The sequence below is a fragment of the Nyctibius grandis genome, chromosome 2, assembly GCF_013368605.1.
Source record: "Nyctibius grandis isolate bNycGra1 chromosome 2, bNycGra1.pri, whole genome shotgun sequence".
NCBI lineage: Eukaryota > Metazoa > Chordata > Aves > Nyctibiiformes > Nyctibiidae > Nyctibius > Nyctibius grandis.
The window spans coordinates 5,887,594-5,959,682 of record NC_090659.1 but is presented as its reverse complement, the minus strand read 5'-3'; the positions used below and the strand labels follow the sequence as shown (position 1 = coordinate 5,959,682).

At 44.3% G+C, this 72,089-nt stretch overlaps 1 protein-coding gene across 1 annotated transcript; it reads right to left on the bottom strand.

Annotated features, from left to right (window-relative positions):
• Positions 1–32,447: 32,447 nt before the first annotated feature.
• LOC137660588 (cell surface glycoprotein CD200 receptor 1-B-like) lies at positions 32,448–41,318 on the bottom strand. The gene is made up of 6 exons (XM_068395503.1): positions 41,252–41,318; positions 39,942–40,250; positions 38,303–38,551; positions 35,723–35,818; positions 33,886–33,932; positions 32,448–32,654 (listed from the first exon to the last, which is right to left on the bottom strand). Exons 1-6 carry the CDS (start codon positions 41,316–41,318, stop codon positions 32,541–32,543), a joined length of 882 nt encoding a protein of 293 aa, XP_068251604.1. The 3' UTR covers positions 32,448–32,540.
• Between the last annotated feature and the right edge of the window lie 30,771 nt (positions 41,319–72,089).

Sequence of the window (72,089 nt, the reverse complement as noted above, 5' to 3'; positions counted from 1 at the left end):
AAGCATGAGACACTCCTTTCTTCATGTCCTCATCCCTACCTCACACACCTGGCCAGGCATGGCCCCTCTGACTTTCAGCACCAAACCCGGCCACACAGTTTGTGCCAGGGCCGCCAGAGCATTGCTGATGGTGGGTGGCTTAGTGAGGTTTGGTTGAGGACCACCTGATGAAGAACTCAGGCAGACAGCTCCAGCTCAGCACATTCAGCCCTCCACCCCCAGAAGCCCAATCTCCCTTGAATCTTTTCTCAACTGCCTCAAGCACTAAGCCTGTGCACCTTCTTTCCAAGCATGTGAGAAAGCAGAGACCAACCATGGTGCTGGCAGCATGGGTCTCTGGAAGAGGCTGTGCAGCAGCTTCTCCAGTAAGGGCAGGGGGAGTGACCTCAGTATGCAGTGCACACCTGGGTAGGGGATCCTGTGGGATGCTCACTGGCTGGCACCTTTAAACCCCTCCTTCCCCCAGAGCATCCAGTCCATGTTCCCAGTCCCAGAAGAGCTAGAATGACCTTGTAGGCACTCCAGCCAGCCCTGGCCAGCTGGTTCAGTCAAAGATAACCACAATGAACAAATCCCTTTGTGGGCTGCTTTCTAAGTCCTCAAAGATGTCACCTTGGCCAATCTTGCTTTACATGCTCTAGATGCCAAGCCACAGTGCTAATGAGCGCAAGAACAGCCCTTGCCTCAAAACCAGCAGTGCAAGCTTGTCAACAGCTAAGGGTACTGACAGAGCAGTGGGCATTTACCTCTGAGTGCAGATGAGTCGTTAAGAGCCACACCAGAACCCAGGGATGGGTTTTGCACTTTTCAGAGTAAACATATTCAGGCTGTGTCACTAAGACCCTGGCCTTGAATTCATTGCCAGAGATTCAATGCTGTCTAGCAGGAATAGGGACTTGAGGCTCCTTACAGGAACGACAAACCCCACTATCAGCAGCAGCAGTCTCCTGCAAAGGTGTTCTGATTTGGCACATGGGCCAGCAGCTTAGGGACATCACAGAGAAGCTGAGACATGAGACCACTCTGCACAACCTTAGTTTGGGAAAGGTATCACCAGTCTTTGCAATTGTTCTTACAAGAGACTTTCAGCAGTTTGCATTAGATGAGAAAACCCAGACAGAAGCCATCACTGTCATTTCTCTTTCCCCCTCTCCCGCCCCTGTATTACAAACTCTGGAGTTTAATAATTTTTGTATTTTGCCCACTAGCTCCCAGCTGACACAACAGCTGTCAGAGGTGTTTCTTGCAAGATGACGAGGTCTGAAGCCCGAGATACTGAACTAATTTGTTTCTGTCACTTGCAGCTTACCATATTCTGCTTTCACATCAAGGTCCAAATGAGATGTTATTCAGAAGTATCAGAAACAGTGCATTTGCTTTACTGTTGATTTTAACCCAGGCAGGAATCTAATGGAAAGCTCACTTGTCAAGCCATGTAGCTCGAGCGCAGCGGTAGCACAGCTAAATTTTGAAGATACTAGGATGCGACAGAGTGGAATTTGGCTCATGCTCAGTGCAAGCCAGCACACTTTACTACCATTGCAGTCAGAGCACAGCCTCTGCAGCCCCCGTGACCTTGGCAATGGCTACATTATGCTGAGAGAAAAAACTGCTTAAACATCAGCTGTGCTCTGCTGTCTCCAGAAAGAGCCATGGAATTCAGCTTTCTAACAGGATTAGCAGATTAGCAGAAAGCAGCAAAGAAAACCCCACTGAAACATTTAAGATTAAAGATCTCGTTTCCCACATTTCCTGAGTCATAACATTGGATATCGAGGGGCAGAACTCCCTCTCCCCCTGCTTCTGCCTTTATGACTGCTGGAGGGTAGAGTATATTTTTATCTTCTTACACGTAACAAGCTTGAGAATATCTTGTGAAATCAAACTGGAAGAAAAAACAGAGGTTGCTTTTGAGGAGAAAAGATACTTAAAATACTCATATTTAAATCATAATGGATAAAACTCAGAGAATGGAACGATATGTAGATAAACAGAAAATAGCTGTCATATATGCACTGTTAACAGTATTATACTCTGAATCTAGTTAAGATGCTAAGCATTTCTCAAGATGCAGGGTGGTTTCTTTTGTATCATTTTCACTGAGCTGTATCTGCTCACCCTTCAACACCCCAGTAGTGGAAGATTCAACTACAAGAAATCTAAGCAAACGAGTGGGTAGTTATCGTATTAAAAGCACTTGCGGCTTGTGGACCATCATTTCTTGGTGTCTGACTGCAACTCATCACTCGTTCTCTAACAGAATCCACTGTGCCAAACACTTTATCACACAACCCCACACAGTTTCACTTCATCTTTAGCATTTATCCATGCATGTGATGTGTTAAGAAAAAACATGAGTTCCTCTTTCAAAATGCATAAAGGTTAAGGTTTCTGTGGGATGCTGCTTTCCCTTCCCCATGAAGTACACAGGCATCCACTGGAGCTTAGCACTGGATTCAAGAGGCAAGAGGGAGCAAGATTTTATGCACTGGAGCTAAGATTTTTTGCAAGTAGCTCTGTGCCCTGTGAGAGTTCAGTTTCAGCAAACAAAAAAAAATTATGTCTGGTTTCCTGTCTCTGTCAGAAGAGTCTGTGTGTGTATGGCAGGGAAAGGGTCTACATCTCCTCTAGTGTTTGCACAAAGCTTCCTGGATGCCTGTCCCTGCTGCAGCTGGCCTCCCTGTTGGTGTTTGCTGCCCACCCATCCGCCCATCAGCTTAGATTTATTCTAACAGGCAGAAAACTGGATTTGGAGCAGCTGACCTGCTCCCACTTCAGCTTTCACAGAGAATGATTCCTGAAGCAGCTGTGAACACTATATCCAGTTCAGGTGGATGGGTTTTGCTAACAGCAAGCAGTTAAATACACCTCATTATCCTGTACTCATTTCTTTGGCTTTCCTCCCTGCCAGATGCTTTATTGGTGTCCTTTCCTCTTGAGGATGGCATATCCCTGCAAAGGGCTTGGGGATACAAATATATTTCTGTTTCAGTGATGCAGTCACACTTGTTAACGCATGACTGTACCACCCAGAAACACCCACCTCATCCAAATGCGCTTTTGGCAGTCACTGTCTTCAGCTGGTGCCTAATTGTTCTTGGTGCTAGGGAGGTACACAGAAATAACTATGTGCCAAATTATTTTCTCCAGTCGTTACAAACTCAGCACATTATTTCTAGGCAAGTACCCATTACTACTTGGTCTTTGCATTTCAGATTCCCTTGCAGAAGGGAAAGAGAAAATCACCACTGTAGCCATTGGAAGGGCTTTTTTGAACTCTACACACCAAAGAGTAAATGCTGCAATAAAAGCGAGAGGAAACCCCTGTAGCAGCCCTGTAAGGATTAAGCATAAACCTAACACTGTGTCTCATCTAGAAACAAGAGCTCCACCAGCACACGGGTGGCTGTTCTCAGATGGAGAGCTAATGGGTCAGCAGCCATCCACTGGTCATGGCAGGCACTCACAAACATTCCAACATCCAAGTCAGCAGTAAATGGCGTCTGCTGGTGGCTGTCATATTCCTCCTCCAAAAAAGTGCTGCCGCACTACAGGGACAGTGCTACCAACAGCAGAACTGCTAAAAATTACCAGCAAGATGTTTATATCTCCTCTCCTACAAAATCCTGAAATGAATTAAATTATTTTTTTCAGGATTTTTCTTTTGTCTTCTGGGGAGCCTGGGTCAAATTTCTTCTTTTTCTCCTCAACCAGGAAGGCCAAATCTCTAAAAGAAAGATAAACATTTCTTTGATCTAGTGTTTCTAGCCATCATTTAGTAACTTAAGAAATGAAAGCCTTGATGATACCGAGCTTGGCTAAGAAGAAAGATTACAGAGAGCAGAACAGAAGTCAGCAGCATTGGCAGGAATGGTCAAAGTTACCAACTGAATTCAAGACAGCCTTTCTAGTGTCAAATCCCTCACTCATAACGGACACCAATGGCTGAAAGCAACATCATATCCTCAGGAACTTACTAAAGTATGAGTTTCCTAAATTCCAGTTGTTTACTTCATGTTCAGGTGAGTTACTTCTTAAGTAAGAACTTTGCAACTCAGGAAAATTTCAGAGGGAAATATTTTTAGGCAAGGGAAAAAAAGTGTTGTGTTTCATTAGTCAAACTACATCAGTACAATTATGTATTAAAAATCTTGGTTGAGGCAAAGTCAAAGAAGATGCTTATTGAATGCTGTTACTTTTTATCCACTAGCAGCTCAAATCAATTGTATTCCCTCTTTAAGGCATATATTTATTTAAACTATAGTTTTGAAGGTATTCATTGTTACGTGAATGGGGAGCACTAACAAAATTAGCCTCCCTTTCTACTTTAAAGCAAGATAGTTCCTATACTTGCATGATACTTTCTCTCACTAAATTAAACCTTTTCCTGTTCTTCCTGTACACTTACTGGTTTGAAGCTCAGAGCAGTATTTTGTGGTTTGGGTTTAAAGACAAAAAAACACGTTTAATGCCACAAAAAGCGCCAACTGCTAAGATAATGCTAGAAGAGCGATTAATCTCACTTTCAGTTTAGATCATGACTGGTAGTAGACATTGAATGCAATAGTTAGCTCTCTGCTGGCAGCACTCCAAGATGCAAAAGCTGTGGCTAATTTGTACGACAGTAAGCGTCTGCTAAGCAACTCACTTTTGGCTCAGCCTGGTTTCCCATATTTCACAGTACAAAGCTGCATAAAATAGTCCACAGCCATGAAATAAGAAATCAGCCAGTTTGCACTCCAGTTGTTGCTAAGTCTGGCAGTCACTAGAAGATAGTTGCTCCACAAACACACGCCATTAACCAGCAGGAGCAAAGCTGTGTCATTATACACAACCAAAATAGTCAAAATTTTTCACATCCTTCTGTTATTTTGGAGGTAGCCAGGAGGCAGCCTGAACTGACTCGTGACCAGGTGGGCTCAACATAGACCAGCACTGCTCCCCAACCAGCTGCAAAAAGAGATCTCTTCAAGGAGAATGCCACCAACAGCAAGCTTAGTCAGTATGAACTAGTAACAAAACAAAGAGCAATCCAGCATCTGGCCCATCTTCCTTGGCAAGGGGAGTTCAACCAGGTATTAACGGTTCCTTGATATCAGTTCCTGCAGCTTTTTAACACCTCCCAGGAGAGAGACTCTACCACCTCTCCAGGCAACCTGTGCCAGTGCTCAGTCACTCTCACAGTAAGAAAGTGTTCCTTACATTCAGATGGAGCCTCCTGTGTTTCAGGCCCACTGCTTCTTGTCCTGTCACTAGGCCCCACAGAAAAGAGCCCGGCTCCATCTTCTCTGAACCTTCCTTTCAGGTATTTATATATATTGAGAAGTTTTCCCTGAGCCTTCTCTTCTCCAGGCTGAGCAGTCCCAGCTCTCTCAGCCTTGCCTCATAGGAGAGATTCTCCAGCTCATCATCATCTTAGTGGCCCTTTGCTGGACTCTCTCCAGCATGTCCATCTTTCTCTGGTACTGAAGAGCCCAGAATGGTACCCAGCACTCCAGGTGTGGCCTCACCCGTGCTGAGCAGAGGGGAAGGATCACTTCCCTCGACCTGCTGGCAACACTCCTCCTAATGCAGCCCAGGACACCGTTGGCTTTCTTTGCCACAAGTACACATTGTTGGCTCCTGTTCAGCTTTGTGTCCACCAGGATGCCCCCAGGCCAATTTTGCCAAGCTGCTTTCCAGCTTGTCAGCATGCAGCACATACTAGTGCACGGGGTTGTTCCTCCCCAGGTGCAGGATTTTGAGCACCCTTTTGTTGAATTGCATGAGGAATCACATACTACAGTTTGAAGGAAGAAAACGAGAGCTGTGGAAGGGAGCAAATCAGAAAAGGGGAAGGAGGAGGGTTACAGGGAGAGACAAAGACTAAGCAGTTTTCTCCTTACAGAGCCAGGCAGCGTTGAAATAAACTTGCTTGAACTCATCACAGCTCAGATCCAACTAACAGAAGTGCCAGCTCTCTTTGAAGCTGCCTGGCAATTGCCAGGAGCTGAGCACAGAGAGGGAGAGGAGGTTGTTTTGCCATCTCCATCCCACACAGGGTCAATACAGCACTCTGCATCTGAGCACACAGGATCCTTCTCCAAGACTAGTGTGACAATACTGGCCAGCACCAGGCACGCACAGCTGGTGAGACTGGGGAATTGCAAGTACTGAGATTTTAAAGGCTACAAACAGCAGAGAAAAACATTGAGTAGTATCAAAGCACATCTTTTAAAATCTTATCTACTTTTCAACACTGCCCTCTCGCCCTCTCAAAAGCCACCTTGAGCACAGGAAGAGTGCTGAAGGGAGACTTTGTCCCTTGCTTTAGACATGGCCAGGGATATATGCTCAGCTTGCTTTATGTTCCACAAATACACGTTACACAAAGTCAAACCACTACCACATTTCCTGCCTCTCCTTGTTAAATACCCCGGTGTATGCCAACCCCCCCCTCCCCAGCCCCCGCCAGCCTGGCCTTCGCCTGTGTCTCCAGCTCACTGAACATGGTGTTAAAGCACTTCATAACCAATTTACTCCACCACTCCTCTTTTTCCTTTGACTGAAGAAGAATAACAAAAGGCAACTGAAACACCCTCCAAGCTCTAAACCTGCAAACAAGACAGAAAAAAAATTCAATAAAATGAAGCAGTCTAGATTCAACAGATACTAAATCAAGTAACACGCCTCTGAACCACCCCTTCTACTCACCTCTCTCCATCCTCTGACTGTTCTCACCCACAACACAATGCACACCGTGAATGAGGGGTAAGAGTTATTTCAGTAGAAGGTTTGACTTATTTTGTGTTACTGGACAAAAGAGCTCATTTAAAGAACTTTCAAGGGAATGAGGAAGGCTATGAAATGATAACCTGTTCTGCCTTCTCTCATCCTTAGCTGTACAAGGAAAACCAAAGGAGGAGCGATGCGTTACAGACCAACGTGCAGACAAGGAAACATGGCACAAACGAGAGAAGTGTCAGAGAGAAGGAGAAAGGCCAGAAAGGCCTTCACTGAGGGATGGATTCGGCCTCTGTTCGGAAGGGAGCTCTCAAGGGGCACAGCAGCTCTGCCTCAGCCACCGGACCCTTCATGAAGGGTGCAGCCTGCAGCCCTGGCCCCGCCGTCGCCGGGTGCGGGCAGCAGCACTCACCATGCAGGAGCAAGTGTCCTCCCTGCAGCCACCCGCCTGCACGCCCCGGGAGGCACAACCGGGGCCCACACCGGAGCAGCAGGGTGGCAGCTCACCCCCCCGCGCCTCGGCTCCGGCAGGTCTGAGCCGCTGCGAAGTTCAGACTCGGTTGCACTTACTAAGCGGGCTTTGACAATAAAAACCAGTCTGTCTGAAGGCAAGAAAACATGCATTGTGCGGACAGGGGATTCGGGAAATACACAGGAGAAACAAGGGGCAATTTGTAAATTGCCGTTCTAGCCGTCCCAGGCCACTCGTGCCGAAGGAGACCTGCTGCAGTACCAGGATGGGGGTCGCGCCCGCTGGCCAGGAACCGGAGCCCCCACCTCGGCAGCGGGGCACGCCTGGGCAAGCCGGGGCGGGGGGAAGCCCGCAGCCGAGGGGAGCCCGCAGCCGGAGGACCCCGCCGGCCGTTCCGTTTCCCGGGCGGGCGGTTCCCCCTAGCGGCCCCATGAGCGCGGCCCGCCCGCCTCCGCCGGGCCCCAGCCGCTCGGCTCCCTCCCGGCAGCGGCCCCGCCGGGCCCCGGAGGGTCAGAGCGCTCCCCTGCCCCTCGCCCTTTCCCCGGGCAGCCAGGGGCCGCGCCCCCCGCCCCCGGGGGTCCACGCTCGCAAGCCTGGCTGCCCCCCCGGCCTCGCTGGAGCAGCTTTACTTCCACACGCCCCGGCCTGCCCGTAGGGTCAGCTCCTCCAGCAGCGGGGCCCGCCTGGCTGAAACACCCCGCTCCCCGTTGTCCCCAGCACCGCACGCCGTGCCAGGCCGTCACCCAGCACAGCTCCGTGGCCACGGCTGTGTGGGTGCACCCTCGGGTGGGTGTTATCGCCTAGCACCACGAAGGGCCTGAGAAGTTGGGAAACCATCAGCATGAGATCCCTCCCCTTCCCGGCAAGGTTTTCAGACCCCATATGTCTGCCTTCACTCCCCTTCATTAGGGCTTGATCATTAATGACCAACGTCTAGTAATTTAGAGACTTATTGCAACTAGGTACACACTGACACACATGCGCACAAAGAAGTTTCAGCTGAAGGTCGATTAACATGCACAGCAACATAAGGGATGATTACTAGGACAATAACCCAAGGGGAGACACCGAACACGCAGCAGGTTGAAGACTGGCTAGGTGGGAGAAGGGAACAGAACTGCGGCACAGCTTTGGTCTGGGTTAATACTGACTTCTGCAGCATGAGGCTCCTGGGACAACCAGCCACCAGTGACAAAGGAGGTTTCCTAGGAAGGAGAAGGGGACATGACATTTGCTCCTTCTCATTGCTGCTTCACAGCTGAGGTAGTTTATGTCTCTGTAATGTTTTGTCAGCTGAATGAGACTCTAGGGCATTTCAATTAAAGTTGACAAGTCTAGAAAGTTCAGCAATGTTTATGAGACCTCCCAAGCAGAGGTCAGGAAGGACTGTCATTTGAGATGCTGTGCAGAAACATCTATGCAGTTTGAAGATGTAGACGGGGAAAAAAAGTTCAAATCGCCAGAGATCAGCTCCCCTCATAACGTCTAACAGTACAGGCCTCAGCGGCAGGTTAAAAGTTTCTAGGATGGTTTCTAGAGAAGCTGTTTCTTTCGTAGTACGTTATTGGTTTTATTTCAGGATTAAATTCTAAGGGGTCATGAGCAATGCCAAGCATGTAGAAAATAGCAACTCACCTCTCCATTTAAAGTAATGATGCTAATTATAATAACTTTTTTATTCAGACTTGTTTGTGGTTACCAGACTAGAGGTTTCGTTCACAGTTGCTCTTCACCACCTTTTGCTATTGCACAGTACTGTGTAAAGTGGCCAAAACTTCCTCATTTCCAGAAGCTCATACTGCAGTGGTGTAAAGGACAAAGCAAGGCACAGGGCAGTGGAGAATTGTGCTCTGAAACTATAGACTGGGCAATGACTCAAATCGCATTCTAGGAAAGAAAAATTATTTACACTTCAACATAATTTAAGTCTTACTGTCTTCATATATTTTCTGTTAAATTCTACCAGCAGGGTCCCTGGCTGCAGTGGCATACTGGGCAGCAGGCTGCAAATGATCCAGGTTCGTAGGGCAGTGAGCATGTAAGACAGACACATTCACAAGAGCAGCAGCCCGGGAGTTTGAATGCTCGTCTTCCCTCTTTGGTGGGCTGCATCTGGAGGATCCGGTTCTGAGCTAATTGCCGCAGTGGATGTACAATTAGAGCCTGGGAGGTGTACTCCATCAATAAATATTGTCTAACTGCCTGAAACTCAGACAGCAACACACTCATGACATGGTTTTTGGCTTTTTGTGACTGGTTTCAACAGAGAGATAGGCAGATGGAGAAGAAGGATTGAAATAAAGAGAAGAAATGCATTAAAATACAGTAACAACATAGAGGCGGGAAGGAGGAAGTGTTGAAATTAATAGATGTCTTTGCTATGTTCCTGTCACAAATTCACACTAGGGAAGGGGAAAGAAAAATTGATGAAGAGTCTCCCATGTGACAAAGCCAGGTACTTGCAGGAAGTTCTGGTTGAGGCTCCCCTACCCGGCTTTGAAAAAAAAAGAGGATTATAACAATCAAAAGAAAAATCTTTGGGAGCATCTGAGGTGTGATTTGGATGTAATATCGATGCAAACTGCAGGTACTGAGTAGAGAAGCTTTAAAGTCTCAACTGGAAAAGGTAGAAAAAGAAACACATATAGGCCACACAAATATGTGTACACAAACATAGAGCGGAAATGTCACAAACAATCCTTCCCAGAGTTAGAAATTACCAAATATAAGGGGATACGTGATGGCAGATCTTTTCTGAGCAAGAGGAGAACTCAGGAGCTGAAAGGACTCTTTCTAATTCCACTGGCATTTTTCATGCTAAGGAATTTTCTCTCTTGCATTGCCTAATCATTAATTTATACCCGTGTGCTTCAGCTGGTCCCTGCCAGCTCTCCAATTCCATTCCTGTTAGTGGGAAAGTGAATGTAGAACTGTTTATGCAATTCATTTGCAGCTTGAATTTTTTTTTTTTTTTTTTAACATATAGGCAGCACAGGAGCCACTTGAGCTGTTTTGCGAAGTGGAAAGGAAAATTATGACACATTTTCTGACTCCTGTGCTTCTGTCAACATCTCTTCTCTTTTTTTTCTGTCCCATATGCTCTCTTTCACTGTCATACAGACAAAAAGTCACTAGACCTGGAAATTTCTTTCCTTTTCCAAGTTTTGTTGAATTCTAAGGGGGAGAAAAAAATCAAACCAAAGCTTACTCCAAATGTTTCATAAGAAGTGTGAGGCCAGATAGAGTTATCTATGCTGCATTTCCAGGGAAATACACAGTGGCAGTATGGTTCCATCTCATTCCCTTCTGCTGTGGGATATATTGCTGTAAAGGGAGTAGGACTCGGGTAATTACAAATATTTAGACACCCTAAAGACAAGGTAGTTTTAAATAGTGGAGAGCTCACATTTTCAGGTTGTTTAGGGAGCTGTACATACAATAGCTTTACATTCAGCATGGTCATAAGGTGGTGCAAACCACATCCTCCTATTCAGTAGCCCAGGAAAGCGTGGGTGTTTGCCAGATAGTACTCTTCACAATATTGAACATTCGTTTGATGCAAAAATAACACAGAGACTCTTTCTACATGCAACATTTCAGCACATAATCAGCAAATACGAAGTAAACTCCTTCCCTTGTTCCCCTATCCCAATGTATTTCTTTCTGTCACTGTATGACATACCCAAATGTTCTAGCACAGGACGTCTCCTTGCTCAAACGTATCTCTTGGAGTTTCATTGCTGAAATGATATTCAAACAATATCATCAGCATTGCAGGAGATCACAGATATAAGATGAGCTATCTTCTCTACATTACAGAAGGTATCTTTCAGAGGCCCTAAGGTAAAATGAAGCGAGTTAATGATCACAGGAGCCACTTGAGCTGCTTTGCGAAGTGGAAAGGAAAATTATGACAGATTTTCTGACTCCTGTGCTTCTGTCAACATGTCTTCTCCTTTTTTTTCTGTCCCATATGCTCTCTTTCACTGTCATACAGACAAAGAGTCACTAGACCTGGAAATTTCTAAATTTCTAAATTCGTCTAAAACAGGTAAGGAGAGCAGCTTCCCGAGGCCCCAGAAAAAGAAATGAAGATTGATGGTGAGCCAGACTGCTGGATGTGACTTGAAGCATCACCAAAAGGCGTGAAATCCACAATCCAGCACCTAGGGAGAGAACCTCACCAACAGGTCTCCCTCTGTTCAACTGAGCTGATGTCCCCTTGGCCTGCAGCTGCAGAAGGACAATGCAGGAACATGCTAGCTCACATGGACATGCTGACTCACAGGTCTGCAGGGCTGAGGTCACTGCAGGCAGGGAAAGGCCAGCCTACACATGTGGCCAAGGAAGCTGCCAGGTCTATATACCTGTAGTACCTCCACTTAAATACAAGCACTACCTCCTATATAGGCTGCTGTCATTAAGCTGTGTTAAAGTATGGGCACTTCTGAGCCTTCTGAGGGCTTTTTTATGCAAGGAAGTCCCCTGCTGACCGATTAGTACAGCTTACCATTTCGTTAGCGTCATGCTGCGGGAACAATGCAGAGGAGGCCAGCATGGATACGCTCCGGAGGACTCTGGTCTCTGTTGCCAGAAAGAGGCATGACAAGTATCACTTCTCTCAGCAATGCATCTTCTGGTCTGACTGTATATACATGTAAAGCATTGCTAAGTTATCTGAAATGTAAATACAAAATAACCTTTTACTAATCCAGCAAAAGACTGACATTTCTCCCCTGCTCTTTCAGAGGTGTATTTCTATTTCCTCCTTTCATACTATGTCCCACACATTGTGGTGGTTTCCGTGCTTCAACCCCATCATCATGATCTTCTCTCCCCTCACATTGGTACCACCTGCTTCTTCACAGGTGGCCCACTGCTTTGCCCAGAGAGGCTTCTTCACAGACCACAAGACAGCCAGAGTCTGATATGTAGCTCCTACTTGCAGAGTCACTGCCCACAAATTCATGTTTTTTTCCATTTACACTTTTGCAAGTGTGCCAAGAGAGCATAGTTGAGAACCTAGAGTTTTTTTAAGCATAAACCAATGAAGTACAGAAATAAAGATGTTACCCTGTCTCCAAAAGACTAAAGAGTGCTACCGAAGAAAATGGGAATTAAAGAAAAAGAAACTGGGAATAAATCAGACATCTGAACGACAGCACTATCATTCTGTCACGTGGCCGTTTTGTCCAGAGGTAGCTGGGGAATTTCCTCCTTCAGGGCTGCTTCTGCCTGAAGTTCAGCAAATCCAAAGGTATTAGCCAGTGTCTTTTGTGGACAGCCTTTATGGCTCTGGGGGATCAATATGCTGTGCAATCTCCTTGCTGATCTACTCATCTCTTTTTCTAAATTGGTTAAATATATTACTAGGCCCAAGCTGTAACAATCTAGCCACAAAACTCAAGCAGCACAAGAGCAATTCATTAGAGTACCTTATTTCCTATTTTAACAAACAAAAAAACCAAGCTCATCCCACTCTTCCATTTCACAGGTGGCTTTCTGTGAAGAAACATTTCACAGAAAGGTTTTCTACAGCCTTTTTCAACATCAGAGATTAACAGCTGAAAAGACATTCGTATTACTAAGACAAAGGTTTGAGTCAGCAGCAGGGTTCAGATCTTTAACCCACTGAGATGAAGATGTTACTGATATCCTCACCTCCCATGTTCACAGAGGGCACAACAAACTGGTAGAAATATTTAAACAATTCAGCCCTAAACGTCATGAGCCTTGGAGTTTTCTTCTACTTCTGCTGAGCTGTTGTATTTAGCACAGTCCCCCTTGCTGTAGTGTCTGCACTCTTGATTGTCTATTATAGGGATTAAAATAATGCACCTCCAGGAGAAACAAGAAAACGCTATTGTCCTCAGTTAGAGGTGAAGAATCAAAGCAGACAGAAAAAAACTACTTGCCTGAGATCACAAAAGAAAACAGCAACAAAGAATTAAACCCAAGTCTCCTCAATCACTGTGACATTATCTTATTCTCTTCTTAGGCTTCATTATAGCATTTTTTAAAGTCTGTAAAATGTTAAAGTCAGAAAACAAGCAAGAGATCTCCTTTGACATGAAAGTGCAGGGTCTAGAGTAGAGATTTTCTGAAAGAATATATAGGTATTTACTATTTTTAGCTATTATCATTATTGTTAACCCCTACTGTTCAAAATCATGGCTAAGGCTTCAGAAAACAGTACAACTGGGATTCTTTTAATTTGCCATTGACAGCTGTAGTGTCCAGGTCCACTGAGTTTTCAATCATTTTAAGACCCAGGAACATCAGATTTCTTCTACAGTCACAGAATAAACCAAACACAAAACCTAGGACTCAAACAGGTGGGATTTTAAGGTAAAACAGAACAGAAAAGCATCAGAGGCTTTACGAGTAATCAGTGAGAACGTGCAATGCTGTAGTCAGCTTGTGTTGTCAGAGATATTGGGAAGTGAAAAATGACTCACAAGAGGGAATTTTCGTAGAATTATAGAATAGTTTGGGTTGGAAGGGTCCTTTAAACATTATCTAGTCCAACCCCCCCCTGCAGTCAGCAGGGACATCTTCCACTAGACCAGGTTGCTCAAAGCCCCATCCAGCCTGGCCTTGAACACTTCCAGGGAGGGGGCACCCACAACTTCTCTGGACAACCTGTTCCAGTGTCTCACCACCCTCACAGTAAAGAATTTCTTCCTAATATCTAACCTAAATCTACCCTCTTTCAGTTTAAAACCATTGCCTCTCATCCTATCACTACATGCCCTGCTAAAAAGTTTGTCCCCATCTTTCTTGTAAGGCCCCCTTTGGGTACTGGAAGGCTACTATAAGGTCTCCCCAGAGCCTTCTCTTCTCCAGGCTGAACAACGCCAACTCTCTCAGCCTCTCTTCATAGGAGAGGTGCTCCAGCCCTCTGATCATCTTCGTGGCCCTCCTCTGGACCCACTCCAACAGGTCCATGTCTTTTCTGTCCTGAGGCTTCCAGAGCTGGACACAGTACTCCAGATGGGATCTCACCAGAGCAGAGTAGAGGGGCAGAATCACCTCCCTTAACCTGCTGGCCATTCTTCTTTTGATGCAGTCCAGGATATGATTGGCCTTCTGGGCTGCGAGCGCACATTGTGGGCTCATGTCCAGCTTTTCATCCACCAGTACCCCCAAGTCCTTCTCCTCAGGGTTGCTCTCAATCCCTTTATCCCCCAGCCTGTATTGATACCTGGGATTGCCCCGGCCCAGGTGCAGGACCTTGCATTTGGCCTTGTTGAACCTCACGAGGTTCACATGGGCCCACTTCTCAAGTTTGACCAGGTCCCTCTGGATGGCATCCCTTCCCTCCAGCATGTAAACCGCACCACTCAGCGTGGTGTCATCTGCAAACCTGCTGAGGGTGCACTCGATCCCGCTGTCTGTGTCATTGATGAAGATATTAAGATATTTTTTGTATGAAGCTAGCAGGAAAAAACGTTGAGTGTGTTTCTGTGGAAGTCCAGAATCAAATTTCCACTCTGTCTGTTCAACGTTCGGCTAAGATAACTCCCCCGACTACCATTTGGTATCCCCAGGAAGGGGTGTGATCTTCCAGACGTGTGTTAAGCAAGGCCACCTGCATGCCAGCCAACTGTTGTCACATCACCACAAGCAGCTGTTTTCTGATCCAAATACAGTCATCACAGGATTTGAGGAGGGGTACATCCTCCTTAGGCAGGTGGGGTTCTTTGGTGTGTGCATTTATCCCCATTCCTAAGGAACAGACACAAAAAATCAATGGGAGTCATCCTGAATGTTCACCTTGTGTCAAGACAGATTTGTTAATTTTATTCTCTGCCCAAGCACCTGCTGAATCCTCTGATGTAAAGTTATTACACATCAGGCTAGTGATGAGGCTGATAATTAAAATTTCCTAACACTTTGCACTGAAAGACTTTGTCGGTATTACTTCTCTAACCTTTCACTGCTTGTGCTGACCCTTCCTGCCTTGAGCAGCTGTCTCAGGCCAAAGAGGTGTCTGGCCTGGCCCACTTTGCTATATGCTGAAAGCAAACTTGGACCAAAATGTTCCCCTTGTTACAGAAAACAAGGCTGTTTTTTCAGAAAACAGGCTTCTTTTAAAGTGAAATCTTGAGCTTCTTAGTCCATTCTTCACCATTTAGTTCCCTCCAGTTGTGCATGGTTTTCCCTTTCTAAACTAAGAGTCACAGACCCACATTCCAGGTCAAATCAACTAAATCAGCCTCACTTGCTCACTCAAGGTTTTTTTTCTATAACCATCTCCTTTAAGTTGTTAATGTTAGTCACAGAAACAAAATTTTAAGTAGTATCACCCTCTGTTGGTTCACTGACTGCTCAGTTAAACAGATCTTTTGATTTTCACACCCATGGCCTATGATTGCTAACGGTTTTCAGTCTTGATGACTAGGAAATTAAAATTTCCTCTAATACAAATCTCAGGAGTATTTCTCTCTCTAATAGCATTAAGTAAGTCTTTGTTCATATCAAAATTCAACTCCCCAGTCTATCCCAGAAGGGCCTCCTTTGACACCCTTTCGTAGAATGATTTTGATCATAACTAATCTACTTTATCCACATTATCACTCTTTTTTTATAATATCTTAACAACTTTAAAATAAGATTCTACTCCTCCACTACCTTTAAACTGCTATTTCTGTCATTTCTGCACAGTGCATTTCCAACATGATTACTCCTTGTCATGTAATAATCACTGCTGCTATTCCACCTCAATGCAGTCAGCATCATATTCAGTTTCATGCTCTGCACATCACCTGCAATACGCTTGCCTGGTGTGAATACACAAGCATGGCCATTGTCTCCTATTGGCCACATACTTTCTAGCCATGTAAATGTAAATAAATTTGACTATTGATATTGCCAACATGGCTACAGTTGGCAGCAGTATTACTCCTTTTTTCCCCCTTCTTTTCTTATAAAAAGAGCTGTAAGGATTTCACTACTCTCCCAAACCATTTTCCTCATTTCCTAGTTTAAAGCTCTTCTCGTAAGTCTCGTTAAGTGAAGACATAGGTCTTCAGCATTATCCATCATCAGATGAGTCCCCATTGCATGACTTTTCTTCCTAGCCATAATCCTTGTACCAACTATACTAATCTGCAATAATTTCTCTGGCTTTCACACTTCTTTCCAAGGACTGAAAGGCTTTTACCAAAGCTCACCTGAACATACTCTTCTTTGAATATCATTCTGGCACAGTTATTTCTGATTCACTCCAGGCACTGATGCTTGTCTTAACAGGGGAAAATCCACTGCTGATCCTTCCTATGACCTTCAGGATCTTTTTCAGCCTCAACACCCTGTCCCAAGTCCTTCCTCAGGGGTGCAGTCCATGATCCTCCCACTCACTAGTGACCAGTTTTTCCTCAACAGGAGTTGTTCACCCTTGTAGATGTGCCCTTTTGTGGGCAGGTAGGAACCTCTGTTGTCTTCTCTCTGCTGTCCTTCATCCTGGGCATATGTGGTTACAGCCTCTCCTTTGGGTCAGTGTGTTTGGGCATCTTTAGCCAGGCAAAAACAGTAACATATACATAACTGTGAAGTGTAAAGCAATTATTTATCAGCTAACACACTTGAAAGACAGCTAGGATCTTTTTGAACTGTTAGGCTAAGCACTACTGTGCTCATGACCCTGATAAGGCATCCAAGGGCCTTTGCTGGCCAAGGACAGGCAGGCAGAAGGGGCAGCAACATCCCCCACACCTCCCTGGGACAGATGCACAGTGCTTCTGGGGTGCCCTCTGCCACCAGCTCTGTTGACACTGATGGCATTGACAACCTCACCAAATGGCTCGGTGTTTCCTGGCTGTCCAACTAGCCTGACCAGCCTGCTGTTTTGTTTTGTTTTGTTTTTTCCTTCAGGATTTAATACTTCTCCATGTTGATGTTCTCCCTCTTGAAGCCTTGAGCTACTGACAATCCTCTGACTTTTGCCTCTCTGTTTGAGGAGTCAGCTGCTTTGCTCATCTTTGCCACTTTTGCATCTCTTGCTACTTGTTGATTGTTTTCTTCATGCAAGGGAACAAGCCTTCAGCTCCGCCACAGTAATCCCTCCTCCTCTCAGCACCTAACTTCCAGGTGCTATGATGAAGGTCCATGTAGCCTCTTTCCCACTATATCATCACTTCTTCTTTGGTATTTTACCACACTGCCCCTACCCACATGCCTGGCCCACAGGGTTTCTGTCCCACTACTCATGGTGGAGACACTTCATAAATAAAAACCTTCCAGTATATGGGTCCTACACCTTCTGCCTCCAATCTTTAATATCTCTGGAATATTATATATCTCTCTTCATTTCCTCCATTGCTCACTCAGCTGAACTTACTGTCCTCTGTTCTGGGGCCTCCCTTTAAGAAAACAACAACAGGCACAGCAGAGAACACCCCTCCTCACCCTAATTGCCTTTTTATTGCTTTGCTTTCATTTCAGGCCACTTAGCTTCTTCAGGAGACACATGTGTAAGTTATCAAGAAGCAGGTTTCAACCACCAGCATAAATATTTTTTCACAGAACATAATTAAATTAGTGGAACTCAGTGCTGCAGTTTATTTTGGATATTTAAACCAAAAAATGGGTTAAGAGATTGGAGTCATCATGCAGGGCAGGTTTATCAATGGCTATTAAGAGATGATTCAAATACAACCTCCATCTCACAAAGTCCTACATCCTTGACTGTAAAAGCTAGGCAAGGTTTTCAAAGTGCAAGATAGCTGTATTTTTCTTTGTTTTTTCTCTTCTCTGCTGCTGGCCACTGTTCAAGACAGCATACAGCATCGAAGTTAGCCCTGCTTTGAGCAGGGGTTTGGCTCAGGTGACTTCCAGAAGTCCTTTCCAACCCAAAGTATTCCTACTTTATTTATATTTTCTCTAACCCAATGTGGATGTTACAGAATCACAGAATCAACCAGGTTGGAAGAGACCTCTGGGATCATCGAGTCCAACCATTGCCCTGACACCACCCTGTCAACTAGACCATGGCACTAAGTGCCATGTCCAGGCTTTTCTTAAACCCCTCCAGAGATGGTGACTCCACCACCTCCCTGGGCAGCCCCTTCCAATGTCTAATAACCCTTTCTGAAAAGAAATTCTTCCTAATGTCCAACCTGAACCTCTCCTGGCGAAGCTTGAGGCTGTGTCCTCTTGTCCTATCGCTAGTTGCCTGGGAGAAGAGGCCGACTCCCACTTCACTATAACCTCCCTCCAGGTAGTTGTAGACTGCAATAAGGTCACCTCTGAGCCTCCTCTTCTCCAGGCTAAACAACCCCAGCTCCCTCAGCCGTTCCTCGTAGGTCAGACCCTCCAGACCCTTCACCAGCTTGGTCACCCTCCTCTGGACTCGCTCCAACACCTCAACATCTTTCTTGAAGTGCGGGGCCCAGAACTGGACACAGGATTCAAGGTGCTGGGGGTGTTGGGGGTTTTTCTTACCATGCAGCAATAGCCTCCCAAGTAACTCAGCAATAAATTATTTGTGATCAAAGGCAAGTAGCCACTTGTGAATGCTCAGCTATGAGGATCTAGCCTACTTCGTACACACAATCCTAAGCACCCTCTGTAAACCACGAACTGCAACTAAAGCAGACGGTATGAAATGCAGCGAAAAACCGCACTAAGCTACAGATGGATTACTCCTGTCAGAGATGAAGTCAAAGCAAACAAAGCCAAAATAGTACCTCAGGATGGTAACTTTCTGCCACTCTTATCAAGACACTGGACAGGGGGTGCTTGCTCATAAGTTTCAGATGGCAGATAACATATATGTACAAAAATTAAACTAAAGCAGAGCACTTTCTGCCTCTCCCTTTATTGGCTGTTATGCTGCGACAAACAAATAACATTTTTTTATCAAAACAAAAATGTGGAGCTCATGAAAAGGGGCTTGATCAAGAGCCCTGTGGACAGAAACCGTCCTATGTATTGCTGAGATCACAAGGACAGGTGAGTTCCCTCAGTCTAGCACTAGCTACACGGCAAGGAAACGCAGTAGATTTCTCCATACCCATTCACTACCTGCCTCTGCAAAGACCCGTCACAAAGATGCCAATGTAGAAGCTGTTTTCTATGGCGTGGACACCAATCCACTAGGAATGTACAGCTCTTTTAATGCAGGCCAGCCATGCTGGCAGAGAGAAACAGTCCATAATCCTTCTTAAACAAATTGAGGTGAAACTTGTAAGGAATCACCTAGATTTATCTTTGAAATAAAATGTCATCGTCTAGTATTGCAATTCTGAATCACCCTGTAAAATATCATACAATGTCAGAACAGTCCAGAGCTGTCTCCAGGATGTCATTTCTCCTGTATTGCTAAAAGAGAGATGAATTTCACAAAGTCTGGGCTAGTTTGTTTCACAGCCAACTCCTTATTCAAATCATAAGGCAGCGTAGAGGCATTCAAGTATTGGCTCAGAGTAAATTCAACCAAATTCCACCAGGGCTGAGCTCTACATCAGTGGCACTAAAACTGTAAGGGCAAAATTTGCTTGCCCATCAGATAGTGTCCGATTATAAAAAGTTTGCTGGGTGTGAACTCCAGAGCTGGGACTGGTCTTGACATTGTATCTACTAGATGTATTCTAAGCATTTAGCTTTTTTTTTTTTTTTGGAGATATGTTAATTTTCAATTTGCACTTAAGCACAATAGCTTTTTAAATGCAAGCTGTTGTGCGATAACAGTAGAAATTCTCTGCCAGGTTTTTTTTTATATGTAACTACTGAATAAGTCAAATGGGACTCATGCATTTGCAAATAGTTGTACAGATTGACATTACATCATTCTCTGTGGTATTTCAGCATTTGTGAAGAAAACACGAGGCTTAGCTGGGAACAATGCCTGCATGTAGCCATGGCTCCTCTGTTTTCTTGCCGAGCAATCCAGGGTTAGCAGGTTACTGAAAGAATCAGTCTGTAATGCTTTTTCCTGGACAGAAAGGCACATAGCAGGAGCATACTTGATATTTGGCCCCATCTTTTCCATGCACATCGTTTGTGTAATCATCAAGAGAGATCTTCAATGCACGAGTACTGCAAATCGGCATTTTTCAGTGCCTTCTTGGAGCTGATGCTCGAGTTATTTCTTGCATATAAAACAGATTTTAAAAAAAATCACACTGCAGGAAGAGCTTGTTTAACAAAAGCTATGTTTATCTCATCAGCTGTGTAGCTCAGCAGGAGTGGTTTGACAGAGCACAGCATGGGTTGAGGGGGTTTTATTTTGGGCTAATCACAGTCTGATCCTGTGAACTGAACGCCCGTTAGCGGCTGAGGAGCATTAGGTGTACCCCCGGGATGCATGTTCTGCCTTAGCTCCATCAGAAAAGGTGCAGTGTTTTCTGCATGCTCCAAGGCCGCTTGACAATATGAACCCAGCACAGTAAACACGGACCATCAGGAGTTTCTTTTCAAAAGCACATTCCTGACCCAGGCTAACACTATGTGAATGCATCTGCCGACAGATGACTACAGAAAATAACAGCTACGGCAGGATCTCAAGGAGAGGACATGGACGCCCACTTTAGTGTGACCAAGCCTCTCTGTACCAAAGTGGATGGTATATACAGAGCTCAAGTCGCTTTTTGCTTATTTGACAAGCCATATTTGAAATGTGGTTGTCTAAGAATGTGCTATAGAGGGATGATGACAGCTGCAGCTGAGAGCTAAAGAATGTTTTGTGTTTAGCAAAACGTTTCCTCTGTGCCTTAGCATCTTCTTTAGTCTTCTTCCCTTCTCTATACCTCACCCCAAGCTGTTTCCTACATCGCAATGAACTCCACTGAAGGCAATAATATCAACAGTTCCAACAAACTGCTGCAGCTGGTCATAGACGGGCAGTAATGACCACCAGGGATTCAATTTTTTTCTGCCTTACACCAGACTGATACCAGGACAAGAGAGCAGCTTAAAATACTCACAGGAAAGGAAAAAAAAAATCCATTAGTCTGAGATGCACTCTGCAGTCACAGTCAGAGGCGATTCCCATTTGTGTATCAGCAATTCAGATTCTTTTTCCTAAAAAAAAAGAAATTATATGCAAACAGTATTCTAATAGAAGACAAAGACTGGGATTTTGAGTGCACAAAAGAAAGACTTATTTCAGGTTATGGTTTCCACAGCAACTTCTAATTTTATCCCTCATGTGTCTATCTGTCTAATAAGGTCTTTCACAACATTTATATATTACCAGATGTTCTGTTGATGGGAAATTATTAAGAAATTAATTTCTCAAGGAAAAAACCATAACTTTTTCTGTGTTTATTCACAGCTTCACACACACACACACATAGAAATGTACATATGCATAAAGATGTTTGCATATATGTGTACATTTTTATTTTTGCTATATATAGCACCGTGAAATAAGCAACCACTGTTGATCACACAAGAATGACTATGATAAAGAACGTGATAGTAGGTGCAGCTGGTAGAGATTCAGACCTGGAGGCAGGCAGTGCTCGTGAAGGTATCATCGCTCTACAGGCACTAACTTGTCTCATTAAGAAGGCAGCCCCAACAATACAGTAATTGCTGTTATTCAATTCTAATCTTCCTGATTTGAATATTTCAAGCAAGTTGAAGATAAAGGCAAGCAGCCAGGCCAGGGCTTTTCAGTAGCTGGCTCACTCATCTTTTTCCCACACAACACTCCTCTCTTACATAAGAGATGAAGTGAGTACAAGACATTTATGTGCTAAGCACATTGTTCTGCATGTGGCTGCTTGTTCTGCACAGAAGAGGGGGTTGTATACTTAAGAGACGATAAATATAACAGTGAAAGGATTTCAGGGTTTTTGTCCATGGTTTCTCTTCCATACGCACAAATGGAAATCCAAAATACAAGCACAGCTAGATACAAACACTACACTATGGCATGTAAACTCTGTCGGACTGTGGCAGCAGTCAGACAAAAATCAATCCAAAAAGCACTTACCTTTCCGCTTGCTCAGCAGTACTTATTGTCAGCTGAGAGAATAGAATGAGTGGAAATGAAATTTTCAGAGCTCAATACAGAGTGACAAGATTAAAGTCAGAAGATCTGGAGATGTATCATCAGTATAAAATGCCTTAATAGTGTAGAGTCTATGTTTACAGCATCCTATTTTGTATTATAGCTCTGTTAGTGAATAAACACAGCGGGTTGACCTTGGCTGGCTGTCAGGTGCCCACCCAGATGCTCTCTCACTTCCTCTCCTCAGCAGGACAAGGGGAGAAGATATGATGAAAAAGCTTGTGGGTTGAGATAAGGACAGGGAGATCACTCACCCAATAGTGTCACAGGCAAACCAGACTTGACTTGAGAAAATTAATTTAATTTATTGCAAATTAATTACAGAGTAGGATAGTAAGAAATAAAAACAAAATTTAGAACGCCTTCCCCCACTCCTTCTTCTTCCAACGTTTACCTCCTCCTCCCCACCCCCAGCAGTGCAGGGGGATGGGGAATGGGGCTCAGGATCAGTTCATAACACTTCGTCTCTGCCACTCCTTCCTCACACTGTTCCTCTGCTCCAGCATGGGTCCTTTCCATGGCATACAGTCCCTCACAAAGTGCTCCAGCATGGGTCCTTCCTACGGGCTGCTGTTCTTCAAGAACTGCTCCAGTGTGGGTCTTTTCCATGGGTACAGTCCTTCAGGAACAGACTGCTCCAGCATGGGTCCCCCATAGGCCACGGGTCCTGCCAGAAAACCTGCTCCTGTGTGGGCTCCTCTCCATGGCCACAGCTCCTGGCAGGAGCCTGCTCCAGCATGGGGTCCTCCGCAGGCTGCAGTGTGGTTATCTACTCTGGCATGGTCCTCCATGGACTGCAGGGGGACAGCCTGCCTCACCATGGTCTTCTCCACAGCCTGCAGGAGAATCTCTGCTCCAGCACCTGGAGCACCTCCTCTCCCTCTTCTCCACTGACCTTAGTGTCTACAGGGTTGTTTTTCTCATGCTTCCTCATCACTGCTGTGCAGTGTTTTTTACTCTTTCTTAAATACGTTATCACAGAGGCACCACCAGCATCACTGATGGGCTCAGCTTTGGCCAGCAGTGGGTCCATCTTGGAGCCAGCTGAAATTGGTTCTGTCCCACATGGGGCAGCCCCTGGCATCTTCTCACAGAAGCCACCCCTGCAGTCCCCAGGCTACCAAAACCTTGCCATGGAAACCCAATACGCCTTCTAATTCTTTTAAGCTTTGGTTCTTTTTAAAAGTTTCAGTAATAAGTAAAAGTTGTAAATATTTTTGAAGTCCAAGTATCCTCCTATTCTGACCTCTTCTCGAAAACAATGTGGAAGTCCTGCTCAGCTGAGGCATTACTGAGACATATTCAGCTAAAGCAAGGACAAGGAGCATCTGTGTGGTGACTTAACACACTTGGAAAAAAATGCTCAGTTACAAGAAAAATCCCTGACTGTGACTGGGAGTGTAGTGCACAACCCTAAACCTGCAGACACTGATTGCTAATCCTGTCCTGCAGTGCATCTCATCCCACCCAAGAACACACCAGAGGAGCACACACCTGTGCGCCACACTGACCAGGCAAAGTCAAAGCACTTCACAAGCAGCAAAGTCCTTACTTCAGAAGTCAGTGTTCAAGCAGAGGGCCACTGACTTCCCAGACGAGTTGTGCCTTCAGGTGATGTCTCCTGAGTTGCTGAATCTTGCTTGCAAAGCATAAGTCTCTTACAATATTCTTCTCCCATGTCTAAAGCACCAACACTAAGACCTGGCAACCCTGTGCTGGAACAAACACTTTGTTAGTTTGTGACCTAGAAACCCTGGCACTAGTCACAGATTCACAGAATAGCTGAGGCTGGAAGGTACCTCTCCCCTGCCCATCCTGAACATACACTGATGTCCTCTGTCATAGGAAACTGTCTGTCCCTCTCTGTCTTGCCCAATAAACCTATTTCTGCACAACATGTTGCTGGACTTTTTGTAGTAACTGAGTTGCCAGAATTGCTCCACTATTGGCTATTTCTTGAAGCATCATTTGGAAATCGACAGAATTTTCACCTGGAAAAGCAAAGAGTGAGTGCTTGAGATGCTGCATTTGTGTTTTCCTTGTGCAAAGATGCAGATAGTAGGATCTACTTGGCAGAAGGTTTTGTAGCATTTAAACATAAGAAAGAATTTACAAAATATTAGCTCCTGATATAACATCAATCTAAACTCATGCAAACAAGGAACAAGAAGAGAAACTCAAAATCCCCCATGAAGACAAGCCAAAATCCCTCTGAGAACAAATAAGTGCAAATTTGTATTGGAGCACAGCAGTCATACGGACATATCTGGCTTACATGCATAGAATCATAGAATCATTTTGGTTGGAAAGGACCTTTAAGATCATCAAGTCCAACCGTTAACCTAACACTGCCAAGCCCACCACTAAACCATGTCCCTAAGCACCACATCTAGTCATCTTTTGAATACCTCCAGGGATGGTGACTCCACCACTTCCCTGGGCAGCCTGTTCCAATGCTTGACAACCCTTTCCATGAAGAAATTTTCTCTGATACCCAGTCTAAACCTCCCCTGGCCCAACTTGAGGCTGTTTCCTCTCATTCTATCACTTGTTACCTGGGAGAAGAGACTAACACCCACCTCACTACAACCTCCTTTCAGGTAGTTGTAGAGAGCAATAAGGTCTCCCCTGAGCCTCCTTTTCTCCAGGCCAAACAACCCCAGTTCCCTCAGCTGCTCCTCATTCAGAGAAGACAGATACTACGCTAGCATGACTCTACCAGCCTAGGATTCAGTGCAAATCCCTAAATTCACTAATTTAGGTAATTCTAGCTAACTCAGCAGGAGGATGATCAGCCCACTTTTGAAGAGTCATGGAGATACACTACAAGCTGAACTAGTCCTATGACTGTTCTGTAGCACTATACACCCCATATCTAGGCAGTCCCTAAATTCTTAGGTTTATCTGCAAGCAAGATGCTTTTGTTTAAGAGAGGGCTTGGGTACCATTTCTTTTTCAAAGAGAAAACAGAGGGATGGGAGGTTTTGCCTGGAGGAATACAGCAGTTAACAGACTTGAAAAGTTCTTGCAGAAGCTTCCTGGGCTAAGACAAGGAGCAAGATGCAGAGGTTTGGGTACAACCTCTGCAACTGTGAGGCAAATTACCAGTCAGGCTCTCATGAAAGCTGCTCAGGCTTTTCAAGACCTTTTTCACCAAGGATGTCGAATGCAGCCAGTGAGACTTAGGTCAGGTATCCTAAACAGATCCCGATGAAAGGAATAATCTATTGCATTCCTTTTCATGCAGCAAGATATTATTCCTTATCTCCAGCTGTTCCGGAGTTCTCTATGCCAGGCAACAGATTAAATATTGTCAAGGCATGGGAGCCTGCATCAGTGCTAGAGAACAACACAGGCCTTCACAGAAAAATAAGAGAGCAGGAACGAGGAGTCAAAACAGAGGCCAATTCAGACTAGCTCCAATCTGAACAAGGAAGTCCATGAGGTTTCTCTGGGCACTGTGTGCTAAACTACATGCAAATTGATTCAATAATACTGTCAAAACCACTAGAAAATACACAAGAAACCCAGCAGCAGATGTAGTGATAGCTTGATAATGACAAGAGACAGAATCTGGAGGAAGAGGAGCAAAAAGCCTCCTTATGCTGTTTGTTTCTACTCTTCTTGGGGGAAAGTTTTACTTTTGAAAATGCACAGAGTCTGTGGTTCTCCCCTTTCCCTGAAAATATTATTGCTTCTATGATTAATCAGGTAAAATAGCATCTACTTTCTACAGTGGAGCTCCGTCCACAATTCCTTGGTTATATAAGTGTTATTAACAATGTATGAGTCAGACGTAGGTATAGTTCCATTCAAAGCATGACATTGTATCAGAGATATTTTGTTATTGTGTCTGAACTAAGTAAAATCACTGATAACCATGACTCTATGGAACGCCTCACTGATAAATGCCTGCTTAGTTTCTCTGAGCTGGATGCCTGTCGCTGCTGTGATTTGGTAGGTGAACTTAGATTTGCAGAAGCTGAAGCACAGGAGTGGTTTATAGTCAAGAGTGACTAATTGTCTGTTATGTATTGGCCCAAAAAAAAAAAAAAATCAAGGAGACTTGGAGTGAGTATGTCTCTAAGGAGAAGTTCAGTGAAAAGCACTAGAAAAGTCCAAAACAAGTCACAATTTGAAACTTATTGCTCCCACACACATACATACACAAAAAAAATCTTACAAAGAAAAAATTTCATTGAGAGGATCTGGCACCTCCTAAAGCAACTGAATGGAGAATGTAATTGTGTTTGATGTCAAAAAGAGAAGGAGAGAACTGGATAATAAAGTACTTACTTAGAGAAGATAAAAATCAATAAACTGAGAAAACTAGTGCGTGAGAGCATTGGGGAGACAACTTTAAGGAGGTAAAGAGAAAAGAAAAGTGGGTAATTGCTTAAAGAAGCACCATTAAGAGCACAAACACAAACTATTCCAGAACAAAGAAGTGATCGGAAATGTAGTAGAAGTCCTGCTTGGTTAAATCATGAGCTCTTTGCTGCCTCCAGCACATGAAAGTTGCATACAGGCTGTGGACACCAAGTCAAGTAGCAGAGGACAAGTTAACAATAATAAAAAAGGCTTCACAAAAGCAGAAAGACCAAGTCACGACGACATCAAAACCATCAGGACAATATTCCGCAGGCGTTACAGTTGTTACAGGAGAGCCAAGGAAAGTATTATTTTCTCATCAGAGAAGAAAAGCTATGACAAATGATGCCAAGAAGGCTAGATCAAAAAATACAGACAAAAGAAACACCAACTTAGGAAACCAAGGTTTTCACTGAACTGGCAAATACCCTTAGGATATTTGCCCCATTTCCAAATTCTGCAGAAAAATTATTTATCTTCTTCATTTCCATCCTGGTGTTGAAAATTGGGATTTTAAACAAATCTTGTTCATAATCTGAAGTTACATTCCAATTTATGGGGTTCTAAACATAACTTTGTCAACTATTTTTTTTTCCATATTCAGTGAACAGAAGGAAATTAAAGAACTGTTTGACGGCATTGCAACAGCTGCTATTACCGGAAAATAAATTGCTCATGGATTAATCAGAAAGCAGACATCATCATTATTACCAAGACTGCTTTCATTGCAGATAAAATCAGTATAAGATCACCAAAAGTGTTCTTGCAAATAAAAAAAAAAAAAAGCATGGTAAATATACTCATAAAAACATCCTCAAGTTGGTTATTTTCTAGACCAAATTCTTGCAGGAGACAAAATACACCATTAGGGTTATTCTTTGGATTACACCAAGATGCCTATTTAATTACAAAATCAGCACCACAGAAGATACTTAAATGATTTTCTTCTCATTCTCAAAATACTCAACAGATCAACTGCAAAATTAAATCCAGGTGGGAAAGGGGCACTTTCTCAGCAGCCAGCCCAGGAGAACACAGAACACGTCTTGGGCAGGACCTAGCAGCTACCAGCGCCTGCGGGCAGCTCTCGGGCAGTGTGGGGGTGCTCCTGCACCCACTCTGCTGCACTGGCCCAGCAGCCGGGCACTGCTGCGCACTGGCCCCTGCTTCTGGGAGGGAGGGAGTTGGCAGAGGTGGACCTGGCTGCAAGCCCAGCTCAAGCCTTTCTGACAGAGGAAGAGTTAAACCCTTGGTGAGCCACTGAAGCAGTTCCAGGCCGTTCCCTCCTTCCCCTCGCTCCCCTGAGGTGTGCGTCTGGTGGCTTTTAGCCCTTTGGTGTGCAGCTCATAAGACCAAGAAGCGTGACACGCACCACTCTGGTGATGGCAGGCAGAGAGGAAACCACCAAAGCCTGTGCCTATCTTTCCACCCTGAGAGAAGAGTGCAGAGAGCTCCCCATATGACAAAAGCCTGTCCTTCACCAGCCACGATCAGCAGTTAAGGCACCCAGCGACAGGCAGTGTGAATGCAAAAAGTAAATCAATCACACTATTAAGTATTAAGCTGCAACGACCCAACATCATGCTCACTCTCTTAGTCTTATCACTCTCCTCTGTCAATCCCCTTCTCCAGTCTCTTCCATTTTCCTCTCTCTGCTTCAAGGCAAAATCATTCAGCTCGCAAACCTCGATGTCTTATCCCAAGCACCAAAGGCTTCCTTTCTCAGCACACGCACGGGCCCACTGCTTGGCTAATCCCACCTTCCTCCTTTCAAAGACGATGCTATTAGCAGAGCTGACAGGCCCACTAGAAGAGTTATCACCTGTTGGCAGCTTGGGCCTAATACGTATTCCTGCGGTCAAAAGCTCCAGTGAATTGCAGACAGCTAAAAAAGAAGCAAACTCTGTATCTGAAACTACCTACCCCTTGTGCCGGTATTGTAACACACACAAAAGAGGAGCAGAAAATTAACTGAGCTTGTTCAATTCTAACGTTCTGCCTGGAAGCATTATCCGTGTCCCAGCCTTTCTTGCAATCACCCCCACTAGCCACATTATTCTCTTTGGCCTAGTAAGTTTTATTAATCATACACAACAAGCTTGAAAAGCATGAGGGCCGATTTTATTGCAGAACGAAGATAGAACAATTAGGCAGCTGAGGTCTTTTAGTGCCTGCAACATGGGGGTTTGCCAGAGCTGTGGGTTGATTAACTCAAGCCTTTTGTTGGCAGTAAACAGGTCATGATCAAAGCCTGACTAGGCTACAATACTGTACGCTAATTTTCTGAGAGGTTGCAGCAGGACTTGCTCTTGAACTAAGAAATCAGGCAAACTATAGTCCATGTGGCTGTTAAGAGCTGTGGAGCTGCCAGGAGAGCCCATTTCACTGAGTACCTGCAGCACAAAGGGACCTATCTCATTGCCAGAGCACCTTGTTTCAGCACATTAAAGTCTTCTCAGAATTTCTAGGAAATGCTGACACGTTGAAGGTGACTGGACCAATTCCACCAAATACAAATTAAAGGGGAAAACAAAATCATGAGCACAGAAGCCATGCTTTTCAGCCAGGGCTAATTATCACGGTGATGTTTCTCCAGAGGGTTTTACCCCCCGCACTATCATCTTCCTGTCTGTCTGCATTAGATCTTACTCTTCAACATTTCCCTTGGTGCAAAGAAATTACGATAAGTTCCTGCTTTGCACCCTGAAAATCACAATACACATGCACCGTGAATGCCAAAAGCAGACTGCTCCACAGCCTAACTCTCTTCATTTTGACAGCCATGTCCTCCTTCGGTCTGGCTGCAAGGTCCAGCTTCTGAATAAGGCAGACCCAAATTGCTGTAGTTGTCCACAGGAACGATCCATGCTCACATGTCACACTGAGCAACACCAGCCTAGTAGCCCAGGTTTAGACCCAACTGGTCAGTTCCCTGAGAAACAAGAGATTTTTCCCCTATTTCAGAGGCTTCCACTCACAACCAACTCCTTGACAGCACTGTGACTGTGAAAGGTCCCGGCTGACAGAGAGAACAAAAAAGGATGCTGGACCGTGCCCACCATGCCCTGCCAGCTGTCAGCCAGCAGAACTGGGGAACCCCTTCCTGAGACTAAGGCACTGCTGTGGATGTCACTAGAGCTACAAAACACTTTTCCTAGCGAGCATCACTGAAAACCTGTTTTCACAAATTCCAAGCTATCTGTCACTTATTTCTCCCAGAGGCTGTACACATGAAATGGTGCATCTCCTTCCCCACAGATGACATGAAGAAGCTATACACAGTTTGACCCATCATTGACATTTAACACCACAAGAAAGGCTCTGTTCAGTCACCTGGCAGGCGTGAATGGACTGCCTTCTGTAGGTACTTTTCATCATGGCAGAGTCTCACTTTTCATGTCTTTCTGACTAAAATGAAAGGCTGGAGCGATATGAGTAGATGCCCACCACCCATATCTATTTAGAAGTTATAAAGTGAAGTGCAATTAGAAGGCACTGGGAGGTCCTCATGCCTAAGAACACTGAGGAGCAGAGATGACTTCCTCCAGTGATGAGCAGGAAAAGGCCATTCAAAACACACATTTCATAGAATCATAGAATGGTTTGGGTTGGAAGGGAACTTAAAGATCATCTAGTTCCAACCCCCCTGCCATGGGCAGGGACACCTTCCACTAGACCAGGTTGCTCAAAGCCCCATCCAGCCTGGCCTTGAACACTTCCAAGGAGGGGGCAGCCACAGCTTCTCTGGGTAACCTGTTCCAGTGTCTCATCACCCTCACAGGAAAGAATTTTTTCCTAATATCTAACCTAAATCTATCCTCTTTCAGTTTAAAACCATTGCCTCTCACCCTATCACTCCATGCCCTTGTAAAAAGTCCCTCTCCAGCTTTCCTGTAGGCCCCATTCAGGTACTGAAAAGCTGCTAGAAGGTCTCCCTGGAGCCTTCTCTTCTCCAGGCTGAACAGCCCCAACTCTCTCAGCCTGTCTTCATAAGAGAGGTGCTCCAGCCCTCTGATCATCTTCATGGCCCTCCTCTGGACTTGCTCCAACAGGTCCATGTCCTTCTTATGTTGGGGGCCCCAGAGCTGGACACAGTACTCCAGGTGGGGTCTCACAAGAGCGGAGTAAAGGGGCAGAATCCCCTCCCTTGACCTGCTGGCCACACTGCTTTTGATGCAGCCCAGGATACGTTTGGCGTTCTGGGCTGCAAGTGCACATTGCCGGCTCATGTTGAGCTTCTCATCAACCATCACCCCCAAGTCCTTCTCCTCAGGGCTGCTCTCAATCCATTCTCCACCCAGCCTATATTTGTGCTTGGGATTGCCCCAACCCATGTGCAGGACCTTGCACTTGGCCTTGACGAACTTCATGTGGTTCGCACGGTCCCACCTCTCAAGCCTGTCAAGGTCCCTCTGGATGGCATCCCTTCTCTCCAGATTGTCAACCACACCACACAGCTTGGTGTCATCGGCAAAACTGCTGTGGGCACACTCAATCCCACTGTCCATGTCACCAACAAAGATGTTAAACAGTGCCTGTCCCCATAGCAACCCCTGAGGAACGCCACTCATCACTGGTGTCCACTTGGACATCGAGCTGCTGACCGTAACTCTTTGAGTGCGACCATCCAACCAATTCCTTATCCACCGAGTTGTCCATCTGTCGAGTCCGTGTGTCTCCAATGTAGAGACAAGGATGTCATGCGGGACAGTATCAAATGCTTTGCACAAATCCAGGTAGATGACATCACTCTTCCCTTATCCACCAAGGCTGTAGAAGGCCACTGTCATAGAAGGCCACCAAATTCATCAGGCATGATTTGCCCTTAGTGAAGCCATGTTGGCTGTCACCAGTCACCTCCTTGATTTCCACGTGCCTTAGCATAGTTTCCAGGAGGATCTGCTCCATGATCTTGCCGGGCACAGAGGTGAGATTTGAGTATACTTACTGCTGCATTAGTGTTTACAAGGTTTGACAAACCTGACGAATGAAAACTGAAGTTAACGACCAATCTGTGGGGTTTTTTTTTCAGCTTGGGGGCACAAGGATGAGAAGAAATAAATGATTTCGTGAGGGGCTTTTTTTGTTTGTTTTAAACGAGCACACCACCTGCATTTTTCACAACTTAATGCTTCTGTTCTCAGTTAAACCACGCTGTGATCTCAGCTTCTAAGAAACTGGTCAATAAACATTTACCAAAATAGCCCCAGAAATCATTTAGGTAAATGTTTGCATATTTGCACGTTTACTTTAAAACGAATCTTAGAAAATTGCCCACTGTTATTTCTCATTTCCATATCAGGTACAATTTCAAATTGGCTTTTTACTTCCATTATCAATGCAAACAGAAAGTTTAATTGAAAAAAGAAATACATTTGAAAAATTAAAAGTAAACAAAGATGACAAATACCAGATTGTCATCTGCCACATGTAACTATCTACCCAGAAGAAAAACCCTCTTTTATTTCTGCATTTCTGCTGGATAAGTTTCTTTGACTTTCTATGTTTTGGGGTCCCCTGTGTCACTTCCTGGTTTCCACCACAAAATTGCAAAGAGAATCCAGTTGTGAAAATGGAAAAAAGTGCTACATATTCACCAACAGTCTGTCACTGTGGCACAGAAATCTGTCAATTATTGATTCGAGGGAAGACAGCACATACCCCAGAGTCCATTTTCAAACAAAATTCAGATATGTATTTCCCCAACTTGGTCTTTAAAATTTCAAATGTTTCAAGAGTTGTACTGATGTTTAGAGAAAGAGAGAAATAATTTACTAAAACAGGTTGCTCTCCCCACTCTCTTCAGCCTAGAAGGACAAAGGATTTTGTAGGGCAGTTTTGAGTGTTCTGCTGGCCTGCTATGTGGTAAGGTCTGAGATTTGTTAGTTGAAATACAAGTTCAAGTACCTAATTAGTAGCTGAGCTGGTATTAGACTGCTTGTGCCTGCACTGTTAACAGTTCATATACATCGTTCTTGGACTGTAATTCTGATAGATACACTCTAAGACAGGAGGATTGATCACATCTGTTTCCTCACGTGATGACGTGGACCTGAAGTTCTTCGTCTGCAATATAAAGAAAAAGATGTCCCGTTATATTACATGGTAGAATTTTGTGGAACGATCACACCTATAGAGTCCAAACAAAAAAACAAGACCAGAAGAAACCTGGTAGGCAACATTACGTTTGCAAAGAAACTGTGAAGTTATTTCTAGGCTCTGTGAGCAAAGGGTTAGGGCACAGAGGGTGAGACCTGGACTGACAGAGAGATGCAACAACTGCCTTCACAAAGCCTAAACAGGACAGCCTTTGGAATTCTTTTTTTCTTAATGTGATTGAAAACAAATTTTGAAATGTCAGTATTTTCAGCAAAATAGATGGTAATGAACAATGCCAACTTCACTGGAAAAAAAAAACACAAACCAAAGAACAGGCAGGCCACAGGCAATCCTATTTAGGATCAACTAGGAAAGCTTTTGCCTTTGACCTCTGCAACTCCCACTTCCAATCAGACAAATTGTCCTGAATGCCATAGAAGAGCATATCAGGAAATACATCATTGTAACTTCAGAGCACTGTTTGACTAGTTTGCAACAAACAAAGAACACGACCATTAATTTAACCACAAGCAGAAAGCAAAATATGAAATAAGTGCTCTTTCAGAAGCCCTGAGGAAAGAGCAGCGTATGATCATGCTGTTATCATGACACACTGGAATCAGAGAGGAAGTAAAAGTTGCAGTGGCAAATGTGTCACTGCTGTTTCCTAACTTCTGAGTGAACTGCAACTTAAAAAATAGAAGTTTCATAGCTGTGTTTGTCTCTAACACAGCACAAGGAAGTGCACCCTTTTCCCTCATTGCAAAATGTCTGTTTTCATCCGGTCTTTAATCAGGCAGGTTTCTGCCCTCAAGGGCAATACACATTCTTAAGCAAAAGATCAGAGTTAAGATTACTCTGTGAAGCAGAGATGTGGAAACATTAACTTTGGGGAGATTTCAAATTCAGCTTAACCATTGGCATTGTAAATGTATTTTACAGTATTCTTAGGCAGGAAACACACCACTGTTGGTCTAGTGCTTAAGCAATTACTCAGATGCTCTGAATACACATGAAGATAGGGCCATCCAGACAATAGACACCCTCTCAGAAACACTGTTCCTCATTCTCCCCACCAAGTACACACAGAGAGAAAATGGGAGTTTTGGCAGAGCAGACGTGTTTCAATGAAATTACGTGTTTTAGTGAAGAACACACAAAACCCCACAAAGCACACACAGAAGAAAAGCCCACTTACTGCAAACGGTTCTGCCGACCCATGTGCCAATTTACGTAACCGGGAAGCTGAAAGTAGGACATCAGGAAATTAAAATGCTTTGATGGGGCAAGGTGCACAGCTGTTATGTCTAGAGCTCTGCTCTAGCTGCCCTCAGCTGTTGAAAGACTTTCTTCAAAATACAGTTACACTCATTGGTTAAGTTCTTATTTTTTATGTCCTGCTCTTGAAGGCGCTCTTGTTTTATTTTTCCCCTTGTTGAAATTTTTGATCACCCTGGGAGACATGACTGAATTGACTCAGGTGCACTTTTCCTCAGTTCTGCAGGGACGTGCTGGGCCAGGGAACCCATCTGAGCACATTTTCTCCCCTCCTCACCTGCCCCAAAGCAGCACATCACCCTGAGGCAGGGACAGGCTCCCATCAAAGTGCCGCAAGCCCTGGTCAGTGCTGCCACTGCCGATGACAACTGCCCTTCTGTTTTCTTCTCCTGTCTTTCTGTTTTCCTCACCCTGACTTCCCTGCTCTTCTAGTGCATGCCTCTCCTCATTGTCCCCTCTTGCCAAGCCTCTTTCACCCCATCTGTTCAGACCTGGTTCCTGAAATACATCTGCAATGTAATATGCCCACAGAATCACAGAATCAACCAGGTTGGAAGAGACCTCTGGGATCATCGAGTCCAACCATTGCCCTCACGCCACCCTCTCAACGAGACCATGGCACTAAGTGCCATCTCCAGTCTTTTCTTAAACACATCCAGAGATGGTGACTCCACCACCTCCCTGGGCAGCCCCTTCCAATGTCTAATAACCCTTTCTGAGAAGAAATTCTTCCTAATGTCCAACCTGAACCTCCCCTGGTGAAGCTTGAGGCTGTGTTCTCTTGTCCTATTGCTAGTTGCCTGGGAGAAGAGGCCGAATCCCACTTCACTACAACCTCCCTTCAGGTAGTTGTAGACTGCAATAAGGTCACCTCTGAGCCTCCTCTTCTCCAGGCTAAACAACCCCAGCTCCCTCAGCCGCTCCTTGTAGTTCATAAATGCCCAATGCAGGAGGAATAGTCTGAAAGACACTGAGCACAAAGAAGAAACCCAGACAAGCATTAAAGCTGGAGCAGAACTAAGGCAATGGAGGGGAGTAAGTCAGGCACTCTGATTGTCTGCAAGTTCCCTCCATTTACAGTTCACTCACCTCTACGTTGCCTTCTCCCAGTGCTTCATCTCCTGCTCTCCTGAAAACACCCTTGCCTTCAGCCTACTATTCTCTCTTCCTCCCATTTTAAGCCTCCACTTGGGCTTCAACTCCCTTCATACTCCACCACAGCCATCTTTCTTGACTCCAAGAACGGCAAACCATCATCTCAGTTCTCAGTATCAAATTATTCAGTATGAGCCTGACCAGAGGAACATTTGGCCTATTCTTACGCTTGCTCAAGGAAAAATTTATGATCGCTGATGAAAACAAGGGGTTGTTTGTGTCTAGTCATTAGACTAGTTTGTGAACTGTCATTCTTATGTATAGAACTTTATGTTGGTAAATGCAGAACAATCAAAACAATGCTAAAAACTCAGAAGCTACCCTACTCTCAGAAAGAATCCTTTTAATCCTGGATGACACTTTGCCATATATATAATGCATGAATATCATAATTACTATGGCTCTTACAAAACTCTGGACCTGTTTTAAAGTTCCACCCCTTATTTTATCAGGACTTTTTCAAAAGGACAGTGCATCGTGTGTGGACATTTTCCTCAATCCTTACCTCTCACCCCACTCTCAGCCATAAAGTTCATGTCCTTGTACCTGCACATAGTCAACAATGGAATTGTAATACATTTCAGGCTCATCAAATGACTTACCTCTGCACCTGAAAATCAAGCATAAAGTCACACCGCTGACAGCAGCAACACTTGCAGGTCCTCCTATCAGGAGATAGGGAAGCCTGGGGGAAGTGTCTGAGAGATAAGAAAAGAAAGCTAGTTACAGAGCTAGATGTCAGTATCTGCTGACTACATGATGTTACTGCCTACCTTAACCAGAGGAGGAAGCTAATCCTCTACCCTCCACAGCTCAAACGAGCTGAGACACACAGATGAGATGTCTGGATGCCAACCAGTAATAGGAAGCTGCCTCACAGACCCGGTCATTAGTGTGTACAAACACACTTCCCGTTTCAACTCGTCTGCCCACATGGTCTCCTTTTCTTCAAATGATATTAGCCCTGCAACAACAGAGCTGACCAGCCATCCCTGCAAAATGCTGTTATTAATGACCAGTCTATGATGACTTCAGTCCTTCATGCCTCTACTGAGATATTCAGGTGATATGAGCACTTATTTAGCTATTCTTAAAAATCCTGCTGGAATAAACTTCTAACAGGTCCAGCACAACCAGGTGAGAAGTTGAATTTTAACCTTTACTACCTTTGGCCCTGGGAAAGATCATTTGAAAGTCACAGACAGACATTCTCCAAGGAATTTTTCTCCAGAACATCACCACTGTGGGAAGCTGGACAAAATTCAGTTTCAGGGGTTCAAAGCTTCACATCAAAAATTAGTGAGCTGTATCACGGTGGCTGCTGAGAGCAACTTTTCTGCCATCGGTGATTAAAAAGGTCACTGAAGCAGTGTATTGGGTTTGCGTGGCAAGGTTTTGGTAGCAGGGGGGCTGCAGGGGTAGATTCTGTGAGAAGATGCCAGAAGCTGCCCCCATGTCCAACAGAGCCAATGCCAGCCCAGTCCAAGAGAGATCTGCCGCTGGCCAAAGGTGAGCCAGTTGGCAATGTTGGTAGCACCTCTGTGATAACATATTTAAGAAAGGGTAAAAACTGCTGCGCAACAGCAACTGGGAGAGAGAAGTGATAACATGTGAGAGAAACAATCCTGCAGACACCAAGGTCAGTGAAGAAGGACGGGTAGGAGGTGCTCCAGGTGCTGGAGCAGAGATTCCCCTGCAGCCTGTGGTGAAGACCATGATGATGCAGGCTGTCCCCTTGCAGCCCATGGAGGACCATAGTGAAGCAGATATCCACCTACAGCCCATGGACGTCCACATGCCAGAGCAGATGGATGTGCTCTGAAAGAAGCTGTGACCCAGTAGAGAGACCCTGCACTGCAGTAGGCTCCTAGCAGGACCTGTGACCCTGTGGAGAGGAGCCCACACGTAAGCAGGATTTCTGGCAGGACTTGTGACCCTGTGACGAACCCACGCTGGAGCAGTCCATTCCTGAAGGACTGCACCCCATGGAAGGGACCCATGCTGGAGCAGTTCATGAAGAACTGCTGCCCATGGGAAGGACCCGTGTTGGAGAGGTTCATGAAGGACTGTCTCCCATGGATGGGACTCCACGCTGGAGCAGAGGAAGAGCGTGAGGAGCAAGGAGCAGCAGAGATGAAGTGTTATGAACTGACCGCAACCCCCATTCCCCTGCGCCAGAGGGAGGAGGTAGAGAAGTTGGGACTGAAGCTGAGCCCAGGAAGAAGGGAGGGGTGGGGGGGGAAGGTGCTTTTAGATTCATTCTTATTTCTCACTATCTTACTCTGATTTGACTGGCAAGAAATTAAACTAATTTCCCCAAGTCGAGTCTGTTTTGCCCGTGACAGTAATTGATGAACAATCTCCATGCCCTTATCTCAACCCATTAGCTTTTTGTTATATTTTTCTCCCCCTGTCTTGTTGAGGAGGGGGAGTGATAGAGTGTCTGGGTGGGCACCTGGCGGCCAGCCAATGTCAACCCACCACAGAATCACAGAATCAACCAGGTTGGAAGAGACCTCTGGGATCATCGAGTCCAACCATTGCCCTCACGCCACCCTGTCAACTAGACCATGGCACTAAGTGCCATGTCCAGTCTCTTCTTAAACACATCCAGAGATGGTGACTCCACCGCCTCCCTGGGCAGCCCATTCCAATGTCTAATGACCCTTGCTGAGAAGAAATTCTTCCTAATGTCCAACCTGAACCTCCCCTGGTAAAGCTTGAGGCTGTGTCCTCTTGTCCTATCGCTAGTTGCCCAGGAGAAGAGGCCGACTCCCACTTCACTACAACCTCCCTTCAGGTAGTTGTAGACTGCAATAAGGTGACCTCTGAGCCTCCTCTTCTCCAGGCTGAACAACCCCAGCTCCCTCAGCTGTTCCTCGTAGGTCACACCCTCCAGACCCTTCACCAGCTTGGTTGCAGAACGAGGAACTCTTGTAAAACAGAACAGGGACAGAAAGACGCGCGCGCTGAAAGTTTCTCCATACAACGCCATGAAATATTTGGTTTCAACTGACTAACTCAAAATTATTAATTTCTCTATCAACGTGCCCTAGGACTTTGGCTTATAACCCCGGTAAACAATCTGCAGAGCCCTGGCATTCAGTGGGAACAGCTGCATAGACCAGCACAAAGAAGCCCAAGAGCATGATGAAGAGCAATTACAGGACAATGTTATTTACATGACAGGTCTAGGGACAGGGTCTGGTTTGTAGCTGGGTGGGTAACCAGGCAGGTGACAGTGGGAAGCGTGCTGTTGACCCAGCCTACGTAGCTCAGTCTGGTCACTGTTCCGTTGGGGTGATGGACTTCTTCCTCAGTGCTGTGGTTACTTGCAGGGATCCAGGAGATGTCAGCAGCTGGCTTTCCAGCAGATGCTTGACAGACAGCCACCCTGCTGTTGTCATAGGTCAGAGTCACTGTAGGAGGGACTACAGAAGAAGAAGGAAAAAAAAAGGCCACAACCATTATTTCTAGTTCAGTATAAAATCACCAACTGAGAAACTGAAAAAAATAGGTGGTATTTTTCAGTTTGCATGACCAATTCAAGAGATTTTAAAATAATTTGGTATATTAACACCAACGATCTTTAGGAAAAAAAAAATACATCAGAAAGTCCAAGGTGAGTATCTCCAAAACTAGCTAGCTGCATCTAAAAGTACTGCTTCCTCATGTTCTCCAAAAGGTGACCACAGTAGTAACAGGAGAAGATGGGATGACAGAGAGGGGTGGATTAAATAAAGATTTGTAAGTACGGCAGTGCACAGACTGAAGAAAACACAGCTTGCTGAAGCTCCAGCTAAAATATTTAGGAGACTGGGGAGGTAGAATCAAGAATTTGATAGCAGGGAAATAAAGGAGGAATCGGACAAAACTGTTCTGCCTGAAGTCCAATAACTCATATTCTGCCTTTGACAAAACAGGCAAAGGCTCGGACAATACCTAAGCCATTATCAGAAAGGCAAGACTCTGCAGGGAAGAACAAAAAATGAGTGACAAAAATTAATAATAGCAATTATAGAGTTCCGAAATTCATTTCCCATAATTTTTCGTTATAATCAGAAAGCTTAACTAATACCGCCAGAACACAAAATCTTCTCCTATCGGTTTTTTTTTTAAATTTATGGAAACCTAGAGCTAGTTTACCTATCTGAAAAAGACAGTTTGATGTATTCATTATGTTTACTAATATTCTTCTGTTCCTGCCTATGTTGAAAATAGACTAATTTCATTTTTATTTTAGTGATGCAGTCTTATAGACAGCTTTCAGTATTTCTGGAAGAGTGAAATATTTCCAGATAGTGTCCTGAAACTTTTGCTTCCTTGTTATTCAGCTCTTACCCAGACAAAACACACATTAACATCATTGTGAATTTTGGTTCAGCATCCTCTCGCTCAGCTTATAGCAGCAATATTTATTTGATACCTTCTGTTTGCATTAACTTAAAGAAGAGTGTATACTCCTGGTTGTGTGAACATTCACACAACATTCAAACCCCACGTTATGCCCAAAGAACTCCCTCAGAAACTATGGAGACAGTTGGATTTGTGCAGTTTAAAACTTCCCTGTTCATGAGTCAGAAGAAGTTAAAAAAACAAATACAACCCCCCCAGATTATTTCTCCATAGAACAGCCATGTCCTATTGCATAACTGCTTGTGCTTTTTCCCCCCCCTCTCCAAATAGCCAGACTAAATCAGCTTACCTCTTTATTTTCAGTTTCAGTATGCATCCAAAATTAATTTGGTCTTTTACCACCAAATCAAATCATTTTTATCTACACACACACAAAAAAATAAAAAATCACAAGGTGTGTCTCACCTATCACAGTCAGAGAAGAGAAAAAAAGAAAATTTCCTGCTTTGCTGGCAATTTCACAGGTGTAATTTCCCTCATCACCAAGGTTCACAGGGTAAATACGAAGAGCAGGATCACTGTCCGGTGAATATTTCCACATCACCCTCTCGCTGCAGTTTAACTTCCTCGTCTCATTGTGATCACTCCTATAGGCCAACAAGCAGTAAGTGCTGCATTTCATCTTCCATGTCACCATTATCAAAGACATACTGGAGGCGTAAGGGCAACTCAACACAGCCTCGTGACCAGCCTCCACACTCACCGTATTGTAAGCTACGTAAGAAGAGAAAAATACATTAAAAATGATGCTACAGCCATCGTCAAAGCATAGGAAACTTGGCTTCATCACACTTTAAAATTTCTACTTCTGTACTGTACTAGCAGCCTTGGGGACACATTGCTCTATGCAGACGCATATAAGTAGTATTTCCAGGTCCTGCTTCCTGCTGTCACTCTTTGAAGTCTGGAAATGCAGTGGAGATGGTGCTTCTCCACTGTGGACACCATGCAGGTATGTGATGCATGCTGATGGGCTCCAAGTCCTCCATCTTTTTCTAGGCAACAGATTTCTATCACTTTAATATGGGCTTTGAAAAACTGATGGGGAGGGCAAGATTCCCCCTTAAAGGAAAGGAAACTACTTTTTAAAAAAGTTATTGTGTTATTGAATTAGGTGTCTTGGTTAAAGTACAAGTAAAACCGGGGACAGCAGTGGAACATACACCTGTAACAAGGTTAAAACCCAAGATCACTCGGTGAAGTAGTTCACGAGGCATATTTAGTAAGGGGCATATGTAGATCCCTTTTCTACCAGAAATCACAGCTCCCCTGATATTGTCCCAGTTGAACAGGAGATGGGTCTTCAGATGGTCTGTAATGGATTCCTATCAGATATATCATCCTGTGCCACCCTGCAAGGCGCATGATTATTTTGCCAGCTGAGGTGACATCACTGTTTGCATTCACACAGAATCACAGAATCAACCAGGTTGGAAGAGACCTCTGGGATCATCGAGTCCAACCGTTGCCCTGACACCATGCTGTCAACTAGACCATGGCACTAAGTGCCATGGCCAGTCTTTTCTTAAACACCTCCAGAGATGGTGACTCCACCACCTCCCTGGGCAGCCCATTCCAATGTCTAATAACCCTTTCTGACACACTAAACAGTAAGCAAAATTTCCCCTGGTGAACTGTGAAGTTTCAGTGTACTGGTCAGTTGGAAATACAGAATACCAGAGCTCTGCATATAGTTTTGGATCTTTCTCACTCACCTGTCCCTTCACCCAGACTGATTAGCAAGAAAAGGAGCACAGCCAGAACTGCCCACGTCTGAGCCATCTTTAGCAGAAGGAACCAGCACTGCAGAAAGTGAAGGCAAAGAAAATGGCATGTGGTTACAAATTGTTGTGCAAACCCCTTCAAAGAAAACACGTAGTAAAACCTCTGTGTCCTTTGAAAATAGAAGTTCGAAACAAGACCCCACGTCAAGTATCATTCTTGTACTCAAGGGAGTAAAGCAAAAAGAGTTTTGAAAATAAGAAAAACGGTACTGTTTACAAACAAGTTTTAAAAATCCAGGGTCTCTGATACCGTTTACAGACATCTCTAGCTGCTCGCTATTCATGCCCAGCTAGCTGGCACAAAGATAGCTACAGACCTCTTACTGCCGCTTCATAGACTTACCTGCAGAAGATGAAAAAAAGGTTTTGCAAGAGCAAACACACATGCATTACAACTCTTTCTGAAAAATCAAGGTAATGGCATGTAAAATTCAGGATCTAGACTTCATTAAATATTTGACAAAGAAATTATTCCTAACCCTTGCGTGCTTTTAATTTCTTGAAGGGTAACTCCACTTCTGTAGTAGAACACAAAGGGCAAGAAATCAAAACCATGTGAGTTTGTTTCCTGCTTTCACAGACACAGCGAACTAAAGAAGCATGTAGTAACTTACGCTATTCTACAACTGTATATACCTTTTAACAAACCATATCTTACAAATTGCTAGCTCCTTTTTGACAAAAGGGCAGCGGTTCGTTGGTAAGATTGAGACAGTGCTGTCATCCCAGCACATTGTTTTCTGGTTCACACAAAAAAGCAGAACTCCATGCTATCCAAAAGCTTTCCAATTAAAATATATATGGTTCTCAGTGGAGAATTTTGGTGCAAACCCATTCACCTGTTGCTTGAACATGGATTTGGCTAAGAACATCACTGATACTTTCCTACAGTCAGATATCATACATAAATGTCCCCTGTTTGGCATGGCAAACTTGCACTACACTGTACTGAACATTATACATATTTATTCCCACAGTCGAACTCCCAGCCTCTTCTGCTCAGGTCTCAAGGAGGAGCACCCTACTGCAGAAGGTACCCATGCTGGCTCTGTCACAGCAGAGAGGTTCACAACCAATGCACTGCTGTAGCCAGCTGGGGGATGAAGCCGAGGTCTCGGAGTGTATGCCTGTTTCCACACTACAGTAGCCACATCCTGACTGCAGGTTTCTGATTTTACTGTCAGAAATCAGTGGCCACACTTTTGACTCAAGGCTCCCTGCAGCCTGCCCACAAAGCTATCTCATTTTCCATCACTCGCCTCTTCATTCCCTCACATTGTCTTCTTGGTAGACCTTTTGTCATTCTCTCCTTTATGCCATCACTTGTATCTCTTTAACCTTTTACTTTCTGAATCAATCACCAGCAGCTAGACATGACTGGAAAATTGTGTTTCCATCCCATGGGAAATATTGATATGTTGTTTTCATTCCGAAGTCAAAACCCAGTACGCACCAGACAAGCAAATATCTTTGTGCAATGGTTGATTCAGAAATGCCATATGTGTTGCAACAGGACATTCTTTCTGGGCTCTTTAGATCATGCACTGTTCACACCCATATTTAAATACGAGCGTGCTTCTCAGTATGTGCTGAGAGGAGGAGGAAAGGCAGCCAGAGTTCACTGGGTACACAGAAACCTAAATCCTCATCTGGTATCAATTGCTGGAAAAGTAACAGTCTTCAGTTATGCAGCATTAAAAATTTCATTTTAAATGTAAAATATATCAAGTTAGGACACCTTGTGCACAGAAGAAAAAACAGAATACTGCCACACTCGTGGCACAGAAAGAACATACGCTGCCACATTGGTAAGCCGAGTGCAAGAGGCAATAATACTTTCTTAACCACAATGCGATACGTATGCACATTCAGACAACAGCCTGATGGTTTTCTTCATAGCTCTAACAAAACATTGATGCATCTGGACGAAAAGCTTTCACTGCAACCTGGAAACAATGCCAGTGCAACCCCATTGATCAGTATTCTGCTACTAACACGCAACAGGCAACATAACTCTTACATTAAAAAACTCCCTAATTTAATTTTTGTTCACTTAAAATCTTTGCCACAAATTAAATATTTTGTTTTGTTTCATGTTATTCAATATTGTCAAAAGGCTGGGGGATTTTTTTGCAATTTGGATAAATTATGCATGCAAAAGTTGCTCTCAATCAGAAAGTTTGAAAATTTTTTTAACCAAAAAATAAAAAAGATGGGTTTTGTCCAGAATTATGTACTGAACTTTTCCCAATTTGCAAATAATTTTTCAGTCTCTTTGAAAAGAAAAGTAAAAAAAAACCCTCCACTATGTTTATCAGCAAATTCAGTATTCACCAATTTTGATGCATCTATAAATATTCATAAACAGAATATTGTCATATTGGAACTTGTCCCAGAGAACTATCTTTTTTTAAAATGCATACAAGTCTCATATATATGGGGTTTATTTGCTCAAAAGAACAGGCATTAATGATGAAAAATGGGGCCTTACAGAAAGAACAGAGTACATAACTCTTTAAATATTCATGTATGAAATGCAGAATTTAGACTGCAATTTTTAAGGTTCACAATCCTCGAATACTCGTGCCTGTAAGCGAGAAGTAAGTCTCAAAATAAAACCCCAAAAGGAGAAACCAAGCACAGCTGAATCAAATTCATTTAGAAGCAGCAAATGAATATTTGTAGATTGCCTTGTGTTATTTCCTTTGATGGAATTAAAATGCCTCAATAGCTACATTAAAATAAATTAAAACTTTTACTCAGCCTTGACAGCGGCGCTGGCACGAGACCACGCGCTCTGTGCGTCACTCTTCCATCGCCTCAGCCCTCCAGCGGGGAACGGCACCGCTCACGCTCGGATCCACCCCAACAAACGCTGAGGCTGGAGGGAAGTTACCCTGTTGTCAGCCTGGAGAGGAGCCCTCCGGCCACGGGCGCATGGGAGATGATCAGCAGCAGTGCCAGCACACTACGGTCTTCTGATACTCGTAGTCCTGGGGATGAGTAGAGAGAGACATTAGCACACGCAGCTGGTCCAACGTGGATGCCGGTCCCGGTGGCTGCTTACGAAGCAGCTCCTGGGCACCAGGGAACCGCAGAGATGTACCTGGAGCTCCCCTCGTGCTCCGTCCTCACAAGGAGCCTGGATAGAGTTGCAGTGAGAACTCAGTTTAAGACCATCCATCCCAGATAGTCCCTGTTTTCAGCTGTACACTTCATTAATTTCTTTTCGTTGATGCTTCTGAGATCTTCTTAACACGCAGCTGATTTGTCTCTCAGACAGACACAGCCTCTACCCTCTCCGAAAGAGCTCAGTGAAAACAAACCATCTGGTTGTGCACTCCCCTGAAGAGGATATGACACAGTTAGAACTAGGAAGAGAAACTGCTTTCTGACATGAAGAGCAAACCACAACCGTAAGTTGTCTGCTATTACACAACAAACACAAGCTACAAGCCTTGAGCTATGCAAAGCACCAACTTAAAATCGGATAAATAAAAGCAAAAAGTCCTACATTAGGAAAATATATGTTAACACAATCTGAAGGAGGAGAAAGTGCAGATCATAAAGAACCAGGCATCAATGAGTGCACCAGCCATCACCACAACTTTTTAAAGAATAACCGGTATGTCACATAGCCATTCCCGTGATTAACTCGGCAAAATATGGCTCTGCTTCGCAGCAGAAGCACGTATTAAAGGGTAGAGAAGACCCCGCCTCAAAAGTCTGCTCTCTATAACACCTGGTGTCTTTGGGCAGGGACAGCAAGAAGACGAAGCAGTTGCAAAGCAAGGCTACGTTATTTAAAATCCAGAACCACACTTTTAACAGTCAGAGCCTTCAAGCAGCAGCATGGTTCACAGAATCACAGAATCAAGTTGGAAGAGACCTCTGGGATCATCGAGTCCAACCATTGCCCTGACACCACCCTGTCAACTAGACCATGGCACTAAGTGCCATGTCCAGTCTTTTCTTAAACACATCCAGAGATGGTGACTGGTTCACTACGAGGCATTCAATATTTCCACCTCCTCGTCACCAAGGCCTCTCTTCTCAAAGCCACGCTCCTCTGTCACTCAGCTCTCAGAGGGAGGCAGGGTTTCTGCAGGTGTGAGTTCTTGCACCCTCCGCAGGGGGCCAGGGACCCTTACACTGAATGCTTGCCAACCACACAGCTACCGACTCAGAATTCTGCCTGCAGGCAGCCAACACCTTTCCTGGAGTGAGAGACGCTGGTTATGCTGTATTTCCAACATCCCCAGGTCAGCCTCCACTTCTAGCTGTCCTTTTGAGTGTGGGAAGCTCTGGAAGCTGGGGTTATCCACTGGTACCACATTTGCAGTAAATAACTGAAGCAGTTCAAATGGCCATTTAAGAGGCTCTCCCACTTCTCATTAACACGAGCTGCTAGGCATCTGAGTTGTGTTACCTGCAGAAATGTAGCAGCAGATGTGTCCATGGGTCTGGATGCCCTGTGCATCTCAGGGGCCAGGCCCCAGGCTATTTTTGTGCCGCCTGTTCAGTATTTGCGAAGAGTTTTGCACCAGGTCTGGGAGCAGCCTGCAGTCCCCGCTCAGGGGACAGATTTGGCTCGACTGCTGCGCCAGTTTCTCCTGAGCAATGGTCCTCCCCAGGGAATTCCTCAAGTCCCTCCACTGGAAATGAAGCTACAAAATACAGGAAGGCTTTGAATGCCCTGGGAGGAAGACAAATGATATCAAAATGGGCAGCAGGTAGATATTGCCAAAGCTGTTCATTCTCAGAAACTGAAAAGTTTTTGAGGGAGAGGAGAGGTTGTGTTCTTGCTCTGTTCTTAACCATCTTCCCTAACCATCTGCGGCTGGCTGCTGCAAATGCTGCTGGGCTAATGGACCTTGGGTTTGACGTTATAGCCTCCTGGTATTTTTATTCTCTGAAAGATACCCTGGCCCTGAAAATGCATCCATGAAGCCCTGTACTAGCACAGCAGAAGACTGTTAGCACTGTTGGTGTCTGTAGGAGCTGTACCTCCACGGTGCATTGTCTTCTCAGCCTCCCTATTTGTCTTATACTTAGCCACCATCAGTGGAAGCCACAGATGGTTTGTAGCTGTGAAATTCAACCCATCCAGTTCACGAGCTAGTTTCATTCAGTTCCAAATATGTAAAACTCTAAAGCTTTCTCTATGAACTGGGAAATGGAGGGTAGATGGCTTTCTGAAAGATAGCAAGAACTAGCCTAACAGAAGGAGCTTTCAAAACAATATGAACAAGTTATGCTGAGCAACCATAAAATTACAGTGTTTTGGTAACATGTACCTGAAGGTAAATAGGTTTGAAGCTTTCTCCACAGCAGGGCAGAGGTTTGTGGTGTCTGTGTGTGGAATTCATCAAAATATTTTAATATTTAGAATAATACTAATATTAACATTACAACAAAATGGGTTTTTTTCCCCAGGGGAATAAAAAAATTAAAATGCCATACAGCAGATGAGTATTTTGTCCAGTGCTTTTTTTTTTATCTTTAGTAGCTGTAATTCAAGAAAGCAGGTGGGCATCTCCTCTCTTCTCAGAAATATTTACCTTCTTAACATCAGCCCATCTAGAAAATAGCTTAGTCCCATGAAGTTATTACATGACCCAAGTTGTACACCTCCCACCTGTAGCTGCCTTGCAGTCAGCCTCTTCAGAAAGTACTGTAACCCAGTGCTGAGAATGGAGAGCAGGAGCAAAGGATGGATGAGAACACAACCACCCCTGGTAGACTGTTCTCTTCCTTTCAGAAAGAGAGAAGACATTTGCTTTACATTTTCCATTGTATGGGGAAAAAACCCTAGTCCATGTACCTAACAGCTTGACTTTCCCAGGTATAAACTGTCTGTGGCTCTCACCAATGCCAGCAACCACAATGGGGGGGAAGCACTGCTGATAATGAAGCCTTTAAAACCTGACACCTCCAGGTTAAAATATCCAGAGACAATTATATTGCAATTCCCAGAGACCAAGAAAAAGGATTTCTGTTTTAACTGTAGCTCGTTTTCCCCTAATTGCACACTAGCATGGCCATGCTCAGCTACTTCTGCTCCTAGCCCTACAGAAGCCGCTTACCACTTGTGGGTCATTAACCTCAGGGGCTTCTCTCTCCATCCCAATACTCCAGCAACAAAAATCTACCTACAACAGAGATGTTCATGACCTTAACTACTTTAATTCCTGCCTCTTATGGACCTACTGCACCTTGTTGCCAGTTTCTTGGGAAGAACCTGGGAACCAACAACCCACAAGTACAATTACTGCCTTCAGAGCTGTGGATAATCCAAGAAAAAGTCTCCCATACAAGTATTCACCGATGAACAGAAGAGAGATCATTTATAGGTGGACACTTAATTCCAAAAAGTCTTCATTAAGAATCTGTGCATATCTCAGACTCCCTGGGTGAAAGTTTCCTCCCCGTCTTTCAGCTGGAGGTATTTGCCTCCCACTCCACAGCCAAATGTGATGGAATTGTACTACACATCCCAAACTGCACATAAAGAAGCTGCAAACCTCAAATAATTCCCACTTTAAAAAAGAATAGAAATAGCAGAAGAACTGGTGTAGAGCAGAAATAAAACCCCAGGTGGCCCATCCTCACCCATCAGTCAATCTTACGTGTAGCATCACTAACAATGGTTTAGGCAGTGCCAAGCAGGGGTAGAGACACAGGACTACCAGGCCTATCTCCTTCAGCTGTTCACTGCTCCTCCTCCTTCACACCCCAGGGAAGCTAATGTTCTCTGAAAGCTACAGCATCCTTCTCCCGTGGAGAGCTGTGAACATCCTGCAAGAAGTCACAGGAACCTCCAACAGATTCAGCTGGGAGTCAGCTACTCCAGCCTCAAGGAGCTGCAGACTCGGCCCTCCACAGGCTCATCACATGGAAGCAGATTTTTTTTATTCTTTTATTTTTTTTCAGGAAAGGAAAACCTTGTCTCCTCTTCTGTGTTTATAGAGTGGCTAGATCAACAGTTCCAAATATGTAATCCATACCGTTATCACATGGCAAAGGAGAAGGCTCAATAGTTTTCTTCTAGTGGCTTCCATTTATGTGATTTTTACATCAAGTGGAACAAAGCAGTTGTATAACAAAGCATACCTGAAATAGAAACACATATGTATATTGGAAAAAATTACACATCCCACCTCTCAAATGCAAAATAAAGTCATGACAGAAGTGTCAGATGGCATTTATCACTGCCTACAATCTTGTGGTGCAGTATAATAAACCAAAGGGGATGCTTCTGCTTTACCTGTTTCCTTCCAGACCATACAGGTTTCTCTGCCGTCATAAACTCCCTTTCTTATGAGCCAGCTTAACACCTATAGCTCTGTGTCACTTAGCGGTTTAGAAAAATTCTCCACAGGGGTTTCCAGTCAAACTTCTCACCCCATTTCTTTCCTGTGTTGCCGGCACTTCTGTCAGATTTGGTGCTCAATGCAAGGGAGTACGACGCAGGAGGGTGGAGTTGCTGGGGGAAGCCCAGTCCTACGGCATGTCCTCATTCAGGTTTGTGCTGCCTGAACTGCCTGCCCTTTTTTGTAGACCTGTGGTCTGTGGGTGGAAAATATGACATGATAATGGATAATGCTGAAGATATACCTTCCTGGGATCCCACTTAACGAGACTTATGAGAAGAGCTTTAAACTAGGAAATGAGGAAAATGGTTTGGGAGAGTAGTGAAATCCTTACAGCCCTTTTTATAAGAAAAGAAGGGGGAAAAAAGGAGTAATACTGCTGCCAACTTCTTTTTATCATCTTCCCAGAGTGGCTTAAAATACAGCCCAGAGGGGAAGTTCTTGAGGACAGGGTGGCAGAGCAGTGCCTGCTCCAGGCTGGGAGAAGATGCACATTGGGACTTTTGGCTCCTTATTCAACATCCTAAGGTGCTCTGTGAAAAGTTGAGGCAAAGCACTACAAAACAAGCACGAGAGAGAGTGAAATAAGATGCAAAAAAATCCAACTCGCACGGAGCGTGCAGGAAGTGTCAGAAGCAGGCTCAGGAAGCCTCCTGCTCCCCACCACAATGCCTTTGCTGCAGACCACAGCCTTCTTCCCACCCACTGCCCTCAGGCCTGTACAGCCCGTGCCACGGTGCACAGCTATGGACCCACTTCAAATACACGTAAAACACCTTAATTTGCTAAAAGTATCTGTGCTGTGCCTGTGTCTATATGTGTATGTCGCTAGATTTATATATATTCATAAAAATCAATATATAGAGATACAATATGCACACACTTTTAGAGCTGTTGCACTTAAGTGACAAGGGATCTAGGGATGCTCAGCTAATGAGCTTGTGCCACTGATTATATACCATTTTCCATATAACTCTCTTATTCAAGTGGACCCTTTCAGTACAGCAGCTGCCAGAGGTGCCACTCCCAACAAGTCTAGCTTGCACAGGCAGACACAGCACTCCCTCCCCACTGGCAGCCATTAAAACCCACCCCACAGCAGGGCATCCAGCCCCATGGTGTGGCCCAAGCTCAGCTTCCCCACTCCCTTCCTCCCCTCCCGAAGAGGGGATGCCTCCAGGCCTGGGGCCCAGGGTCAAGCAGCTAATTTCAAAATGGAGACAGGAGAGCAAAACGATGCTGACAGTGCTGCCTCACCAGTTTTCCTCACCTCTTTTTCTCCTCAGCTCCCTGCCTAGAGAGCCAAGAGCTGCGTACCTTACAGCTCTCCTACACAGCAGGAAAAGTTATTTATTTGGCCTGTTTGCAAAGTCTCCATCACTAGAAATCTGGGTTGCACGTTGCTTCTACATGGGCCCCGCACTTCAAGAAAGATGTTGAGGTGTTGGAGCGAGTCCAGAGGAGGGCGACCAAGCTGGTGAAGGGTCTGGAGGGTCTGACCTACGAGGAACGGCTGAGGGAGCTGGGGTTGTTTAGCCTGGAGAAGAGGAGGCTCAGAGGTGACTTTATTGCAGTCTACAACTACCTGAAGGGAGGTTGTAGTGAAGTGGGAGTCGGCCTCTTCTCCCGGGCAACTAGTGATAGGACAAGAGGACACAGCCTCAAGCTTCGCCAGGGGAGGTTCAGGTTGGACATTAGGAAGCATTTCTTTTCAGAAAGGGTTATTAGACATTGGAAGGGGCTGCCCAGGGAGGTGGTGGAGTCACCATCTCTGGAGGTGTTTAAGAAAAGACTGGACATGGCACTTAGTGCCATGGTCTAGTTGACATGGTGGTGTCAGGGCAACGGTTGGACTCGATGATCCCTGAGGTCTCTTCCAACCTGGCTGATTCTGTGATTCTGTGATACATGGTTTGTTGTCAGAGCTAGTTTATGACTTCTGTAATGATAAACAGCCTCTGGCTAAAGGAATTAAAAAATGCATCCAAAGGGATTCACCGGAGGCACCTTTGAACTATACAGGCTTCCAACAAGCCCCTTTGAGCAGGATGATTTTCCCAAGTTAGGCAATCAGTCATGTAAAAGAAAATAAGTTGTGAACACTGACTGCAGCTTACATGGGAGTCCCTGCAACTGAACAACAAAGAAAACAACCTCGTTCAAAGTCCAGCTTCAGTACTTTGGAGTCCAGCACCTTAACTCAACCAGGCTTATGTATGTGTGCTACAAAATTTCTCAAAACTGGCTTTAATGCAGTTACCAAGGGCATAAGGAACAGTGATCACCTTATGCCCTTAAGGGAGCCTGGCTGAATGCACACTTGGACAGTTAGCTTGAAAATCAGTTTTCACTGAAAAAGACATTTTCGTCTGGAAGTTTTGGACTAGCATTCTATATTTCTTTATAGGTTATAGAAATATGTATTTCACTATGTAACTCAAACTTGTCTTTGTCCTGTTCACACTGGGCAGTTCTCAGATGGCTACCAAAAGGACTTTTGGTCTTTCCTGTGAAATAGGCAGATGGCATTGACCTGGCAAAGAACAAGAAACAAGCACTATAGGTTTCTGATCAGCTCCTGAAAGAAAATCCAGCTCTGGCTACACTGTTGTCAAAGACAGCGAGAGGTCATCCTGACGTGTGAAAGGGATTTTTATTTGGGAAAATTAACATTTTATTACTGAAGGGCACTTAACTCGCAGAATGCCTACAGTCTTGACTACGAGTTCTCCTTAATAGTATGTACCTCTATAACAATTGTTGTCCTTAATAGACAGAATGTATAGGTATTTTAGAGCCTGGAGCTTCACTAAGTGTGTTCATGTGTCCCCAGTTACCATGGATATACACTCATGCTCCCTCCCTCAATATAAAATGTCTGTCTGGTGTCTTATTACTTCCAGTCCTGCTGCAAGCACCTTGTATTTATGACCTTGCAGCTCAAGAACTCCTTTTCACAGTAGTTAAAAAGCAAGCTATTTGGAAACAGCTTCTATGCTTATACATAGCATAGAATACTGAACTTTGAAGAGTTAAAAATCTCTTTGAGCCTAAGAGAAGTGCCTCTTTAAAATTCCTACTTCATCTTCTAGTGCCTTGCAAAAATAAAAACATAATTCTCCTTAGTCTCTTTGCAGCTATTCCTTATAGTTGCCAGGAGGTGGAAACATAGCTACACTGACCTACCAAGCTAAAGAGAAGCATCATGTTGATGTGCAGTTGTACGGCATGCTGCCTGCTGAAGAATAGTGCTAAAAATATCTGCAGTCTGAACTGGCTCGGAGGAGCCCAAACCATAGGATCATGCAATGCTCTTCCTGGGTGCCCCCACCTCCCCATTCCCCCAGCTAGCGAGATGCCTGTACTGCTTGTTACTGCTTCTCAGCATCAAGGGGGCCCTTTAAGCAGCTAGTTCTGTCAGATGTGACACACACATTTATTTCAACAAGAATCCCAAAAATCAGGCTGCCTTTGATGGAAAGGCTCACAAAGCAGCAGCAACTGCAGCCCTTCAGAGCTGATAAACAATCAGATACCTGGCAAAGTGATGAGGAGATAAATGATCATTGACTTATTTATTTAGAAGATACCTGTCTGCTTTGACATTCAAAAACATTACGCACACGCCCAAGTGTGAAAAACGTGGCAGAAGTCAGAAGCACTCACCAGACAAGCTTTAGTAACCACAGAAACAGATACAGATGTAACCATCTTCCCTTTGTCATCTGGTACCAAATTTTAAGTCCTAAGAGAGAACCCCTTGCACAAAAGGCAAATTTACATAAATACTTGGAAATGGGGAGAGGGACACAACACTGTTAAAAGACTGCAGACAAAACAGCCTTTCAAAACATCCCACAGTCAGGGTAAAACATGGTGCCTGGTTTTTGGTTTCTGTTTGCAGAACAGCGAGTTTGACACTGACTTCATTTCTGCTTCCTGGGCATCCCCCCACTTAAGCTCATACTGCTGAGAGTTGAATAAGGGCCTCAAGCTTTCTCAGAGCAAATTGAAGAGCACAGAGAATAGACTAGAAACATGTCAGAAGATGTTTCAGAGGGGAGAAGAACCCAAGAAAACCTTCTTGGCATAGAGAGCTGTAGCAGAAAGGGAAAACCTCCCTACATGGGAGGCAGGTCCCAGAAAGTACAGCTGGAAAGAAACCATCTCTTCATTTCAAAGAGCACAACACTGAGAAATCTGTTGCCTCAATGAAGGCAAAACCTGGAAGAACTGACACTAGATGTGACACAATTTTAATTCTAGAACTAGAAAAGGTATGAAGACATTCTTCTTCTCTGCCGAGGAGGTAGATGGGGTTAACAGGCAAAGTGAATAAAGCCAATGAACCAGCACCAGGAAGTCCAGATATAAGTCCCCCGAAACCTTGAAGCATGCCATGAAACACAACATGAATCCCAGACGTTCATCATGCGCGATAAAATGAAGTTGTTCTTACAGCATCTCAGGAATATTATCCTGTTGAAGCAAAGCTGCTCAGACTTCACAAACAGTGTCTTCATGGTGCAAGTCCTTGGGTGGAAAAAAAGATGAACACATACGCACATACACACACACAAAAAAATAATCTACTGGTGTTTAGGAGCAAAATGTACCAATCTAAATTAATAAAACACAAGCTGATTCAAACAGTGACTAACACATGACCACATCTCAGAGGTTTTATTGAGGCGTCATCTGGCCAAGGAGACTTTCACAGGTCTAAATCAACTGCCCGAGCTCAGGCTCAGTATTTAATTTGCAAGATACCTTATGTCACATTAGTACACAACTACATATTCCCAAAAGGCCATATAGGAGGCATCTGAAGTCCATAAAACAATGGTCCTGTGCTCATTCAGTGCACGCTGTTTTGGCACGACCAGGAATTGGACACTGAGCCAGGTGACTTCTGTGGATGTTGGCCGGAATCCAGCACAGCTGCACCTTCTGCAAAATTGCTCAAAACCAAAACCACTGCAAGTTAGTTGGGATCATTTCACCTTCCTGCCTGGGGAGTTTTAGTCTGCTAACCTCTACGGAATTATTACAATGGGAAAGAGGAAGTCATTAAATACAAGGGCTATGCCAGAAATCCACCTATGAGATGTGTGATTTTATACAATCAATCATGAGCTCTATCTTCAGAAAAGATGTAAATAGATATATCTTCTTACCTTTGACACACACAGTTATCCAGGATATCATGACCACAGCCCACATCTTCTCCAGCTCAGAATCCACCCTCAGAGCTTTGTTCTGTTCCAGGTGACCCTCTGTCCTCTCTGGGGTATTGACAATGCTGACACCTGATGAGGTGACCAACATGCATAAAAGACTGCAGAACTGTATCTTTCCGTACCTAAAACTTAGGGGCAAAAAGGTGACTGAAGGTGTAATTTTTATTTTATTTTTAGTTAAAATGTGTTGGAGAAAACTTTAAGAAGTCAAAAGATGAATATAATCCCTATGTCCTAATAAAGCTGTGAGAATAACTTGGAAGGAATATGAGCTGGTTTCTCAGCCTGCCCCTGATCAGAACCAACCTACAAAGCTCTAGTAGCTCACCACCACCACAACCACCAGATGAGAACTTCAGCTAGTTAGGCCAAATAGACCTTCCCTTCTGCTGGAGGCTTGGAGCTGATGTCAGTTGGCACAACTAGAGGACACCGTACCACACAATCAGTATACAAATGATTGCACAGGGGCACTGCCACTGTATGTTTCAGCCCTCCCAGTCTTTCTGCACAATATTTTTTCTCTTCTAAGTAATGAAGCAAGAGAAAAAAAAATCACCTTAATAAGAACAAAATCATTCACAGTGGTGGCTGCCGTATCTCAAATCCCACTCACTCCAAGCACCAGTCCTCCCTGAGGTCTACGTACACTACAATGACTTCAAGAGGCGATAAGGCTAGACTGTTTGCACACACAAAGGTCTCCATTTAAGAAAATACATAGATCTCCATTTTAGAGAAAATAACTTTACCACCTGTTAATGTAGCTATGGCTATAAACCAAGAACAGATGCTAGGTGAACTGGGGCAGACCTGTGTCTCATCCCAGACTAACATATATTTTCCCGTGCTGCTTTTTCCACACAGTTCCTTTCTGCTCTGGCAACGGTGCTCAGAGTAGAAATCCCATGGGAAACTATTCACATTAGCTCAGAGAGATCCACAGCCAATCTAAAGGAAATCCCCAACATTTTTCACGTCAGTCTTGCATTTAGCATGCACAGACGAAGAGACAGAGGAGTATGAAACTTATTTCACATGTCACAGTGTGGCAGCAATCATTTTTATCTTCACCCCTAGGAGGAGAGGATACATCTTCACGAACACAGTTTCTATCATGCAGAAATGTTGCTTCAGAGACAACCATGTGATCTCCCAACTCCCTCTGCGAGAAAGCTCCTGGACATGCAGAGCTTACCTGTTACATTCACTCTAACAAAGTGGCCCACAGCAGTCAGGACAGTGTTCTTTATTTTGGCCCTGCAGTGATAGCGGCCACCGTCTGCCTGGTTGACATTCTGAATTTTCAGAAGCAGAGAGGACGTGACTTCCACCTTGGGGTCTGAGTTTCGTGAAAGGTGCCAGCTTTCCATTTCTTTTCCAAGCCCAGTGTCGTTTTGCTCCTTTGCTTTTTTACACCAGTGAGCCTCCATTTGTGATGACGGATCCTGTTGATGCTTGATGAGGCAATTCAAATACACAGAATCACAGAATCAACCAGGCTGGAAGAGACCTCTGGGATCATCGAGTCCAACCGTTGCCCTGACACCACCATGTCAACGAGACCATGGCACTAAGTGCCATGTCCAGTCTTTTCTTAAACACATCCAGAGATGGTGACTCCACCACCTCCCTGGGCAGCCCCTTCCAATGTCTAATAACCCTTTCTGAAAATAAATGCTTCCTAATGTCCAACCTGAACCTCCCCTGGTGAAGCTTGAGGCTGTGTCCTCTTGTCCTATCGCTAGTTGCCCGGGAGAAGAGGCCGACTTCCACTTCACTACAACCTCCCTTCAGGTAGTCTCAGGTAGTACAGAGTCTCTCCTTCTTCCAGGTATTTCGTGGTAGATGCATAAATGATTTCCAGCATACTCTGTTCTGTGGTGGAAGAGAGCAGACATTAACTGAACTGACCTTTGTGCCAGGCCAACTCCCCCTTCCTCACCATACTTCTCCATTTGTTTCTGCACTGTGAAAGCAAGGGCTATCTCATGCTCCAGATGTGCACAGAGCACCCAGGATAACAGGTACCACAATAAAAACAATACTTTTTCCCTCATGTGAGAGGAAGAAAAATCCCTGTTTCCTACTGTAGATCTTGAAGCAAAGGCATTATGCGAACAGAATATTCTCTATAAGCTTTTCAGTTTTCATAAACATAGATGATGAGAACAGCGTCCTTTCTTCAAAAAAGAAAGCAAAAGCATCAGGGGAGAAGGATATTTTGGTGGTGGGAAGCGGGGGGTGCTTTTTTCTCTTTAACCTGCAGGTTTTTGTTTTCATCAAATATTGAACTATTCCATTGAATGATAATATAAAACACTGATTGGCTCAAAATACTGCTCTTTTGGGATCAGACTTCACCTCCGAGCTCCCTGAGCAAAATTCAGCACAGAGAAAACAAAAGGCTGAAAAACATCATGCAGAGCATGCCCCGCTGGAAGCTTATTGCAATAGATATTCTTTCTTTCTCATAACCCAGGCAGCATCTCTCGGACACACCAAGTAACTTCTAAACAGGATTGAAAAAATGTTAACAGCAGCCTTTTCTTTGCCAGGGCTCCTCCTTGCCTGATACCAGCATTGCCAGAGCTGCCATTTGGAACACCACAGAATCACAGAATCAACCAGGTTGGAAGAGACATCTGGGATCATCGAGTCCAACCATTGCCCTGACACCACCATGTCAACTAGACCATGGCACTAAGTGCCATGTCCAGGCTTTTCTTAAACACATCCAGAGATGGTGACTCCACCACCTCCCTGGGCAGCCCCTTCCAATGTCTAATAACCCTTTCTGAAAGAAATTCTTCCTAATGTCCAACCTGAACCTCCCCTGACGAAGCTTGAGGCTGTGTCCTCTTGTCCTATCGCTAGTTGCCTGGGAGAAGAGGCCGACTCCCACTTCACTACAACCTCTCTTCAGGTAGTTGTAGACTGCAATAAGGTCACCTCTGAGCCTCCTCTTCTCCAGGCTAAACACCCCCAGCTCCCTCAGCCATTCTTCGTAGGTCAGACCCTCCAGACCCTGCACCAGCTTGGTCGCCCTCCTCTGGACTCACTCCAACACCTCAACATCTTTCTTGAAGTGCGGGGCCCAGAACTGGACACGGGATTCAAGGTGCGGCCTCACCAGTGCCGAGTACAGAGGGACGATCACTTCCCTAGACCGGCTGGCTACACTATTCCTAATAGAGGCCAGGATGCCATTGGCCTTCTTGGCCACCTGGGCACACTGCTGGCTCATGTTTAGCCGCCTGTCGATCAGCACCCCCAGGTCTCTTTCCGCCGGGCCGCTTTCTAACCACTCTTCCCCCAGCCTGTAGCGCTGCAGGGGGTTGTTGTGGCCCAAGTGTAAGACCTGGCACTTGTTCTTGTTGAACCTCATGCTGCTGGTCTCGGCCCATCTATCTAACCTGTCCAGATCCCTCTGTAGGGCCTTCCCCAGAACAGGGCTGCTGCCTCCAGCCTTAGCAAGGAACCCTGCGATCAGAGTGATCTTCTGCACTAAAAAAGGAAAGAGAACCAAAAAGTCATAGGCAGTTATCCGTGAGTACTTCTCATGGTACAGAGGAGAGCTAGTATTACTTAGCTTGGTACTGCAAGCCTGTCCTAGCACTTACAGAGCAGTCAAAAGTGCACAGACCTTCCCCTGAAGCAATGAGCTTCTAAATGTCAAAGTAACCCTCTGCATTTAAATAAGACAGAGACATGAAAGCACATATCTCCTTAAAAATAAAACAACCACCAAACAACAAACCAACCAGACAACAGATGCCACAAACCAGAACACCCCCCCACACATACCATCTGTAAACACAAGTTGCAGGGAAGAGGCTTACTGAGGCTCAGAGGGCACTAGCTAAAAGAGCTGAAAGTTAGGACTTAGCCCACAATCACACAATTATTGCTGCAGTTTACAGTGAACTGAACAACTGTCAACAAATTCCTAAAAGCTAGCAAAATTCCTTTGCATTTTTTTCTCCTCCTCAAGAGGGCACCTGCATCAAATTATTTGGCTAGCACAGGCAAGAGCCTGGCTCCCAGCAAACTGTCTCAGGACATTAGAATGAATGTACAGAACAACAGGCTACTGGCATCTCTTTTTCAATGATGAAAAAAAAAATCAATTCTTGTTATTAACAGTATTGTATTTGTACTCCGAGTAGGAGAATTTTGATGTGGGCATCAGGAAAAAAAATAGAGAAATTCTGAAGAAAAAAAACCCCAATGCTTACCACAACATCCTCCCGTTTCAGACTAGTGTTAAGAGGCAGGAGAGCTTCTTTCTCTACCTCAGAATATAGATTTTCCTTTTCCCTAGAAAAACAAAGCTGTCTGTTAGAAATGTCTCTAAGTGCCAGACCAGCAAGTGGAGCTTGGCATGCTGCTGGGAAGGAGAAAAGTGAGAGTGGTTTACTTGGCCTTCATTTTCCAAAGGGGTAGGTGCCTTTAAAGATTCTGAGGTTAAATAAGGAACCAAAAATCAAAAGCTTTGGGGTTTTTTTTTGCTTGGGGTTTGTTTTTTTTCCCCTCTCACTTACTACCTTAGTCCATGGAAGAAAGCCATGGCAGGACTTCTGGTTGTTCCACGTTGTCCAGTGCTTGTAATCTGTGTACTTGCGTGAGTTAAATCCATTCTTTTGGGTATGCTCTGATCTTCTTGTTGGTAAGGGAGGACAGCAAAATGGTGGGAGTGAAAAGGACAACCAAGCATTTATCTGCACTTTTCTCTACTGCAAAGAAATTCCTGTGTAGGCTGTACTTACAAGAAGTTGAATGTCTGGTTGGTTTCTGTGTTATTTTAACTACGACATCTATTCCTCACTTATTCTTGTCTTTCAGCTCTTTATTGGCTTTCTGAAAGGGTCCCCATACACTTTCTGGTGCCAAGCTTTCAGTTATGGGTCAGCTACCCAGGACCAGGAAATTTTATTGGCTTTTACCAGCTAAGGCCAGCTTAGCTAACATTTCCTCTCTTTGATAACCCAGTAATTTTTGGACACTTAAAAACCTCAGAAGAGGTTTCATTTTCAGAGTGCAGACAAGAAACATGAGTTCAGTTGCTCTTTTAACAGCTTTTGAGATGTGTAGAGCATGGTGGTTAGTGTAAGGGGAATAATCGGAGCTGCCAGTTCACAGCCTCTGCAACTCATGAAAGCAAACAAAATCCTTGCTATTAGCAGAAAGTACTTCAGTGTCCCAGACACGTTTACTGAAAATGGACGCTCTCTGTGCAGCAAAGCCATTAGTTTACAGAGTTGCTTCCAAACTGCCTGAAGAAGACACCCCATCTGTGAAAGGCGCTGCCTTGAGAGCTCAGACTCAAACATCAGCCATTCACAAAGCACGTACAATTCAGAGAACAAAGCAAGATTTTTTTTTTTCCTCTTCTCCTTCCACTTTCATTCATATCTCAGGCCAATCCCAAAGCAATCACTTCTCCTGGGGAGCAAGCAATGTGTTCTTTGAAGTCCATTCAGCATCAGGTCTGTCAGTGGAGTGTAATCCCAGTTTCTCAGCCTTCACAGTGGAGCCCGTGGATACGTATTCATGAGCAAACAAGACTGAACGTGTCTCTGAGGTTTCTCCTCAGAAACAGGGCAGTGAACAGCCTTTTTGTTTGAGAAAGGCCTAGGGAGGCTTTAAGCCATGAGCTGTGCCTACATTCTCAACAGGCATCTGAGCTGAGTAACATAGGAAAATACTGAGGGTGCCATGGAACACCCTCTAGCACACCCACTGTGTTACTTCAAACAGGGCTTAAAAGAGAAAAAAAATCCCCTATTTCAGCTATACCAAAAAAAAAAAAAATAGAAGCAAGTAGCAAAGTTCTGCTTGGTAAGTAAATTAGCCTGGAGAAGAGGAGGCTCAGAGGCGACCTTATTGCAGTCTACAGCTACCTGAAGGGAGGTTGTAGTGAAGTGGGAGTTGGCCTCTTCTCCCGGGCAACTAGCGATAGGACAAGAGGACACAGCCTCAAGCTTCGCCAGGGGAGGTTCAGGTTGGACATTAGGAAGAATTTCTTCTCAGAAAGGGTTATTAGCCATTGGAATGGGCTGCCCAGGGAGGCGGTGGAATCACCATCTCTGGAGGTGTTTAAGAAAAGACTGGACATGGCACTTAGTGCCATGGTCTAGTTGACATGGTGGTGTCAGGGCAACGGTTGGACTTGATGATCCCAGAGGTCTCTTCCAACCTGGTTGATTCTGTGATTCTGTAAATTTAAATAGGTGCCCATTTGTTTTAAGGCAAGTCATATCTCCTCAGATGTCTCAGCGTTAGTAAATCCACATTCAATACAATAGTTAACAAATTTTCATTCCAAGATTGCAAGGCAAGGATATATCAGGGCTAGGACAAACATAGATCACAAGATCAGACAATATATTCTCCAGTGTCCTTATATATCCTATGTATTTCCTGCTTTAGAAAATATATAGGATTCCTCCTTCCTACCTCCTCATGAAAGAAAAGTGCTTTCAGCTCTTGCGTGTGTTTATATTAAATCAAAACATAAAACCAGTGATAGATTTTAGCTATTGAAATTCTGATATTTTCATCCTACTTTAACTAAAATAACAAAAAAAAAAAGGCAACATGGCAGAAACACATACCCTAAAAAAATGTGTCCTGAGGCTGCTTTGGACTATCACCTTCACATATACATACTCACGATAATGAAAGAAAAATTTTAAATAAGGCAAATTCCAGGATTTGTCTTAGTGGTATGCAAATCATACTCAGATAGCAAGAGAGAAAGTAAAGTTCAGTTTCACCCAAATCATCTGTTACAAATGAAAAACAGTATAGTCATGAGGAAAAATATATACAGAGGATAATCAAGTCAGATTAAGCAGTTCACAGCAACTGATCTATAACTAGATAACACCATATTCTGTATTTGCCACAGAGGTGGCACCCTTTTACCCTCCTGCTTTACCTCAGTTTAAGACGTAGTTTGTTGGGTTTGCTTTTGTAGAATACCACTTTATCATTATACATCTTATACGTTCTATAAATGACAAATCTAAAATAAATAAATAAATAAAACCAAAAAAAAACCCCACAAAAACATCAAAACCCAAGAGTTCTATACTATACTGAATTAAAACATAAGGCTTTTTTCCATAGTGATCATTATTTTTATTAAGCATGCTGTGAAGCAATTTAGAAATAATTTTGAAAAGAACACAAAATGCTTACAAATTTTGTACCTCAAGATATACATCTTCTCTAACTGTGAAGAGAATAGGTCCAGGAACCAATTAGTGCAAAGATGAACCTTCTTTTTTCATTTTTTAAAAAACAAAATAATAAAATGAATAACATCAATCAAACAACACAAAAACAAGCAAACCTTGAGAAATCAACACTCCACTGTTATCTCAGCTGATGAAATATGTAACTCCACAGTATTACAGTGAATCAACAAACTAACATAGCCAAGCGATCAAACCTCCAAACTCATAGAACAGATTATCACCACTCACAAGGTTATCCCAGGAGAATTTAAGACAATGACAACGTCCTTCAGTTTCAATTCCCTTACTTAATATAAATGCCTACCTGATTAAGTGTCCATTAGCTACTTTTTCCTTACACCTTACTGTCACTAAACACAATTATGGAGGATTCTTATTCCATCATCCTCCTCTTCAAAAGGACACAGTGGGCTTTAAAGAAGGTACGACAGTTAAATCACATAGCAGCAGCTTAAAATACAACCATGAACACAAGAGAATCTGACTCGGAGACAAGTTGTGGTTTAAGTTTAGGAAATCATTAAAGGACTCTGTTGGGGATCTCTCATGTGCACAGACAAATGAAAACCGAGAGATAACAGTACAACTCCCCCCCCGCAAAGGCGAAACAAAAAGCACAAGAGAGTAGAATAAACTACTTCTTGGGATCTCGTCATTGGCTATGTGTACTCAAATACTGTGGAGCTTACTGCCACACACACGAGTTTCATTCAGGCTTATGCTGATTTCCCCAGGGACATAAATCTTTAAATTCTTCCTCCTCTGGATGACCTGCCCAAGGAAACAGCTTAATGTAACTTCAGCTATGTCTGTGGATAACAGGATTTTTCTTTTTCCTTCTCTGGTCTTTACTTCTTGAGAAGGCATGTCCTGCATGCTCCAGCTCTGAACCCATTCAGCATTTCAAGATCACTTATTTTTTTAGGCCCAGATATAGTCATCTCACTAAGGATGATCTTCAAGACAGGCAATAAGCCAAGATGTAGGTGGGTATTTCCTAGAAAGTTGGAGTGTCATCTTCCAGCTGAAATCGGGGACACAAGCTCTGCCGTCACCAAAACCAGTTTTACTCTTACAACCAAGCCAACTTTATTTCCATGTATGCATTTTATGGAGATTTATTCTGTCCTTAGTACTTAGGCATGGATTTCTGGTAGGATCTGTTGCTTGTTTGAAGGGGATTTTAAACGAATAAACATAAGCTCATAACCAACTCTACTGGTTTTTACACCATATTAAAATAATTTATTTTATACTAATTTTTTTCTCATATTAAAGCAATCTTGGGTTCAATGTCTAGGATTTATATTCCTCCCCAAGCTTATAATAAGGGTTTTCAACAGTTACGCAGGAAAAGGGCTGCGTTCTGCATTTCTGCAGTGCCAAGCATAGCAGTAGCCATTTCCTTTTTGTGGTAACAGATAACAAGCCTTTCAAAGCCACAAAGTGACAAGAACTAATAAAGAGCAGGCATTATCCACCCCCACGTTTCTATTAACAGTTCTAAAAGCATCATATAAGCCTCATCAGAGCAGAACACAATAGTTCCCCCAACACAAAAGCAAACATACAGTGACCGAGAAGATGGAAACTTTTACAGGAAGCTGGTATTTCTCTTTGCCTTCAAGGCTACATTCAGACTTTCCATTATGATCACAGATCTCAGAGAGGTAAATGAATGCTATTCCAATTTAAATCCTTCTTGTAGTAAGAGTGGATGCACCCAGTAAGAAATCTGAAGCAAAAGTTAGGTCCTTGGCATACAGAAAAGAGTCAAAATAATTCTCCTGGATTCCATGAAGCAACATGTTCCCCAGGGCTCAGTTCTGGGGCCGGTGCTGTTCAATATCTTTATAGATGATCTAGACGTAGGGATTGAGTGCACCCTCAGCAAATTTCCAGATGACACCAAGCTGGGTGGCAGTGTCGATCTGCTGGAGGGTAGGAAGGCCCTACAGAGGGATCTGGACAGGTTACATAGATGGGCCGAGACCAACGGCATGAGGTTCAACAAGAACAAGTGCCGGGTCTTACACTTGGGCCACAACAACCCCCTGCAGCGCTACAGGCTGGGGGAAGAGTGGTTAGAAAGCGGCCCGGCGGAAAGAGACCTGGGGGTGCTGATCGACAGCCGGCTAAACATGAGCCAGCAGTGTGGCCAGGTGGCCAAGAAGGCCAATGGCATCCTGGCCTCTATTAGGAATAGTGTAGCCAGCCAGTCTAGGGAAGTGATCGTCCCTCTGTACTCGGCACTGGTGAGGCTGCACCTTGAATCCTGTGTCCAGTTCTGGGCCCCGCACTTCAAGAGAGGTGTTGAGGTGTTGGAGCGAGTCCAGAGGAGGGCGACCAAGCTGGTGAAGGGTCTGGAGGGTCTGAGCTACGAGGAACGGCTGAGGGAGCTGGGGTTGTTTAGCCTGGAGAAGAGGAGGCTCAGAGGTGACCTTATTGCAGTCTACAACTACCTGAAGGGAGGTTGTAATGGAGTGGGAGTCGGCCTCTTCTCCCAGGCAACTAGCGATAGGACAAGAGGACACAGCCTCAAGCTTTGCCAGGGGAGGTTCAGGTTGGACATTAGGAAGAATTTCTTCTCAGAAAGGGTCATTAGACATTGGAAGGGGCTGCCCAGGGAGGTGGTGGAGTCACCATCTCTGGAGGTGTTTAAGAAAAGCCTGGACATGGCACTTAGTGCCATGGTCTAGTTGACATGGTGGTGTCAGGGCAACGGTTGGACTCGATGATCCCAGAGGTCTCTTCTAACCTGATTGGTTCTGTGATTCTGTGAACATCATTTATATTTGATGAGGATAATGCACCTCCAGACATCAGTTCAGCCGGAGCGTAGGGTCATGAAATGTCAGAATAGTATTGTTACTGACAAAGTGAAATGAAATACTCAATAATAGAGAGGTTAATACAGAAATTAGGGACATTTCCTGGATGGATTACAGACTTGTGGGGGGATTAACAAGATGGGACACAGGCAGCAGGAAAAGGAAGATGGGAAGAGAAAGAGATTCACACTTGCTGCTCTCAGAGTCTTAGGCCTGGATACCTCCTATCTCCCAGAGCTGTATTTTTGGAGGAAGAATATATGCTTTCTATAGTGATTGTATAAGCACCTCTTCCTCATGCTCCTTGAAGAAAATAGTGAAGCAGACGTAGTACTTATTATTTATAGATTTCTAAAGCTTAAAATAAAAGGAACAGAGTCTACTGTCAAATTCAGAAATCCATCTCCAGAGGGCAAGAAATGCACGTGCAACTGAGATCTAAGTAACTTATTCTGTTCTTTCATAGCTCAGAAAAAAATAGTTTTATAAAGGTATATACCCTAGGAAAAAGAGAAAACCATGTGCTGAATGGAAAAAGCCAGACTAGTAGATTCATAACATTATTTTTTATGTCTCAGCATCTTGCATGTCCAATTACAGCAATTAAAAGGCAGAACCAAAGAAATACGTGTCCAGAAAATGCCCAACAGAAGAAGCTGGAAAGAAAAGTCTTCCCACATGTTACGAGTGCCAGAGGGAAGACACATATATATATATATACATGCATACAGCCATTTACTATGAACAAACACATAGCTCTGCCGAAGTCTACTTAGTTCACACAATTCCTCATTTTTAAGACCTTCACATTTTTGCTTCAACAGAAATTTCCAGGTTTTAACATTGATTTCAGCCTGATGTGACAGCAAAAGAAACTGCACAGACACACCTCACAGTTAACTCTGAAAAAAAATGCTGCATCTAAAAGCCCAAATTCATGATCAATACATAATATTTGTTGAATAGCTAAAGAAGAAAACATTGTTTATAGTTTATATTCTCCTGTAAAAAGGTCACTAGGGAAAACAATTCAATATTTAAAGCACAAAGAGCAAAGCCTGGGGGAAGAGGACTGCCACTCTAATTCCTTACTGACAGGTCCAGGGGATAACAGAATACCTTCTTTTGCTGCGAACATAGGGACAGCAAATGATTTTTTTTTCCCCTCCCTCCTTTTTTAGGAAGACATAAGGCCAAAGTGCTAAAAGGAGGGGTATTCTCCCCTTCCTCTGCAAGCCTGCAAATCAGCAGGATTGCAATGTCATTCCTGTTTGCTTCCCTTTTTCCCCCCCCCCAACTCTCTTTACGGTATCAGGAACATGTGGTCACCAGAAGAGAAAGAATTAATTACCACTTGGCTACGTGCAGGATGACTGATGAATATTCATTTGGTAGCTCAAACGGACTTTGCCTCATGATTAAGGAGGACTTCAGTGAACCAAATATTCCTATTACCAAATCACATGGTGCTTTGTACAATACTTGCCAAACTAGAACAGAAAAACCATCACTGGCAAAATAAGGGGCAAAGGGAAAGGGCTGTACTGGTTTTGAACAGTTTCCATACAAGAACAAATAAAATATGCCTTCATATTACTCTACTGAAGGAGACCTTAAAACAGCCCAAGGCTCTGATTCACAATCCCAGTCAGACTTAGCAGTGGAAGGACAGACTTAGCTGCAGAGGCCACTGCCCCCTGGGATGGGAACAGCAACTTCTTCAGGGAGCATATCTCTACCTGCCAGAGGTCGTGAATCACAGCCTTCAGCCATCGCAGTTCACAGTCACAGAATCAACCAGGCTGGAAGAGACCTCAGGGATCATCGAGTCCAACCATTGGCCTGACGCCACCCTGTCAACTAGACCATGACACTAAGTGCCATGTCCAGTCTTGTCTTAAACACCTCCAGAGATGGTGACTCCACCACCTCCCTGGGCAGCCCCTTGCAATGTCTAATGACCCTTTCTGAGAAGAAATTCTTCCTAATGTCCAACCTGAACCTTGAAAGTGATGTTGCCTCTTGTTGACACACTGGGTTGCAGTGGCTTAGACCAGGCATACCACTTTTCTGGAACTCAGCTGCAGGGACATCATTTTCTGCAGGGAGGAGGGGATAGCTTTACAATTGTCCCAGCTGGAGTCAGCAGAGGACACGAATAAGCCTGTATTCTCCCAACATGCTGCATTTGAAAACGAATTTTCATTAACTAGTTTGTTATGGATCCAAGAAAAAGATGGCACTGCAAGGAGACTAGTGAGCAAGTATACAGTAAGGAATATTAGACACTGGAAGGGGCTGCCCAGGAAGGTGGTGGAGTCACCATCTCTGGATGTGTTTAAGAAAAGACTGGACATGGCACTTAGTGCCATGGTCTAGTTGACAGGGTGGTGTCAGGGCGATGGTTGGACTCGATGATCCCTGAGGTCTCTTCCAACCTGGTTGATTCTGTGATTCTGTGAATACAGGTAAATGAGCACTGTTTAGAAATCCTCATTACATCGATTTAAGGGACGTACATGCTCCCAGGCAAGAAAGTTCAGCTGTGATCAGTATAGTCACCACCATAAAGATTTAAGAGAGGGAATATTTTTACAGAAAAATATTCGTGTAAACCTTTTGTCAATACAACAATGCTGGCAGTGCTATATATCATTTGAGCACAACTTTATTTTCAGAACCAAACATATGAACTATATTCATGCAAATTTGCGGTTGGACTCCTTGTACAACTGTGTTAATAACAAAAGGCACCTTTTAGTTGAGTGACCTTTGTAACTTTACAATTATATTATAAACATTAAAGATCTACTTCACCAGTCTTTCATTAACAGCTATGATGTTTGCTACTCCTCTCATCCCGTGGAACAGCCATGAACACGGTTCCTTCACCATCTCTTAATACAACCTTGGTGAGTCACAATTTAAAAGAACAACACAAAACTGCTTATAAAAAAAAAATTAGAAGTGATCCAGAGGCTAGCTACATCTTTTTTTTCCTGTGTTTTTTTTTTTTAACTCTGACATAAATCTGTACAAACTCTTCAGATGTGAATAAGTAAGTTAAATAAGGGCCGTCATCCTGGTACCAATGGGCACACACTCCCCTCATGCCCATGTCCAAAACAGGGCCAGGAAGTGACCTGGGCCACATACTTAAAGAGTAAGACTTTGGCAAATAGCACTTACTGAAACTATGCCCTGGCACAACACCAACTGTGCCAGGTTTGGCTCCCTCCACTCTGCAGCACTCTGCCAGCACTGTGAGACCCTGGAACAAGCCACATGTACCACCAGTGTCAGGCTACTAGAACGTGTGTAGCACAGCTCTCATTTCAAATGCTAAGTAGGAAAAAATACCATTACCTTTACTGTCACCGTTGCCCACTTGCCAGCAGAGGACACGTTCACTCTTCCTTGAAGTCAGGCAGCTCTTCAGGTTGTTATGAAGAATGTGTGGATTAGGATGCTGAGGCACTTTCTGTTACTGCTATGTGCTCAAGTCAACTTCTTTGAAAGCCTTCCAGAGGATCAAAATAAGGTGCCTCAGACAGACAATACCAAAATATCTCTCAGTCAGTGCCATTATCCCAGGTGGCCTGCTGGAAGCACTAGAAAGTGCTAACAGAACGACACCACTTAAGTCACCATGGCCAACTCCTGCAATATAAGAATACTGTGAATTCAGAGGTTTTCCCAGGTTTTAACACTTTTCCCAAAGTGTTAAAAGGTAATTTTTTTTAGGTTAGGTTCCTCGCTTTTGTAGCTGTATGAATATGCTTGAGAACACTCTCCCAAAGGCTCAAGAACCAGAAGAGAAGATATTGCAAGCTGCCTTTACTCTGATCCATTCTTAAATAATTTTCATTCTACTGGTGGAAGGATAGGAGAATTTTTGGCCTCAAGGGCTTGTCAGCGTTGAATGCATTAGTACACCTTCCATACAATTTACACCTCAGCCCCACAGATGCAAAGATCAGCTCTAAGACGTGCAGGGTCCTGTTCTTGAGCACATATGGAGATACATCCTCCTTGCACCTAGTCAACAGCATCCCATTCAACCTCCTGTCATGGCTGTAGGGCTAACCACCAGCCTCAACTCAAAGAGCCTTCTTCTCACCATTCATATTTACTAACGTTTCATAATTCACCATGCCAGAAGTAGCCTGTTGACTGCTAGACCTTTCTCCCTCAACCCTCTTTTCAAAGCCTTTAGATACTGCTGCCCAGCCTCCACCTCCTTCCCATTCGGAACACGACCAGACTTTTCTTCCAGAAACACAGAACGTTTCTATGTTTCGCTAACATTTTCCATTTGTGTAGCACCTTATTCTTGAAAAGTCTTGTCTGGACCTCAAATGACCTCAAGTGACTATCACAGTGGCACTACAACAAAAAAATACATCTTGCTTCAAACGCTGTGTTGTTTCCTTGTATGCTGACCTGAGATCCTTGTATGTGTTCCCACCTGCACCGTGCTTAGCTGCAAAACTACGAGCCACTGTGATTCCCCTTCTCTATGTCCCTCCTCATCCAGCCTTTGTCTTACTTGTCCGAAAGATTTCAAGCAGAGGACAGGACAGGGTCTGACTTCTCTGGTGCCTACAACATTGGGGCTCACTTACTTAGGTTTTTAGCTTGTATTTTACACAAAGAGGAACAAGTCCTAGTCACAACAGGCTTGCAAATCCACTTAGAGTAAGTAGATTACAGTAAGGCTTTTACAACATTGATGACTGTTCTGTTACAGCACATTTAGGTTATGCTTATTTCTCTTACCTTCCTTTGAATTAAACAGTTGGCACAGACAGCCAAGGAAAACACAGGTATTATTTCTAACAATCCAATTCCACAGCAAGTTAATGAGGGAAATAAATAATGTTAAAGCTTTCTAAAATTGAAGGAGATTTTTTAACAAGAACTTCACATGGTCAATTCATTAAGTATCTTGGTATACCAAGATCTCAAATTTGGAGGCTTCCCCCCTCATTAGAAATACCATCAGTTCAGTCCATGTCTGTAAGCACATACTTATGGCCAGTGGCTAAGATATGCCCTTGTGGTGGGTTGACCCCAACCAACAGCCAAACACCTGCCCCGACTCCCTCTCATTCCCCTCCTTCAGCACAGGGAAAAAATAAAAGGAAGGCAAGAAGACTCATGGATTGAGATAATGACAGTTTGATAGGGAAAGGAAAGCTGCACACGCAAGCAAAGGAAAACAGGAATTCATTCACTACTTCCCATCAGCAGGCAGATCTTTAGCTACTTCATGGGAAGCAGCACCTCAACATGCACAACAGGTGCTTGGGAAGACCACCATAGCCACAAACATCTGCCCTTCCTCCTCCTTCCACCGAGATTTTAACGCTGAGCATGACATCAAATGGGATGGAATCTCCCTTTGGTCAGTTTGGATCAGCTGTCTTGGCTCTGTCGCCTCCCAGCCTCTTGCTCATCCCCAGCCTACTCGCTTGGGAGGGCATGGGGGAAAGAAAGCAAACACTGTTCAACAACAGCCAAAAAAGTGGTGTGTTAACAACACTGTCTTAGCCACAAATGCAAAGCACAGCACCATGAAGAAAGTTAACTCCACCCCAGCCAGACCCAGTACAATCTAACCCCTTATTCCATACCATTCACATCATGCTCAGGTCACGCATTATCTGATAATCTAAGTATCCTCTGTCCCATTCATACGTTGTTTAATTTCTATACCCTACTCAAACCTATTCATTCTATTTCTCCTTCCTGAAATCCCTTCTTACTAACATTTACGACCTATACTACACACTTAAACCATCTTTACATCCAATAGTCGGGTTTATACATCCTCATTAACCACTTTACCTTGTCCCTTGACATATATACAGATATTAACCCCCCATTCCCTGCTCCCCGTCCCCCAAATGTCCATAAGAACAGTCAATGACTTTGGTCCTATCTGTCAAGGAGATCACTCAGGACAGTACAAGCAGCGTGCTGCATTGTTGAGCACCAAGACCACTTGGGCTGGGTCAGCGCTGCACTCACGTGGTTCCTTGTGAGGCTCCTTCTCTGTTGATTCAGGCGATTCCTGCTGTATTACTTCCTATATCATACAAGTCAAATCATGGATTATTTTCCCTCAGGGATAAATCTCCTTGAGGTACACACCAGATTTCCACTTCCTTCTGCACTACCCACCAAGTGCACCTCAGTCCTCGAGCAAAGACAGTCCCACAAATAAGCTTTCCTTTTCCCAAGGGAGAGCAACCCACACCGCATTTCCCAGCCACTTACCTATATATACTACAGGGATCTCATCTCCTCCTACAGTGTGTAGGGGCTTTGTTTGGGCAGAACCAGGTCAGGTAGTAGATCATTTGGTGTTAACCAGCCAAGTGGCTTCTGCTAAATTTACATCCCACTGCTTCCATTCCCCAGTGCCCTATGCTTTCAGCAGAGTCTTTAATTGTCCATTGTATCATTCAATCTTTCCAGAGGCTTGTGGGTGACAGGGTACACAATCCACCAAACCAATGCCATGTTTCTTGGCCCAGGAGTGTATGAGGTTATTTCAGAAATGAGTTGCACTGCCTGACTCGATTCTTTCTGGGGTACCATGACACAGAACTTCACTTCCAAGGCTCAGGATGGCATTTCAAGCAATGGCATGGTTTACAGGGTATGTCTCTAGTCACCCAGTAGACACTTCCACCATGGTAAACACATAGCACTTGCCTTGGCAGTTTCAGAGCAGTGGTCCAGCATAGCCAATTTGCCAGGCCGCACCATATTGATATCCCAGCCACCTCCCTCCCTCTATTCCATGAAGACTCTACTCATATGCAGTGCATGTTTCACACATGTGATGGCCTCAACAGACAGGGCCACCCCTCAACCACGAGCCCATTTTTTCATTGTATCTCTCCCAGTTACTGCTCTTATCTTGAATCCTTCAAGCTTTTTCATCCTATTTTCTCCCCTGCCCTGTAGAGGAGGGGAGTGAGAGCGGCTCAGTGGGCATCTGGTTGCTTGTCAATGTTAACCTATCACAGTCCTTTTTTTGGCATCCACCATGGGGCGCAGAGATTTGAACCGGTAACCTCTTGATCTGCAGTCAAATGTTGCTGGCCCAGGTCAATCCACCACAATCCAAACCTGCTCCCTTTAAGACATTTCTTATAGCTGGAAAAGGGTCTTGCCCAAAGCAAAGATCAGGCTTGGCTCGAATGACCTCCTTGACTTAGTCTAATTATCATTAGAACAAAATTCAAAGTTGCTGAGAAACGCATGTGATTAGCACTTCTGCAGGCAAGGACAAGTCAGCTTATCAAGGTGTTGAACATATTCAGTGAAACTTGGTTAAATAAATCATCTTTTAAATCAACCTTTGCTCAATCAAAGTCCAGCCTTACTTATAGGTACAGCCACGGGAGGGACAGCAAAAGAGAATTCCTGTGAAGGCTGCTCCACACAGACATACAGGTAAGAAATTCCTTTTTTGCTAATCCCCCTTCCCTTAGAAAACTCCTTTTTAGGATCCCAATAATTTTGCGTGTAAAGCTTTCATGGATTGAAAGGAGTAGTATGCAGTGCACTGTGACCTTCCCTCCATGGGAAATAATCTTTCCCACAAAAGCCTACTCTTTCTGTAGCTTTGTGTACCACTGACTTTGCATGTTAACTTCAGGAATTAGCACAGATTCCCAGTGTTTGTCAAGAAAAACTGCTCTGAGTTGTAGTTGAGATCAATCAGAGGAGGGTGACCAAGCTGGTGAAGGGTCTGGAGGGTCTGATCTACAAGGAATGGCTGAGGGAGCTGGGGGTGTTTAGCCTGGAGAGGAGGAGGCTCAGGGGTGACCTTGTTGCAGTCTACAACTACCTGAAGGGAGGTTGTAGTGGAGTGGGAGTTGGTTTCTTCTCCCGGGCAACTAGCGATAGGACAAGAGGACACAGCCTCAAGCTTCACCAGGGGAGGTTCAGGTTAGACATTAGGAAGCATTTCTTCTCAGAAAGGGTCATTAGCCATTGGAAGGGGCTGCCCAGGGAGGTGGTGGAGTCACCATCTCTGGATG

Coding starts and splice junctions, on each gene's coding strand:
- LOC137660588 (XM_068395503.1), bottom strand. CDS start 41,318: ATGGCTCAGACGTGGGCAGTTCTGGCTGTGCTCCTTTTCTTGCTAATC. Junction 40,251..41,251: donor CAGTCTGGGTGAAGGGACAG/GTGAGTGAGAAA, acceptor CTTCTTACGTAG/CTTACAATACGGTGAGTGTG. Junction 32,655..33,885: donor GGTCGGCAGAACCGTTTGCA/GTAAGTGGGCTT, acceptor TTTATATTGCAG/ACGAAGAACTTCAGGTCCAC.